The sequence below is a fragment of the Physella acuta genome, unplaced genomic scaffold (assembly GCF_028476545.2).
Source record: "Physella acuta isolate Inbredline_101_S28 unplaced genomic scaffold, ASM2847654v3 ptg001149l, whole genome shotgun sequence".
Classification (NCBI taxonomy): domain Eukaryota; kingdom Metazoa; phylum Mollusca; class Gastropoda; family Physidae; genus Physella; species Physella acuta.
The window spans coordinates 66,831-126,583 of record NW_026732666.1 but is presented as its reverse complement, the minus strand read 5'-3'; the positions used below and the strand labels follow the sequence as shown (position 1 = coordinate 126,583).

General features: G+C 36.0%; 4 protein-coding genes across 5 annotated transcripts; all 4 read right to left on the bottom strand.

Moving 5' to 3' along the window:
* Window positions 1-7,882: 7,882 nt before the first annotated feature.
* On the bottom strand, window positions 7,883-10,086 carry LOC131956423 (uncharacterized). The gene is made up of 2 exons (XM_059320858.1): window positions 10,051-10,086; window positions 7,883-8,909 (listed from the first exon to the last, which is right to left on the bottom strand). The coding sequence occupies exon 2, from the start codon at window positions 8,873-8,875 to the stop codon at window positions 7,883-7,885; it is 993 nt and encodes a 330-aa protein (XP_059176841.1). The 5' UTR covers window positions 8,876-8,909; window positions 10,051-10,086.
* Window positions 10,087-19,383: 9,297 nt separating this feature from the next.
* LOC131956422 (uncharacterized) lies at window positions 19,384-21,582 on the bottom strand. Its single transcript, XM_059320857.1, has 2 exons — window positions 21,547-21,582; window positions 19,384-20,410 (listed from the first exon to the last, which is right to left on the bottom strand). Exon 2 carries the CDS (start codon window positions 20,374-20,376, stop codon window positions 19,384-19,386), a length of 993 nt encoding a protein of 330 aa, XP_059176840.1. The 5' UTR covers window positions 20,377-20,410; window positions 21,547-21,582.
* Window positions 21,583-39,166: 17,584 nt separating this feature from the next.
* Window positions 39,167-42,092, bottom strand: LOC131956439 (uncharacterized). The gene is made up of 2 exons (XM_059320876.1): window positions 42,011-42,092; window positions 39,167-40,415 (listed from the first exon to the last, which is right to left on the bottom strand). Exon 2 carries the CDS (start codon window positions 40,300-40,302, stop codon window positions 39,280-39,282), a length of 1,023 nt encoding a protein of 340 aa, XP_059176859.1. The 5' UTR covers window positions 40,303-40,415; window positions 42,011-42,092; the 3' UTR covers window positions 39,167-39,279.
* A 12,806-nt stretch (window positions 42,093-54,898) lies between these two features.
* On the bottom strand, window positions 54,899-58,656 carry LOC131956436 (uncharacterized). Of its 2 annotated transcripts, XM_059320872.1 has the most exons (3): window positions 58,598-58,656; window positions 55,919-57,108; window positions 54,899-55,873 (listed from the first exon to the last, which is right to left on the bottom strand). In XM_059320872.1, the coding sequence occupies exons 2-3, from the start codon at window positions 57,044-57,046 to the stop codon at window positions 55,859-55,861; spliced, it is 1,143 nt and encodes a 380-aa protein (XP_059176855.1). In that variant the 5' UTR covers window positions 57,047-57,108; window positions 58,598-58,656; the 3' UTR covers window positions 54,899-55,858. The 2 variants fall into 2 exon arrangements, with proteins under 2 accessions (XP_059176855.1, XP_059176854.1); XM_059320871.1 differs by having other exon boundaries at window positions 54,899-57,108.
* Window positions 58,657-59,753: the final 1,097 nt, after the last annotated feature.

Below are 59,753 nucleotides of genomic sequence, written 5' to 3'. Positions count from 1 at the left end.
TTTATTAGAATATTGTACATCATATTACATTATTTTCACTGATACTTACATAAGTAATACAAAATTATTATTTTTTCTTTATTATACTAGAGATCGACATAAATTGGACGAGTTTCCAGTTCTCTTATTTCGATGAATGTGTCAATATGAATTCACTGTTCTCAGTCGGTGTTAGAGCGCTTTAGTGTTAGCCCGAAGGTCTCAAGTTCGGGTCTCGGTCGGACTCAAGACTGTTTGAAAGGGGACATAACTTACTTTAGGTACTTACTCTAAATTTAAATCTTGCTAAAGTGGGAGAGTGTGTCAGACGGGAGACACTTGATGTTTTAATCTGCCAGTTTCAGTGAACTGATTTGCATTGTATAGATCCTTGCCTTTTAGTTTTTAAAATACGGGATCACAAATTTCTCTAGCTGCTAATTTGTTGAGACCAGTTTCGTATTACAAACTATTATGTTACGTTTGTAATGTTCGGAGATTTTTGTGAACTTCTCTTTATATATATATATATATATATATATATATATATATATATATATATATATATATATATATATATATATATACATTAGGTAGTGAGGTAAGACCCTAAGGAAGCGAGCAAGGAGCAAGAAGTCAACCGAACTAACATTCCTTATGTATGAGAAAATCTGCTGATCTTCATGGAGCTAATAACTTCAATTAAACAGTTTTCATAACTGAAATTCACTACGATTTTTAGAAAATATACTCATAGATGTTAGTTTTAGAGACTATAAACCGCCAATGTAAAAATGTTTTACCTTACACAGAACACGGAATGTGACTGCGGGAGATCAAATAATCTTTACATATTGAACCGGTTTGTCTTTGTGCGGCTCAGGAAAGATGGCTCTTAATGTCCTTTTTTACGAGGTGTTAATGTACGCTCTCATCATTGATGCTGCTGGCTATTAGAGAAAGATTTGTGTATTTCATGGACTATGTCTTTGGCTGTACAGTGTACATGTATTGTAAAGTAGAAGTACACGCCAATGTAAGGAGGAAAATATATGTCATTCTATTAGGGAACAAACGAGCAGTTCTGTATTTGTTGTTTTTTTATCTAACCGCCAAACTGACCACTTTTTGCATCTTATCACAAACCTGACCACTTCTTTATTTTATCACAATATCGATAACTTTTTGCTTCACACCATTAAAAACTTTGCTGTCCCTGCTGTCTCTAAGCCTACTAAGGATCAATAATTATAATGGTTATTTTACGTTTGTAGACGCTTGCAATCTTTGTCAAATCTGTTTCTAATCACAATCACAATCCTAAACACGAGCCATGGTAATATTTATATTTACGTAGACTTTATACTGTTAGCATTTCGTTTTTTTCTTATTGCCAAGCATTAAAATGTTACACATGGTTACCTTGAAACCCAGGACTTCAGACATTTAATGTACAAGCGATGCAAATTTTAAATCACGAAAACCTCTTGTTTTGGTTTTCTAGCCTCATGTGTACCTGGTTTAATCAGCTATTTAATTGTATGACGTTTTTCCACGTATAAGCTTCACTCATTTGTATCAATTATTTAATTATGATTCACAATCAAGAATTGGACGTCTATTAATGCAAATGTAAATGAGACCTGAATCTTTTTCTTAATGGTTGCTTCCCCTGGTTGAAATAATATGTGTTCGGGTAATAGAAATTTTAATTCTCAAATAACTTGTTTTCTACTCCATTTGTTTTATTGCCGCGGATGGGCAACCTGTAATTTCCTGTTTAAAGAGTGAGAGCAAGAGAGGTAGAGAAAGATGGGGAGTGATAGGGATGGGGAGAGAAGAGAGACGGGAGGAGGATAATGGAGAGAGGAGAAGAGAGACTGCAAGTGGAAGATGGAGAGGTAGGTGTCCTGTTATAGTTTTATTAAATGTGGGAATGGCCACACCGTAGCCAAGCTACTGCTGCATATACCCAGAGGCGTAGAGAGGAGGGGGCGGAGGGTGCGGACCGCAACGGGTGACACCATTTTGGCAAAAAATAGCAAAAAAACGTGAGGGGGGGTGCAAATCGAAAATTTGAGGGGGGGGGGGGGGTGCAAATCGAAAGTTTAAGTGGGGGGATGCAAATAAAAAATTTGAAAGTTTGTCCCCGGGAAGAGTCGCTACGCCTCGGTGGGGGGGGGGGGGGGGGTGACACCCGTAAGTGCCGCACCGGGTGACACCCGACCTCGCTACGCCACTGCATATACCAAATGTTATTATCGTCGTGAATATGATTGAAATGATTGTAACACATTGATGTCTGCAAAGCGTGTCTGTGTTTCTTTTGGACATTTTTCTCCGTAGGGGAGCGACGATGCCTGTAAGAAACGCTATACGCGTATACGTGAAACAATTTAGGCGGAAGAAGTACATAAAAGGAAACAATTACAGCTAAAACATTGTTGTAACCAGAAATATTGTAAGAGTAGTATAAAGCAGCGGTGACACCAAACCGAAAATGTAAAATCGTTGGCAGAGGGTAATGCAACTCCTGTCTATGATATACTAGAGTTTATACCAGGGGTTGAAGACATGAACATAACACAATAGCTAGCTTCCCTACATAGAATTATGACACTGTTACCGGAGAGGTTATCCAATCATCGATAGTTCAGAGACACGTTGAAAGATACAAACACAGAATCGCAAGATTTACCATATTTCACAGCAGTAAGATGCCTAATTTATGAGAAAGTTCTGTGCAGTTAAGAAAGGAAATAGGTGACTTCTTGGAAAGTAAAGGCAAGCCACAGCCATTAATTTCTGATGAAGAGTGGGTACAGAAATTGGTCTCTGCTGCAGACATAACTAGTCATTTAAATTTTCTGAACCTAAAACTACAAGAGAGGGGAATCTAGTTTCTGATCTATACACCAACCTAAAGGCCTTCATATCCAGACGTCTTGTTTCGGAACAAGTACAACAACTTGACCCACTCTCAGTAGTGCAAGGTCTTTACGGCTGAACCAACCACTGAGTTCCCCAAGTCATTTGTATGCGAGATCATCAAAGACCTCCCGCTGCAGTTTCAGTTGCGGTTTTCTTACTTTGATTGAAATGCAGAAGAAGTGAGACTATTTCAAAACCCATATGATGCAAATGTTGCCAGTTGCAAAGATGAACTGCAGCTGGAGGTCCTTGAATTGCAAGCAAATGACCTCTTAGAGACACGTTCAAAGAAGGGAGTGTGGGTTTTTATACGTTTTTGCACAAGGAAGACTTTCCTGCTCTTAAATTATTTTCATCAAAGTACGTTTTAAATTTTGGAACAACATACCTGTCTGAACAAAAATTTTCAAGAGTGAAATACGTGAAGAATAATTTGAGAGCAAACTTGGCCCTCGAGTGTTGTTGTCCCCCAAAAGTGTTTCTTTCAGACTTTTTTCTTCAGAGGAGGGGTACACTTGAAATAGGTATATATTTCTATTTAAATTATATTTCGTTTGGGGGGGGGGGCACCACCCCCTCAAAGAGATGCGTTGAAGAAACTCTGGGCCTCGAACTGATATTTGATAGTCAATGCGGCCCTCGGGCTGAAAAGTTTGGAGACCCCTGGTCTATACTATAGCCTATAGTCCCAAAACACCATGTTACAACAACATTTGAGTTGTATTTTTTAAACTAGCTGGTATATCTAAAAGTTGAAAAAAAAATTAAAAATCTATTGCTACTGAGTTCATTAATAGCACAACGTCATCGTTGACCTAGATACCATGCCACTTGTGGCGTTACTAGAACACCCGGATATAACTATCACCTGTAAACACGATAGGTCCGCTACACAAAAGTAGGCTATGGCACTAAGGTGACCCGGATTTAGAATGATTGAGGTCGTTAATATTAAATGTGGCGTTGGGAAATTTGGAAAGGTGTTATTTCGATGTCATCAAATTTATTATTTGGAAACGGTTGAAATAAAATTATTTTCCGGCCGATCTGACTCATGTGTGTTCTAAATTAAATTAAATTATCTTGCATTTTTGACTTGATAGATTTTTTATAAAAAGAATACTGAAGCTGCGGTTGTATTAACTTTATTACAAAAAAACCTACATTTTACATTGTGAAATTGCAAGGGATTGTGGGCCCATTTTCAACACTATTAAGAAGCAAAAGTCGTCTTAATAGCTAGCGGCCTCTCGTGTGATGCACTTTTGATTTGTTTTTAAAAGAATTTTGCCGACTACATTGTGTAGTTGTAGAAGAAAGAGGACTCGGCTTTCACAGTGGTTTAAAAACAAAGGGAAAAAAAGAATATACAAGAGTGTGGGATGGTGTCTATAGAATAAAGATAATCCAACCACAGCTACAGTTATTTTTTTTACAAAATAACTATTTAAAAAATATTATGGTCGGCTGTGGGCCCCAAAATAGCGTGCCCCCCCCCCCCCCGCATTGCGGGGTCTGGCGGCACTGTAGTTCCGTCTTTGATAGAAGTACATCGGCTCTTTGTTGTCCATTTTAAGTTCCTTTCTCAGAACTCCCCACCCTCCCCGCTCCTAGCCTTACAAGAGGTGAATCGATCAATGAATCGTTTCCTAACTTCCTATCTGTACATTCTCCACTTCTCACATTTTATCAGACGCTAGTCAGCGGATATTAATTTAATAGCATTTTATTTATTAGTTTGACGACTATTATTCATTAAACAAAGAAGGTAAGACTGTTTTCTATATTATTAGTACATGAATTAATTGAACATTTATAATCAATTAATAAATCACGTCATTTAGGGATGAGGGTCCGGTTTTTTGTGTGACATTACAATAGACTGACGTCATTGATGGATGTCCCTTTAAACCAGAAGGTTTTCCTTTGCGTGAGCTTGACACATACGTTTGTATATGGGAACACCGTGTGTCTGTCTTTTATGCATTACTACACACTTCATGCTATCGCAATGAAAAGTTAAAAAGTTTTTGAGTGACGGCTTCCCACGGAAATGTGTAGTTGAGCGTCCTGAGATCCCAAAGGATAATCTTTGCACCTGAGGTCCGCTCAACGGGTGTCCTGCACAGGGGGATAGGTGTATTATTTGAATCATCAGTCTCGCTGCATTAGGGACCTCCGCCGGGGGCCTTCCAAAGAGCCCCGCGACGCCCGAGGGGTGTTTGGTTCACCATCAACGTAAACCTGGGCATGTCTGTGATAGTGTCGACAAACTAGCGCCCCAACAACTAAGCTGGGAAGTCTCGGTGGTAGTGTGGACAAAATAGCACCCCAACAACTAAGATCCAAGAAATAAAGTGCCGACATTTTTTTACATTTTATTACCACTGTTCTTGTAAACAAAGCTAGGGGTGCTCGTAAGCTCATTTTTAATAGATTTGTACTAAACAAATTAAAAAGCATTTACTTCTCTTAATTAAAAAAAAAAAATCCATACTAAAAATGACATAGTATAAAAAGGAAATTTATTTAAAATTAGTAATATAAAAAAAAAATTAAAAAAAAAACAACATGACACGCGAAACCATTTAGTCCATCTTTTTCATAAGATTCACTGTCATACTTGCTATAAAGCTAAATACAGTTATGTTAACAGAAAAATGTTAAAATGGGAATGTTTACTGCTAAAAATGTACAAGTGATCAGTAACAAACAATGGAGTTGAATTAGACACAGCTTTAGAAAGTTATTAAAACTTGTAGATAGAGACAATTTTGAGGCAGGCTAGTTTCGTTACGAGGTGATTATGTTACAGTTCAGGTTATGTTTCTCTTTATTTTACAGGTTTAATAAAATGCATGTTGTGAAGGCCAGAATTAGTTTTATTAACAAATACATTATTTGATAAGTCAAAGATGATAATAAAAAGATCCGTAACAAAAAATTTGATTCAAATAAACAAAGTTTAAATTATGTTGGAGTTGGTGGGGAGTGAGTGTAAGAATTATAGTTGCAGAAAAAAAAACACGAGAAAAAGCAGAGAAAAAGTCAAAAGGAAAAAAAGTCACAGAATAAACGTCCCTGGGGAAAACTTCTCAAATATGTATTTGTATGGAATATAATACTTTTATGCTTTAAATATTCAGAAAAAGCAAATCAACTTACGATTTAAATGTAATGTAAATATTTGAGATATATGTGTATAGGTGGAATAGATATAGTAATATTTGGGACACACGAAAAAATAAATTGTTATTATGAAGTATGTAGGTTTTAATTCCACAATAGATACATTTAAAAGATGTTCCAAACTTTTCGACTTTCAACATATTTTAAAATACTAACATTATTAAATTAGCGTCAAATGTCATACACACGAGAATAATGTGACTTGTCGTCAACTCATCGCAACAATAGTTCAGCCAACTTTACTGCCCACATTTGTCACGCTAATTACATAACAAGCATAGGATCATAACAGAAAGCCGACACGGTACAAAGGCAGTCAATGACGAGAAACGTCAACAACACAAATACGATGGACAAGCCCGACTTAGAAGCAGCTGACCAAGGAAGAAAAGGCGAACGGCAAAAAACATGCTAAAGTACTTTATAATGGATTTTTAAAAAAATGTCTATTTCTCGAGTTGCCATCCCAGTATTCGAAAAGTTTAGGGGAGATCACAACCGGTTTATTATTTATATTTTTTTTTTGTAAATCATATTGCATTTAAAGTTTATAAAAATGCTACCAAAAATACAAACATACATTAACAAACACCAACATTTTAGAATTCACAACAATCAAATTAAAACATTTCATAGAAGATTTTTGTGACTTTTTCTGTAACTATTTTCATGGAAATAACTTACTTTTTTCTTGGGGGGGGGGGGGGGTTCTGTGACTTCTTTTTTCCGTTCACCGACGCCATAAGTAATGTTGTGTGGCCTATAGTGGGGTTTCTATTGAAAGTTTTGTTCAGTAAGAGTTAGTCCAGTGAAAATGGCCTAAACAAAACGGGTTGTTGTGGTGATGTGTGAAAAGCGGTGTACGTAGGACGATTCACTTTATGTGTGTGGTGTGTGTGTGTGTGTGTTTCTACGATAGTATTGTAGCGCGAGGCCGGGTCTGTTGTTGGAAAGAGTGACCGAGGATAACAATGGGAGCAATAGGTCGAGTGTCGGCGGGCGTGTTGTAAGCAAGAGGAAGGAGGTGTGTAGCGATGAATGTGGGTGGCAGTTGGAGGTCACGGTTTGATTATGTGGACGATAAGATAGACAGATAATATTAAACATACTAGGTGCACTCCAATCTCAACGATGTATGCATATATATATATATATATATATATATATATATATATATATATATATATATATATATATATATATATATATATATATCAATCATGATTTACATCAGATTTTAAAGTTTTGAATAACTTTTAAAAAAGTATATTTATTTTATCTTACATACACTTGCAAATATTAGCATTGTACCTCCTAAAAGCAGGCAGCTAAAGCTAATATAATTGATCCAATCAAATTTAGTGAATTTATTGTATTGCTTTGAACAGTCAGCGTAAAAAGTAGCCACGTTCTCTGTATGTGTTGTGACACGTTAAAACTTGAGGCTGTGTTTTTTATTCTCCTAATTTTAATATTTAGTTTACAAAGTTTGGTTAAATACACAGGGGATGGGGCACAGAAACAGTGTGATCAAATATTTTGTAGGAAGATGACTTAATTCGACAATATGTGCTTATACGGGTGTTAAAGCTTGTGGGTAATGATTAATTATAATTAAAATGTTGTTGGTCTTCCCCCAAGTTAATTATTATTAATTAAAGTTCCTGTTTCACACTTGGCGGTCCTTGGGAAAGATAACATACAACTGTTTCCGTGACCTCATTACATTTTAAAGTTTGCTTTTTATTTATCGTATAATATGAATATAAAGACAGTATATTAACTAGGCATGTTGTAAATACGATGGAGCGATAGCAATTAACGGTGTGACGATTGGACGTAGAAGCATTAGCCATATGAGGCCGTTGTTTATGGCGTAATAGGCTACGTAAGGAAGTGCGTTGTAATCATAGGCCATAGAGAAAATAGCTTGAGGAACCACGAGAAAAAAGAAGAGCAATGCAAGGGAAAGAATTTTGTTTTTTTCATTGTTGATAACTAGTGGTGGTGTTGTGATGTGAGGGTTGGGATTTAGTTCTAAAACGACATTGTTAAATTGATAGTTATTAAGTGGGGTCATCTCTGGTTGCTTGTTGTAACCGTCAATAACCGGTGCACCTTGCGTGTTCCATTGTGATGACTGGTTAGAAAAGACCTGGTTTTGCTGTGGGGTCAGCTCTATCTGCTGTTGTGGAACGTGATCCTTCTTTATGCACGACACACAGATAGCTGTGACAAGGGCTATGACCGCTGGTACAATGGTGGACACAGTATACACAGCTTGTAAGTCTATCCCTACCATATAAATTGGTAGTATAAGCACAAGACCCAGATTCCACGGGACGCAACTGATGGCCAACCCCCTCAGTATATCTGTTTTAGTTTTCGTTCTTTGATTGTTTGATCTACAGCGGTGAATATACTCAGCTGATAAAACAACGAGCCCAGTCCCATGTACAAAGTTGATGAGATGTGTTTGGTAAACATCAGATGTGATCCATAATCTATAAGTTAACTCCTCTTTTGCGAAATCTTGAAACACATCCCTTGTTGATATCACCAATGAAAAAAGAGCCAGGAAAATGTCACCTATGGACAACGAGACCAGTAAGAGATATTTAGCGCTGTAGATAAAATGTTTCTGGCTCCAAATTCTGAAGATCAGCGCCCCGTTGCACAGTACAATGAGGATGATGAAAATGATGTAAAGAGCTTTTGTGGTTTTTAATAAAGCATCGGAGTCTAAGTCTTCGTTATTCATTACATGTACATCCATTGCTTGATGTTTCGTTTCTTTCTGTGTTGAAGAACTAAAATAGAATTTAAAAAATATGTTTTGCATTAATATGAATAGTTTTGAATGCATTTTTTTCCTATGTTATTTTTTAGTCCTTATTTTAAAATTAATTATTTTTGAGAAGAAATTGCTTTCTTATTTGCTTAGTACAAAACTATTTAAATGAGCTTTATGTGCAACCCATTTAGACCTTTAAGAGGACCAATAATTCATGGAAGAGGTTTGAAGATTTGCCTCTCTTTACCAATACACTGTAGTTCTTTTTGTCTATACAATGGCAATAGTGTGTTAGTTACTGAAATAAAATCACTTCTGTATTAGATCTGTTTTTTTAATAAAACAGTTAATGGACTATCCCCCTGTCTCTCCCCACCCCTCCCGTAGGTCTGTCGGTATGGTAGTTCCTACACTGAAGGATAAAGAAGCTATTTGAACTATGGTGGAATGAAGTTCGACACTAGTTTAATTTATCACCTAGAGCGATGGAATATATTTACAAATAAAGACACGGATCTAGTTCTATAGATCAAAGTACACACCCCACCCCACCACCGTCCCCCCCCCCCCGAAAATTTCAAGTGCCCGCCGCCCCTCAGGGAGAAAAAAGTCTGGAAGAAACAATGACAACAAAAGCACAAAGCACAATTGTGATGCACAAATTCTTATGTAAATAAATCTTTTCGAACTCTTGATTTGCAACCCCCCCCCCCCCCCCCCGCGCCCTCAAACTTTCGATTTGTCTTTCCATCCAATTTGGCGCCCTCTAAGGTCAGCACCCGGGGACATAATTCCCCCCCCCCTTGCTACGCTTCTGACATGTGTTGATAAACGTCCTTTGTAAAATTAAATTTTATAACTATTTAAATTACAGTTTTTTGGTTGTTGTTCGTTTTGTTTGTAGGCAAAATATTATTCTTTTTTTTTCTTTACGCCAATCGCTAACAAAAAGAGCTAACTTATTAAAATCGATTACTGAATAAATTATAAAATGTATTTTGATTATTAAGCATATTTTTTAAGTTGAATTATTTGTTGCTTTATTTAAAATATATATATGTATATATATATATATATATATATATATATATATATATATATATATATATATATATATATATATATATATATATATTAACTTTAGGAAAAAACAATACCTGTAATCAAATCTTTATGGGAACAATTTTCTCAAGTTGATGAAGATTTTGAATGTAAATGTTTCCAGTGATTCTCCCTCTCTGTCTTTAGTTTCTATCACTTGAGAAGTATTATCACACTACGGGAAACGAGTGCACATTCAAGGTGAAAAACCTGTCGCGGGTTCTTTCGTTGAGACTGCTTAGGAATGAGGTCAGGCTCAATTTAAAAGGTTAGCAATCTGGGTCGAGAAATCGCCATTGGTTAACTTACAGGTCCAATCGTAGTTTTGGAAACAAAACTGGGGAAATATTTGGTATCTAAAAATAGATTCCGACCTATTTCTCAATCTCGAGGCTTGTGACTCACTCAGGGCAGTTTTATCTTGATTTAAATATTAAATATGGCCTATAGACGTCATCTGCGCTGTGTAATGTAATGGTCTACGTGGTAAAAATAGATTGTTACTGAAATGTAGGCCCTACGTTGGTATTGTAAACAAATATTAAATGACCAAATGGATCATGATTTTTCTGCGCACCAAATCTATCTACACGTTACCTCATGTTTGCGTTGTAAAAATATATTGTTAGTGATAGGTTTTATTATCAACAAGTATTAAATGACCAAGTGGATCATGAATGTTCTGCCCACAACATGTATCTACACGTTAGCTCATGTAGGGTAGAGCCATTGGGATTATAACGTGAGACATGACGACCAAATGCTCGTCCTGTGTAAAACATTAGCTGAAGTCAGAGTATTAGTTGTGAACTGTCATTATTGCATGTAGCTACACTTATGATATACAAAGCGGACAGAAGTGAAGCAATCCGGTCAAACATAACTAGATATTAATGTTAAAGACACATTAAGAGTAATCAGCATTTTAAGCAGTACTTTACACAACCTATAGTATTTCAAAATATAGAAAACATAAAACACAGATGTACAGACAATACGAATGTTTCTTGCATTTAGGTTAAAGTAATTTAACAGCACTGTCGTGTTTATTTTTTGTATCTATTATGCTGTTGGAAACATAAACATCACAATGTATCTAATTAATTTACGCTGAAATATATTTAACATTCCGATTCCCGATCCCTGTGTGACGTATACGACATGGTTGAATGACTATAAAATAACAAATACGATAAAGCGAATCCGGGTCATGCCTTTAGTGCGGGTCACTGTCGAAGTTAAAAAATGTAAACTCACCGGTAGATAATTTTGACGGTACACTGTTTTTGTTTAGGGATACCTGATATACATGTTTTTTGATAAATAAGTGACATTTTGATGACTACATTTTAAAAAAAAATTCGGTATTAATACCTTTTAGGGAAAAAAAAAGTCAACGAAAAAACAACAACACATAAACAAAATTACAGAAGAAAAGTTCACAAATGTGTATTTTCATGGACTTTGTTAATACTAGTATACATTAAATATTTAGTAAAGCAACGCCCAGTTTATAATCTTTCAACATAACTATGTGGTAGGTTTAAACTAGGGTGTAGTCGATACTGGTGTAATACCTACACTCCCCGTTTCTTCACACCTTCCCCGCCCCCAAACCCCATGACCCATATTAAAGGCAAAATACCCTTTAATGATTTGGTCGCCCCAACCCACCCCCCCCCCCTCCAGCCAAAAGGGGTTTCTCCACATGAACCTTCATTCCATTAAATTTTAATGGTTGTTTTTTTATTTGTAATAACCCGCATTAATTTATTTATTCATGCATTTTGATTAACCACACTACAAATATTGTTTTCCTTTTGACTATTTCTGGTGATTTCTGTAACTTCTTTGTAATTACTTTACAAAATTGTACATATTGTAAACAAATGTTAAACGAGCACATTGACTCCAATGTGTACAATTGTAAAAACTTTTGTTTTTTTTTCCTGTTAAATTGTTATATATTATATAAATAGTGTTGATGCTATTTTAATTGGTTTATTATTGGAAATAGAAGTATTTAATAAAATAAATAAATAAAATGTTAAGAAAAAGAAAAAAAGATAAAAAGCATCTTATGAGGTAAAAGTGATTTTGTCCGTATTCTGGTCATTCAAATATTTAGCCCTTGTGTTTGAAAGCTCATGCATACTAAGTTCTCGTTTGGGAACACAAGTCCAGATTGTAATTTAAGTTTATGTTAAACTGTAAACAAATAAGGTTCTATAACTGTAGTTATGTTTAATACACTTATATATCTGAATACACTTATATATCTGAATAAATAACATAAGAACTTAAATGCATTTTTTATTTCGCAGGAGGTGGTATAGTGATGCTGATAAAACGAAAATTCAGGTGAATGTATTTAAGAAGCTGTGCTAAAATGAATTGAAAAACATGTTAATGTTCTTTATTTAAAAACAAACAATTTAGGTAAAAACGAAAAACGAAATGTTCATTTACTAATTTACAAAAGCTAATGTGTTGGTATTTGATATAAATTGCACATCATGCAATGATTAGATTGCTGGTCTGTTCTTGTGTTTTTTTTTAATTTTATATATATATATATATATATATATATATATATATATATATATATATATATATATATATATATATATATATATATATATATATATATATATATATATATGTGTATATATATATATATATATATATATATATATATATATATATATATATATATATATATATATATATATAAGTAGTTTTTGTGACTTTTTTTTACAATCGGTATAGACGCCCTCCCCCATCCCCCTATCCCAGTAGGGCTTATAAATTGGTAGCGCGAGTCTGTAGTGCTTTAGTCTAGGTAAATTATTTATTTTTTACTAGGGCTATTGTAGCTCAGTGGTTAAAGTTTTGTTTTTGATTGGCCCCTTTGGAACCATATGTGTCTAGTTTGTTTAGAGCAGGGATTGTTCAAACACCCAGTCAGGTTGGCGGAGAGACAGGCCTCAGTGAGCCTCAAGTGTTACTGGACAAAGCACGGTGTGTGGCGCAGAATCTGGCGTGTAAGGCAGACCAGTGGCTCAGCAATGTGGATTACAACCTCGTGTGTGCTAGGCTGGACAACGCAGATGGGCGTGGCACGGATCTGGTGTGTATGGCAGACCGGTGAAGAGAACGGTGGCAGTCGACCTACCTACGAAAGGCCTGTGGCGTCAAACCCTTGATTCTTGACCCACAAAGAGAGCGAACTGGACACCCGCCCACACACAAGTGTCGAGGCAGACGCACGTTCATCGATTGCGTGCACAATCCGAGAGCCAGTGGTGCAAGACGGTTGCGTCATCTCTAGACCAACTAAGCGGACACCTTACCGGTGGTCTTAGGCTGAGGCCAGATACACGGTGTGTTGTGTAGTGGTGTATTTAGTAGCAGGCTGGTCTAGACGCCCCCCCCCCTCCACCAGCAGAGCCTATATATATATATATATATATATATATATATATATATATATATATATATATATATATATATATATATATATATATTTATATATATATATATATATTATATTTATAGTAAAGAAAATATTAAAGTCACACAAAGATATATCCACAACCTTAAGCGCATGATGCCACCCTATCAACAACGTTCTTTCTTCTTACATATCAACTACACCCTGTGAATACAAGTACCCATTTATTGCCTGCATCTGTTTAACTTTTACTTCTCCAGCCTTTAAACCCTACCTCACCACAAGTCTGTGACGTATTTGTGTGACGCAGCAACCAGCGCCGTGACGATGGGCCGTAGTAGAGTCAGCCACATCAAGTCGTCTGTCACAATGACGCGCGTCATGGTCTGATGGGCGTCACCAGGATTCAGACTTTGGGCGTGTAGCAGGAAATAGCCGGCCCGGGGGGTCACAACACAGCAGTAGAGTAGCGTCAATGAGAGCAGGGTATGGGTTTCTGTGTAATGAGGGTCTGTCCTGCTGGAGGGGGTTATGTCATGGTTGGCTGGACAAGCCGCTGGACACACTTCATGACAACACAGTCTGATGTTTAGATTGATCGATAGGTCTGGTGTGGTTTCCAGTTTTTCTCTATAGCTCGAACTTATTTTATTTCGTTTGTCTTGTTTATCTTTGAACATATACAACACATTATTCGTTTGTTTGGTTGTATCGTCTGTTTTTACACATATGACGTAGAGTATTGATAACAGAGCCAAGCAAGCCGGTGCTAGAGTTGATAAAACCAGCTGGGCTCTCATCAGATCCGGGGTGTAGCCAAAGTTGTACATGTAGCAGGTAGCTGTGGGGACGGTGATTGGCAGCACTAGGACTAGCCCGACACCCCAGGGCAGGCAACTCACAACGACCCCTTTAACAACCGACGTAAGAGTTGTCGTTACTTGATGACGTCGCCAGATTACCTCGGCTGATAACATGATTAAACCAATGCCGTAGATGGCGTTGGCCAGGTAATTTCTGTACACTGTTGCAGGTAACATAAAACTACAGGTAGATTCACCAGGCAGGTACTCACGGAACGTTGTGTATCGGACAGCGACTAGAGTGGCCACGCCCAACAGGACGTCCCCACAAGACATGGAGACCAGAATCAGACATTTTGGTCTGTGCAGGTAGTGTGTCACTCGCGTGAGTTTTATAATTAAAAACACATTGGTGATTACAATCAATCCTGCAAAAATTGTCAGCATTATTTCAGCGAATTTTTGGTATACAATGAAATCTCCCCCATAACTCATGACTGTTGTACCAGCTATACAATCCACAAATGTTGAACGAATATGAAGTTGTTAAATGATCTGAGTTCTGCTGCTGGTCTCTTTTTTGTTGACGATCAAAAAGTCTTAAACTTCTGTTGATAATAAACAAGGCAGTTTATTAGAATATTGTTAAATTACTAAACATCATATTACATTATTTTCACTGATACTTACATAAGTAATACAAAATTACTATTTTTTATTATACTAGAGATCGACATGTAATGGTCACAGTTATGTTGATGGTCAGATGGTCACAGTTGTGTTGATGGTCAGATGGTCACAGTTGTGTTGATGGTCTAAGGTCACAGTTGTGTTGATGGTCTAAGGTCACAGTTATGTTGATGGTCAGATGGTCACAGTTATGTTGATGGTCAGATGGTCACAGTTATGTTGATGGTCAGGTGACACAGTTAAGTTGATGGTCAGAGGGTCACAGTTATGTTGATGGTCAGTTGGTCACAGTTGTGTTGATGGTCAGTTGGTCACAGTTATGTTGATGGTCAGTTGGTCTCAGTTGTATTGATGGTCAGTTGGTCACAGTTATGTTGATGGTCAGTTGGTCACAGTTATGTTGATGGTCAGTTGGTCACAGTTATGTTGCTGGTCAGATGGCACAGTTAAGTTGATGGTCAGATGGTCACAGTTAAGTTGATAATCAGATGGTCACAGTTATGTTGATGGTCAGTTGGTCACAGTTATGTTGCTGGTCAGATGGCACAGTTAAGTTGATGGTCAGATGGTCACAGTTATGTTGATGGTCAGTTGGTCACAGTTATGTTGCTGGTCAGATGGCACAGTTAAGTTGATGGTCAGATGGTCACAGTTAAGTTGATGGTCAGATGGTCACAGTTATGTTGCTGGTCAGATGACACAGTTAAGTTGATGGTCAGATGGTCACAGTTATGTTGATGGTCAGTTGGTCACAGTTATGTTGCTGGTCAGATGGCACAGTTAAGTTGCTGGTCAGATGACACAGTTATGTTGATGGTCAGTTGGTCACAGTTATGTTGCTGGTCAGATGGCACAGTTAAGTTGCTGGTCAGATGACACAGTTATGTTGATGGTCAGATGACACAGTTATTTTGATGGTCAGATGACACAGTTATGAAGCTCTGCTCATGCAGCTTTGGAAAAGTAAATCCGGGTGTTAGAGCGCTGTAGTGTTAGCCCGAAGGTCTCAAGTTCGGGTCTCTGTCGGACTCAAGACTGTTTGAAAGGGGACATAACTTACTTTAGCTTTAAATCCAGCTAAGGTGGGAATGTGTGTCAAAAACGGGAGACACTTGATGTTTTAATCTGCCAGTTTAAGTGAACTGATTTGCATTGTATAGATCCTTGCCTTTTAGTTTTTAAAATCACAAATTTCTCTAGCTGCTAATTTGTTGTGACCAGTTTCGTATTACAAACTATTATGTTACGTTTGTAATGTTCGGAGATTTTTGTGAACCTCTCTTTATATATATATATATATATATATATATATATATGTATATATATATATATATATATATATATATATATATATATATATATATATATATATATATATATATATATATATATATATATATATATATATACGTTAGGTAGTGAGGTAAGACCCTAAGTAAGCGAGCAAGGAGCAAGAAGTCAACCGAACTAACTTTCCTTATGTATGAGAAAATCTGCTGATCTTCATGGAGCTAATAACTTCAATTAAACAGTTTTCATAACTGAAATTCACTACGATTTTTAGAAAATATACTCATAGATGTTAGTTTTAGAGACTATAAACCGTCAATGTAAAAATGTCTTACCTTACACAGAACACGGAATGTGACTGCAGCAGATCAAATAATCTTTACATATTGAACCGGTTTGTCTTTGTGCGGCTGAGGAAAGATGGCTCTTAATGTCCTTTTTTACGAGGTGTTAATGCACGCTCTCATCATTGATGCTGCTGGCTATTAGAGAAAGATTTGTGTATTTCATGGACTATGTCTTTGGCTGTACAGTGTACATGTATTGTAAAGTAGAAGTACACACCAATGTAAAGGGGAAAATATATGTCATTCTAATAGGGAACAAACGAGTTGTTCTATATTTGTTGTTTTTATATCTAACCGCCAAACTGACCACTTTTTGCATCTTATCACAAACCTGACCACTTCTTTATTTTATCACAATATCGATCCCTTTTTGCTTCAACCATTAAAAACTTTGCTGTCCCTGCTGTCTCTAAGCCTACTAAGGATCAATAATTATAATGGTTATTTTACGTTTGTAGACGCTTGCAATCTTTGTCAAATCTGTTTCTAATCACAATCACAATCCTAAACACGAGCCATGGTAATATTTATATTAACGTAGACTTAATACTGTTAGCATTTCGTTTTTTTCTTATTGCCAAGCATTAAAATGTTACACATGGTTACCTTGAAACCCAGGACTTCAGACATTTAATGTACAAGCGATGCAAATTTTAAATCACGAAAACCTCTTGTTTTGGTTTTCTAGCCTCATGTGTACCTGGTTTAATCAGCTATTTAATTGTATGACGTTTTTCTACGTATAAGCTTCACTCATTTGTATCAATTATTTAATTATGATTCACAATCAAGAATTGGACGTCTATTAATGCAAATGTAAATGAGACCTGAATCTTTTTCTTAATGGTTGCTTCCGCTGGTTGAAATAATATGTGTTCGGGTAATAGAAATTTTAATTCTCAAATAACTTGTTTTCTACTCCATTGTTTTTATTGCCGCGGATGGACAACCTGTAATTTCCTGTTTAAAGAGTGAGAGCAAGAGAGGTGGAGAAAGAGGGAGAGTGTTAGGGATAGGGAGAGAAGAGAGACGGGATGAGGATAATGGAGAGGTAGAGATGCCGTATTATAGTTTTTTCAAACGTGGGAATGGCCATGCCGTAGCCAAGCTACAGCTGCAGCCTATACCAAATGTTGTTACCGTCGTGAAGATGATTGAAATGATTGTAACACAGTGATGTCTGTAAAGCGTGTCTGTGTTTCTTTCAGACATTTTTCTCTGTAGTTGAGCGACGATGCCTGTAAAAAAAGCTATACGCCTCATACGTGACACAATTTATGCGGAAGAAGTACATAAAAGGAAACAATTACAGCTAAAACATTGTTGTAAGCAGAAACATTGTAAGGGTAGTATAATGCAGGGTGACACCAAAATGTAAAATCGTTGGAAGGAGTGACGCAACTCCTGTCTATGATATACATACTATAGTCTATACTATAGTATATAGCCTATAGTCCCAAAACACATTTGTGTTGTATTTTTTAAACTAGTTGTTATATCTAAAGGTTAAAAAAATAATTAAAAATCTATTGCTGAGTTTATTAATAGCACAACGCCATCGTTGACCTAGATACCATGCCACTTGTGGCGTTACTAGAACACCCGGATATAACTATCACCTGTAAACAATATAGGTCCGCTACACAAAAGGTCGTTAATATTAAATGAGGCGTTGGGAAATTTGGAAAGGTGTTATTTCGATGTCATCAAATTAATTATTTGGAAACGGTTGAAATAAAATTATGTTCCGGCCGATCTAACTCGCGTTCTGTGTGGAGGCTTAAATTAAATACTTTGGAAAATTAAGTAAACAAACCTGGACATTATAAACCATTTTGAACGCCGTTTAGTAGCCCACAGCCGACCGTAATCAATTTTTTATAGTAACAAATTTAATTATCTTGCATTTGTGACTTGATAAATATTTTTGTAAAATAAATTCTGAAGCCGCGGTTGGATTAACTTCATTACAAAAAACATTTACATTTTGAAATTGCAAGGGATTGTGGGCCCATTTCCAACGCTATAAAGAAGCAAAAGTCGTCTTAATATCTAGCGGCCTCTCGTGTGATTATTTTTTGATTTGTTTTCAAAAGAATTTTGCCGACTACAGCGTGTTTGATAGCGTGCCCCCCCCCCCCCTCGCATTGCGGGGTCTGGCGGCACTGTAGTTCCGCCCCTGATAGAAGCACATCGGCTCTTTGTTGTCGATTTTAAGTTCCTTTCTCAGAACTCCCACCACTCCCCGCTCTTAGCCTTACAAGAGGCGAATCGATAAATAAAAAAGTATATTTATTTTATCTTACATACACTTGCAAATATTAGCATTGTACCTCCTAAAAGCAGGCAGCTAAAGCTAATATAATTGATCCAATCAAATTTAGTGAATTTATTGTATTGCTTTGAACAGTCAGCGTAAAAAGTAGCCACGTTCTCTGTATGTGTTGTGACACGTTAAAACTTGAGGCTGTGTTTTTTATTCTCCTAATTTTAATATTTAGTTTACAAAGTTTGGTTAAATACACAGGGGATGGGGCACAGAAACAGTGTGATCAAATATTTTGTAGGAAGATGACTTAATTCGACAATATGTGCTTATACGGGTGTTAAAGCTTGTGGGTAATGATTAATTATAATTAAAATGTTGTTGGTCTTCCCCCAAGTTAATTATTATTAATTAAAGTTCCTGTTTCACACTTGGCGGTCCTTGGGAAAGATAACATACAACTGTTTCCGTGACCTCATTACATTTTAAAGTTTGCTTTTTATTTATCGTATAATATGAATATAAAGACAGTATATTAACTAGGCATGTTGTAAATACGATGGAGCGATAGCAATTAACGGTGTGACGATTGGACGTAGAAGCATTAGCCATATGAGGCCGTTGTTTATGGCGTAATAGGCTACGTAAGGAAGTGCGTTGTAATCATAGGCCATAGAGAAAATAGCTTGAGGAACCACGAGAAAAAAGAAGAGCAATGCAAGGGAAAGAATTTTGTTTTTTTCATTGTTGATAACTAGTGGTGGTGTTGTGATGTGAGGGTTGGGATTTAGTTCTAAAACGACATTGTTAAATTGATAGTTATTAAGTGGGGTCATCTCTGGTTGCTTGTTGTAACCGTCAATAACCGGTGCACCTTGCGTGTTCCATTGTGATGACTGGTTAGAAAAGACCTGGTTTTGCTGTGGGGTCAGCTCTATCTGCTGTTGTGGAACGTGATCCTTCTTTATGCACGACACACAGATAGCTGTGACAAGGGCTATGACCGCTGGTACAATGGTGGACACAGTATACACAGCTTGTAAGTCTATCCCTACCATATAAATTGGTAGTATAAGCACAAGACCCAGATTCCACGGGACGCAACTGATGGCCAACCCCCTCAGTATATCTGTTTTAGTTTTCGTTCTTTGATTGTTTGATCTACAGCGGTGAATATACTCAGCTGATAAAACAACGAGCCCAGTCCCATGTACAAAGTTGATGAGATGTGTTTGGTAAACATCAGATGTGATCCATAATCTATAAGTTAACTCCTCTTTTGCGAAATCTTGAAACACATCCCTTGTTGATATCACCAATGAAAAAAGAGCCAGGAAAATGTCACCTATGGACAACGAGACCAGTAAGAGATATTTAGCGCTGTAGATAAAATGTTTCTGGCTCCAAATTCTGAAGATCAGCGCCCCGTTGCACAGTACAATGAGGATGATGAAAATGATGTAAAGAGCTTTTGTGGTTTTTAATAAAGCATCGGAGTCTAAGTCTTCGTTATTCATTACATGTACATCCATTGCTTGATGTTTCGTTTCTTTCTGTGTTGAAGAACTAAAATAGAATTTAAAAAATATGTTTTGCATTAATATGAATAGTTTTGAATGCATTTTTTTCCTATGTTATTTTTTAGTCCTTATTTTAAAATTAATTATTTTTGAGAAGAAATTGCTTTCTTATTTGCTTAGTACAAAACTATTTAAATGAGCTTTATGTGCAACCCATTTAGACCTTTAAGAGGACCAATAATTCATGGAAGAGGTTTGAAGATTTGCCTCTCTTTACCAATACACTGTAGTTCTTTTTGTCTATACAATGGCAATAGTGTGTTAGTTACTGAAATAAAATCACTTCTGTATTAGATCTGTTTTTTTAATAAAACAGTTAATGGACTATCCCCCTGTCTCTCCCCACCCCTCCCGTAGGTCTGTCGGTATGGTAGTTCCTACACTGAAGGATAAAGAAGCTATTTGAACTATGGTGGAATGAAGTTCGACACTAGTTTAATTTATCACCTAGAGCGATGGAATATATTTACAAATAAAGACACGGATCTAGTTCTATAGATCAAAGTACACACCCCACCCCACCACCGTCCCCCCCCCCCGAAAATTTCAAGTGCCCGCCGCCCCTCAGGGAGAAAAAAGTCTGGAAGAAACAATGACAACAAAAGCACAAAGCACAATTGTGATGCACAAATTCTTATGTAAATAAATCTTTTCGAACTCTTGATTTGCAACCCCCCCCCCCCCCCCCCCCGCGCCCTCAAACTTTCGATTTGTCTTTCCATCCAATTTGGCGCCCTCTAAGGTCAGCACCCGGGGACATAATTCCCCCCCCCCTTGCTACGCTTCTGACATGTGTTGATAAACGTCCTTTGTAAAATTAAATTTTATAACTATTTAAATTACAGTTTTTTGGTTGTTGTTCGTTTTGTTTGTAGGCAAAATATTATTCTTTTTTTTTCTTTACGCCAATCGCTAACAAAAAGAGCTAACTTATTAAAATCGATTACTGAATAAATTATAAAATGTATTTTGATTATTAAGCATATTTTTTAAGTTGAATTATTTGTTGCTTTATTTAAAATATATATATGTATATATATATATATATATATATATATATATATATATATATATATATATATATATATATATATATATATTAACTTTAGGAAAAAACAATACCTGTAATCAAATCTTTATGGGAACAATTTTCTCAAGTTGATGAAGATTTTGAATGTAAATGTTTCCAGTGATTCTCCCTCTCTGTCTTTAGTTTCTATCACTTGAGAAGTATTATCACACTACGGGAAACGAGTGCACATTCAAGGTGAAAAACCTGTCGCGGGTTCTTTCGTTGAGACTGCTTAGGAATGAGGTCAGGCTCAATTTAAAAGGTTAGCAATCTGGGTCGAGAAATCGCCATTGGTTAACTTACAGGTCCAATCGTAGTTTTGGAAACAAAACTGGGGAAATATTTGGTATCTAAAAATAGATTCCGACCTATTTCTCAATCTCGAGGCTTGTGACTCACTCAGGGCAGTTTTATCTTGATTTAAATATTAAATATGGCCTATAGACGTCATCTGCGCTGTGTAATGTAATGGTCTACGTGGTAAAAATAGATTGTTACTGAAATGTAGGCCCTACGTTGGTATTGTAAACAAATATTAAATGACCAAATGGATCATGATTTTTCTGCGCACCAAATCTATCTACACGTTACCTCATGTTTGCGTTGTAAAAATATATTGTTAGTGATAGGTTTTATTATCAACAAGTATTAAATGACCAAGTGGATCATGAATGTTCTGCCCACAACATGTATCTACACGTTAGCTCATGTAGGGTAGAGCCATTGGGATTATAACGTGAGACATGACGACCAAATGCTCGTCCTGTGTAAAACATTAGCTGAAGTCAGAGTATTAGTTGTGAACTGTCATTATTGCATGTAGCTACACTTATGATATACAAAGCGGACAGAAGTGAAGCAATCCGGTCAAACATAACTAGATATTAATGTTAAAGACACATTAAGAGTAATCAGCATTTTAAGCAGTACTTTACACAACCTATAGTATTTCAAAATATAGAAAACATAAAACACAGATGTACAGACAATACGAATGTTTCTTGCATTTAGGTTAAAGTAATTTAACAGCACTGTCGTGTTTATTTTTTGTATCTATTATGCTGTTGGAAACATAAACATCACAATGTATCTAATTAATTTACGCTGAAATATATTTAACATTCCGATTCCCGATCCCTGTGTGACGTATACGACATGGTTGAATGACTATAAAATAACAAATACGATAAAGCGAATCCGGGTCATGCCTTTAGTGCGGGTCACTGTCGAAGTTAAAAAATGTAAACTCACCGGTAGATAATTTTGACGGTACACTGTTTTTGTTTAGGGATACCTGATATACATGTTTTTTGATAAATAAGTGACATTTTGATGACTACATTTTAAAAAAAAATTCGGTATTAATACCTTTTAGGGAAAAAAAAAGTCAACGAAAAAACAACAACACATAAACAAAATTACAGAAGAAAAGTTCACAAATGTGTATTTTCATGGACTTTGTTAATACTAGTATACATTAAATATTTAGTAAAGCAACGCCCAGTTTATAATCTTTCAACATAACTATGTGGTAGGTTTAAACTAGGGTGTAGTCGATACTGGTGTAATACCTACACTCCCCGTTTCTTCACACCTTCCCCGCCCCCAAACCCCATGACCCATATTAAAGGCAAAATACCCTTTAATGATTTGGTCGCCCCAACCCACCCCCCCCCCCCTCCAGCCAAAAGGGGTTTCTCCACATGAACCTTCATTCCATTAAATTTTAATGGTTGTTTTTTTATTTGTAATAACCCGCATTAATTTATTTATTCATGCATTTTGATTAACCACACTACAAATATTGTTTTCCTTTTGACTATTTCTGGTGATTTCTGTAACTTCTTTGTAATTACTTTACAAAATTGTACATATTGTAAACAAATGTTAAACGAGCACATTGACTCCAATGTGTACAATTGTAAAAACTTTTGTTTTTTTTTCCTGTTAAATTGTTATATATTATATAAATAGTGTTGATGCTATTTTAATTGGTTTATTATTGGAAATAGAAGTATTTAATAAAATAAATAAATAAAATGTTAAGAAAAAGAAAAAAAGATAAAAAGCATCTTATGAGGTAAAAGTGATTTTGTCCGTATTCTGGTCATTCAAATATTTAGCCCTTGTGTTTGAAAGCTCATGCATACTAAGTTCTCGTTTGGGAACACAAGTCCAGATTGTAATTTAAGTTTATGTTAAACTGTAAACAAATAAGGTTCTATAACTGTAGTTATGTTTAATACACTTATATATCTGAATACACTTATATATCTGAATAAATAACATAAGAACTTAAATGCATTTTTTATTTCGCAGGAGGTGGTATAGTGATGCTGATAAAACGAAAATTCAGGTGAATGTATTTAAGAAGCTGTGCTAAAATGAATTGAAAAACATGTTAATGTTCTTTATTTAAAAACAAACAATTTAGGTAAAAACGAAAAACGAAATGTTCATTTACTAATTTACAAAAGCTAATGTGTTGGTATTTGATATAAATTGCACATCATGCAATGATTAGATTGCTGGTCTGTTCTTGTGTTTTTTTTTAATTTTATATATATATATATATATATATATATATATATATATATATATATATATATATATATATATATATATATATATATATATATATATATATATATATGTGTATATATATATATATATATATATATATATATATATATATATATATATATATATATATATATATATATATAAGTAGTTTTTGTGACTTTTTTTTACAATCGGTATAGACGCCCTCCCCCATCCCCCTATCCCAGTAGGGCTTATAAATTGGTAGCGCGAGTCTGTAGTGCTTTAGTCTAGGTAAATTATTTATTTTTTACTAGGGCTATTGTAGCTCAGTGGTTAAAGTTTTGTTTTTGATTGGCCCCTTTGGAACCATATGTGTCTAGTTTGTTTAGAGCAGGGATTGTTCAAACACCCAGTCAGGTTGGCGGAGAGACAGGCCTCAGTGAGCCTCAAGTGTTACTGGACAAAGCACGGTGTGTGGCGCAGAATCTGGCGTGTAAGGCAGACCAGTGGCTCAGCAATGTGGATTACAACCTCGTGTGTGCTAGGCTGGACAACGCAGATGGGCGTGGCACGGATCTGGTGTGTATGGCAGACCGGTGAAGAGAACGGTGGCAGTCGACCTACCTACGAAAGGCCTGTGGCGTCAAACCCTTGATTCTTGACCCACAAAGAGAGCGAACTGGACACCCGCCCACACACAAGTGTCGAGGCAGACGCACGTTCATCGATTGCGTGCACAATCCGAGAGCCAGTGGTGCAAGACGGTTGCGTCATCTCTAGACCAACTAAGCGGACACCTTACCGGTGGTCTTAGGCTGAGGCCAGATACACGGTGTGTTGTGTAGTGGTGTATTTAGTAGCAGGCTGGTCTAGACGCCCCCCCCCCCTCCACCAGCAGAGCCTATATATATATATATATATATATATATATATATATATATATATATATATATATATATATATATATATATATATTTATATATATATATATATATTATATTTATAGTAAAGAAAATATTAAAGTCACACAAAGATATATCCACAACCTTAAGCGCATGATGCCACCCTATCAACAACGTTCTTTCTTCTTACATATCAACTACACCCTGTGAATACAAGTACCCATTTATTGCCTGCATCTGTTTAACTTTTACTTCTCCAGCCTTTAAACCCTACCTCACCACAAGTCTGTGACGTATTTGTGTGACGCAGCAACCAGCGCCGTGACGATGGGCCGTAGTAGAGTCAGCCACATCAAGTCGTCTGTCACAATGACGCGCGTCATGGTCTGATGGGCGTCACCAGGATTCAGACTTTGGGCGTGTAGCAGGAAATAGCCGGCCCGGGGGGTCACAACACAGCAGTAGAGTAGCGTCAATGAGAGCAGGGTATGGGTTTCTGTGTAATGAGGGTCTGTCCTGCTGGAGGGGGTTATGTCATGGTTGGCTGGACAAGCCGCTGGACACACTTCATGACAACACAGTCTGATGTTTAGATTGATCGATAGGTCTGGTGTGGTTTCCAGTTTTTCTCTATAGCTCGAACTTATTTTATTTCGTTTGTCTTGTTTATCTTTGAACATATACAACACATTATTCGTTTGTTTGGTTGTATCGTCTGTTTTTACACATATGACGTAGAGTATTGATAACAGAGCCAAGCAAGCCGGTGCTAGAGTTGATAAAACCAGCTGGGCTCTCATCAGATCCGGGGTGTAGCCAAAGTTGTACATGTAGCAGGTAGCTGTGGGGACGGTGATTGGCAGCACTAGGACTAGCCCGACACCCCAGGGCAGGCAACTCACAACGACCCCTTTAACAACCGACGTAAGAGTTGTCGTTACTTGATGACGTCGCCAGATTACCTCGGCTGATAACATGATTAAACCAATGCCGTAGATGGCGTTGGCCAGGTAATTTCTGTACACTGTTGCAGGTAGCATAAAACTACAGGTAGATTCACCAGGCAGGTACTCACGGAACGTTGTGTATCGGACAGCGACTAGAGTGGCCACGCCCAACAGGACGTCCCCACAAGACATGGAGACCAGAATCAGACATTTTGGTCTGTGCAGGTAGTGTGTCACTCGCGTGAGTTTTATAATTAAAAACACATTGGTGATTACAATCAATCCTGCAAAAATTGTCAGCATTATTTCAGCGAATTTTTGGTATACAATGAAATCTCCCCCATAACTCATGACTGTTGTACCAGCTATACAATCCACAAATGTTGAACGAATATGAAGTTGTTAAATGATCTGAGTTCTGCTGCTGGTCTCTTTTTTGTTGACGATCAAAAAGTCTTAAACTTCTGTTGATAATAAACAAGGCAGTTTATTAGAATATTGTTAAATTACTAAACATCATATTACATTATTTTCACTGATACTTACATAAGTAATACAAAATTACTATTTTTTATTATACTAGAGATCGACATGTAATGGTCACAGTTATGTTGATGGTCAGATGGTCACAGTTGTGTTGATGGTCAGATGGTCACAGTTGTGTTGATGGTCTAAGGTCACAGTTGTGTTGATGGTCTAAGGTCACAGTTATGTTGATGGTCAGATGGTCACAGTTATGTTGATGGTCAGATGGTCACAGTTATGTTGATGGTCAGGTGACACAGTTAAGTTGATGGTCAGAGGGTCACAGTTATGTTGATGGTCAGTTGGTCACAGTTGTGTTGATGGTCAGTTGGTCACAGTTATGTTGATGGTCAGTTGGTCTCAGTTGTATTGATGGTCAGTTGGTCACAGTTATGTTGATGGTCAGTTGGTCACAGTTATGTTGATGGTCAGTTGGTCACAGTTATGTTGCTGGTCAGATGGCACAGTTAAGTTGATGGTCAGATGGTCACAGTTAAGTTGATAATCAGATGGTCACAGTTATGTTGATGGTCAGTTGGTCACAGTTATGTTGCTGGTCAGATGGCACAGTTAAGTTGATGGTCAGATGGTCACAGTTATGTTGATGGTCAGTTGGTCACAGTTATGTTGCTGGTCAGATGGCACAGTTAAGTTGATGGTCAGATGGTCACAGTTAAGTTGATGGTCAGATGGTCACAGTTATGTTGCTGGTCAGATGACACAGTTAAGTTGATGGTCAGATGGTCACAGTTATGTTGATGGTCAGTTGGTCACAGTTATGTTGCTGGTCAGATGGCACAGTTAAGTTGCTGGTCAGATGACACAGTTATGTTGATGGTCAGTTGGTCACAGTTATGTTGCTGGTCAGATGGCACAGTTAAGTTGCTGGTCAGATGACACAGTTATGTTGATGGTCAGATGACACAGTTATTTTGATGGTCAGATGACACAGTTATGAAGCTCTGCTCATGCAGCTTTGGAAAAGTAAATCCGGGTGTTAGAGCGCTGTAGTGTTAGCCCGAAGGTCTCAAGTTCGGGTCTCTGTCGGACTCAAGACTGTTTGAAAGGGGACATAACTTACTTTAGCTTTAAATCCAGCTAAGGTGGGAATGTGTGTCAAAAACGGGAGACACTTGATGTTTTAATCTGCCAGTTTAAGTGAACTGATTTGCATTGTATAGATCCTTGCCTTTTAGTTTTTAAAATCACAAATTTCTCTAGCTGCTAATTTGTTGTGACCAGTTTCGTATTACAAACTATTATGTTACGTTTGTAATGTTCGGAGATTTTTGTGAACCTCTCTTTATATATATATATATATATATATATATATATGTATATATATATATATATATATATATATATATATATATATATATATATATATATATATATATATATATATATATATATATATATATATATATATACGTTAGGTAGTGAGGTAAGACCCTAAGTAAGCGAGCAAGGAGCAAGAAGTCAACCGAACTAACTTTCCTTATGTATGAGAAAATCTGCTGATCTTCATGGAGCTAATAACTTCAATTAAACAGTTTTCATAACTGAAATTCACTACGATTTTTAGAAAATATACTCATAGATGTTAGTTTTAGAGACTATAAACCGTCAATGTAAAAATGTCTTACCTTACACAGAACACGGAATGTGACTGCAGCAGATCAAATAATCTTTACATATTGAACCGGTTTGTCTTTGTGCGGCTGAGGAAAGATGGCTCTTAATGTCCTTTTTTACGAGGTGTTAATGCACGCTCTCATCATTGATGCTGCTGGCTATTAGAGAAAGATTTGTGTATTTCATGGACTATGTCTTTGGCTGTACAGTGTACATGTATTGTAAAGTAGAAGTACACACCAATGTAAAGGGGAAAATATATGTCATTCTAATAGGGAACAAACGAGTTGTTCTATATTTGTTGTTTTTATATCTAACCGCCAAACTGACCACTTTTTGCATCTTATCACAAACCTGACCACTTCTTTATTTTATCACAATATCGATCCCTTTTTGCTTCAACCATTAAAAACTTTGCTGTCCCTGCTGTCTCTAAGCCTACTAAGGATCAATAATTATAATGGTTATTTTACGTTTGTAGACGCTTGCAATCTTTGTCAAATCTGTTTCTAATCACAATCACAATCCTAAACACGAGCCATGGTAATATTTATATTAACGTAGACTTAATACTGTTAGCATTTCGTTTTTTTCTTATTGCCAAGCATTAAAATGTTACACATGGTTACCTTGAAACCCAGGACTTCAGACATTTAATGTACAAGCGATGCAAATTTTAAATCACGAAAACCTCTTGTTTTGGTTTTCTAGCCTCATGTGTACCTGGTTTAATCAGCTATTTAATTGTATGACGTTTTTCTACGTATAAGCTTCACTCATTTGTATCAATTATTTAATTATGATTCACAATCAAGAATTGGACGTCTATTAATGCAAATGTAAATGAGACCTGAATCTTTTTCTTAATGGTTGCTTCCGCTGGTTGAAATAATATGTGTTCGGGTAATAGAAATTTTAATTCTCAAATAACTTGTTTTCTACTCCATTGTTTTTATTGCCGCGGATGGACAACCTGTAATTTCCTGTTTAAAGAGTGAGAGCAAGAGAGGTGGAGAAAGAGGGAGAGTGTTAGGGATAGGGAGAGAAGAGAGACGGGATGAGGATAATGGAGAGGTAGAGATGCCGTATTATAGTTTTTTCAAACGTGGGAATGGCCATGCCGTAGCCAAGCTACAGCTGCAGCCTATACCAAATGTTGTTACCGTCGTGAAGATGATTGAAATGATTGTAACACAGTGATGTCTGTAAAGCGTGTCTGTGTTTCTTTCAGACATTTTTCTCTGTAGTTGAGCGACGATGCCTGTAAAAAAAGCTATACGCCTCATACGTGACACAATTTATGCGGAAGAAGTACATAAAAGGAAACAATTACAGCTAAAACATTGTTGTAAGCAGAAACATTGTAAGGGTAGTATAATGCAGGGTGACACCAAAATGTAAAATCGTTGGAAGGAGTGACGCAACTCCTGTCTATGATATACATACTATAGTCTATACTATAGTATATAGCCTATAGTCCCAAAACACATTTGTGTTGTATTTTTTAAACTAGTTGTTATATCTAAAGGTTAAAAAAATAATTAAAAATCTATTGCTGAGTTTATTAATAGCACAACGCCATCGTTGACCTAGATACCATGCCACTTGTGGCGTTACTAGAACACCCGGATATAACTATCACCTGTAAACAATATAGGTCCGCTACACAAAAGGTCGTTAATATTAAATGAGGCGTTGGGAAATTTGGAAAGGTGTTATTTCGATGTCATCAAATTAATTATTTGGAAACGGTTGAAATAAAATTATGTTCCGGCCGATCTAACTCGCGTTCTGTGTGGAGGCTTAAATTAAATACTTTGGAAAATTAAGTAAACAAACCTGGACATTATAAACCATTTTGAACGCCGTTTAGTAGCCCACAGCCGACCGTAATCAATTTTTTATAGTAACAAATTTAATTATCTTGCATTTGTGACTTGATAAATATTTTTGTAAAATAAATTCTGAAGCCGCGGTTGGATTAACTTCATTACAAAAAACATTTACATTTTGAAATTGCAAGGGATTGTGGGCCCATTTCCAACGCTATAAAGAAGCAAAAGTCGTCTTAATATCTAGCGGCCTCTCGTGTGATTATTTTTTGATTTGTTTTCAAAAGAATTTTGCCGACTACAGCGTGTTTGATAGCGTGCCCCCCCCCCCTCGCATTGCGGGGTCTGGCGGCACTGTAGTTCCGCCCCTGATAGAAGCACATCGGCTCTTTGTTGTCGATTTTAAGTTCCTTTCTCAGAACTCCCACCACTCCCCGCTCTTAGCCTTACAAGAGGCGAATCGATAAATAAATCGTTTCCGAAATTCCTATCTGTACATTCTCCACTTCTCACATGTTATCAGACACTAGTCAGCGGATATTAATTTAATAGCATTTTATTTATTAGTTTGACGAATATTATTCATTAAACAAAGAAGGTAAGACTTGTTTCTATATTATTAGTACATGAATTAATTGAACATTTATAATCTATTAATAAATGACGTCATTTAGGGGATGTGGGTCTGGTCTTTTGTGAGACTTTACAAAAGACTGACGTCATTGATGGATGTCCCTTTAAATCAGAAGGTTTTCCTCCGCGTGAGCTGGACACATACATTATGGGAACAGCGTGTGTCTGTCTTTTATGCATTACTACACACTTCGTGATATCGCAATGAAAAGTTAGAAAGCTTTTGAGTGACGGCTTCCCACGGAAATGTGTAGTTGAGCGTCTCGAGATTCCAAAGGGTAATCTTTGCACCTGAGGTCCGCTTAACGGGCATCCTGCACAGGGGGATAGGTGTATTATTTGAATCATCAGTCTCGCTGCGTTAGGCGGCTCAGCCGGGGCCTTCCCAAGAGCCCCGCGACGCCCGAGGGGTGTTTGTTTCACCATCAACGTAAACCGGGGCATGTCTGTGATAGTGTTGACAAACTAGCGCCCCAGCAACTAAGCTGGGAAGTCTCGGTGGTAGTGTGGACAAAATAGCAACCCAACAACTAAGATCCAAGAAATAAAGTGCCGACATTTTTTTTACATTTTATTACCACTGTTCTTGTAAACAAAGCTAGGGGTGCTCGTAAGCTCCTTTTTAATAGATTTGTACTAAACAAATTAAAAAGCATTTAATTCTCTTAATTTTTAAAAAAATCCATGCTAAAAATGACATAGTATAAAAAGGAAATTTATTTAAAATTAGAAATATAAAAACAAAATCAAAATTTAAAAAAACATAACACGCGAAACCATTTAGTCCATCTTTTTCATAAGATTCACTGTCATACTTGCTATAAAGCTAAATACATTTATGTTAACAGAAAAATGTTAAAATTGGAATGTACAAGTGATACGTAACAAACAATTAGACATTGCTTTAGAAATTTATTAAAACTTGAAGATAGAGACAATTTTGAGGCAGACTAGTTTGGTTATGAGGTGATTGTTATGTTACAGTTCAGGTTATGTTTCTCTTTTTTTTTACCGGTTTAATAGAATGCATGTTGTGAAGGCTAGAATTAGTTTCGTTAACAAATAAATTATTTGATAAGTCTAAGATGATAATAAAAAGATCCGTAACAAAAAATTTGATTCAAATAAACAAAGTTTAAATTATGTTGGAGTTGGTGTGGAGAGGGTGTAAGAATTATAGTTGCAGAAAAAAACCACATGACAAAAAACAGAGGAAAATTCAAAAGGAAAAAAGTCACAGAATAAAAATCCCTGGGGATTTGTATGGAATATAATACTTTTATGTATTAAATATTCAGAAAAAGCAAATGAACTTACGATTTAAATGTAATGTAAAGATTTGAGATATATGTGTATAGGTGGAATAGATATAGTAATATGTGGGACACGCAAAAAAAGCATTTATTGTGAATTATGTAGGTTTTAATTCCACAACACATACATTTAAAAGATGTTGCAAACTTTTCGGGGGTTCGGACACTGTTAAAAGTATATATTTTCTATATAAATTATATAAATTTCATTTCGTTGGGGGGGGGGGGGGTGGAGGGGGCGGTAGAATTTTTCTAGGGGGGGGGGGACAGCCCCGGAAGAGATGCCTGAAAGAAACTCTGGTACTGTTTCTGAGAGATAAATGAAATTTCACGTGCAAGTAAAAAATCTAAGTCTGTATTTTCTTTCAAATTGTGAGTAATTTCCGTTGAACGGAATTAGTAATGTACGCTATTTTCGATTTCTGAAAAAACGAATAAGAATTTATAAAGTACTAATATTCCGCACTATTATACATATTATTGTATGCAGTTTAATTAGTGCGCAATTCTTATTTTCTACGAGATTCTATTCTATTTATTTATAAACTTTAAGTAATTAATAATGGATTTTTAAAAATATCTATTTCTCGAGTTGCCATCACAGTATTTGATAAGTTTAGGGTAGATCACTACCGGTTTCTTATTTATTTTTGTTATAAACATATTGCATTTAAAGTTTATAAATATAGGCCTACTACCAAAAATACAAACATACATTAACAAACACCAACATTTTAGAATTCTCAACAATAAAATAAAAACATTTCTTAGAAGATTTTTGTGAATTTTCTGTAACTATTTTTATGGCAAAAACTGACTTTTTCTGTGATTTTTTTTTCCCGTTCACCGACGCCAGAAGTAAGTGTACGTAGGACAATTCACGGTGTGTGTGTGTTAATATGATAGTATTGTAGCGCGAGGCCGGGTCTGTTGTTGGAAAGAGTGACCGAGGATAACAATGGGAGCAACAGGTCGAGTGCCGGCGGGCGTATTGTAAGCAAGAGGAAGGAGGTGTGTAGCGATGAATGTGGGAGGCAGTTGGGGTCACGGTTTGATTATGTGGACGATAAGATAGACAGATAATATTAAACATACTAGGTGCACTCCAATCTCAACGATGTATGCATATATATATATATATATATATATATATATATATATATATATATATATATATATATAATGATTAACATAAGATTTTAAAGTTTTGAATAACTTTTTAAAATGTATATTTATTTTATCTTACATACATTTGCAAATATTAGCTATGTACCTCCTCAAAACAGGCAGCTACAACTAACATAATTGACCCAATCAAATTTAGTGAATTTATTGTAAATGCAATACATTGGATATTAATTATTTGCATTATATATAGATATTCTGATCCATTTTGAATTATTTAAAGCAACACATTATACACTGACGTGAAACCTTAAACGCAAAGGTAGATAATACAACAACAGAAACAGGCTAAACACGGATATAATGTACAAATCAAAGCAGAAAAAGTTATTGTTTTGAACAGTCAGCATAAAAAGTAGCCACGTTCTCTGTATTTGTTGTGACACGTTAAAACTTGAGGCGGTGTTTTTTTTCTCCTAATTTTAATATTTAGTTTACAAAGTTTGGTTAAATACACAGGCGATGGGGCACAGAAACAGTGTGATCAAATATTTTGTTAGAAGATGACTTAATTCGACAATATGTGATAATACGGGTGTTAAAACGTGTGGGTAATGATTAATTATAATTAAAATGTTGTTGGTCTTCCCCCTAGTTAATTATTATTAATTAAAGTTCCTGTTTCACACTTGGCGGTCCTTGGGAAAGATAACGTATACCTGTTTCCGTGGCCTCATTACATTTTAAAGTTTGCTTTTTATTAATCGTATAATCTGAATGTAAAGACAGTATATTAACTAGGCATGTTGTAAATACGATTGGGCGATAGCAATTAACGGTGTGACGATTGGACGTAGAAGCATTAACCACATCAGGCCGTAGTGTATGGCGTAATAGGCTACGTTAGGAAGTGCATTGTTATGGTTTAGGTCCATGTTCAGATCATAGGCCAGATAGAAAATAGATTGAGGAACCACGAGAAAAAAGAAGAGCAATGCAAGGGAAAGAATTTTGTTTTTTTCATTGTTGATGACTAGTGGTGGTGTTGTGATGTGAGGGTTGGGATTTAGTTCTAAAACGACATTGTTAAATTGATAGTTATTAAGTGGGGTCATCTCTGGTTGCTTGTTGTAACCGTCAATAACCGGTGCACCTTGCGTGTTCCATTGTGACACCTGGTTAGAAAAGACCTGGTTTTGCTGTGGGGTCAGCTCTATCTGCTGTTGTGGAACGTGATCCTTCTTTATGCACGACACACAGATAGCTGTGACAAGGGCTATGCCCGCGGGTACAATGGTGGACACAGTATACACAGCGTGTAAGTCATTCCCTACCATATAAATTGGTAGTATAAGCACAAGACCCAGAATCCACGGGACGCAACTGATAGCCAACCCCCTCAGTATATCTGTTTTAGTTTTCGTTCTTTGACTGTTTGATCTACAGCGGTGAATATACTCAGCTGATAAAACAACGAGCCCAGTTCCATGGACAAAGTTGATGAGATGTGTTTGGTAAACATCAGATGTGATCCATAATCTATAAGTTAACTCCTCTTTTGCGAAATCTTGAAACACATACCTTGTTGATATCACCAATGAAAAAAGAGCCAGGAAAATGTCACCTATGGACAACGACACCAGTAAAAGATATTTAGCGCTGTAGAAAAATTGTTTCTGCAACAAAATTATGAAGATCAACGCCCCGTTGCACAGTACAATAAGGATGATGAAAATGATGTAAAGAGCTTTTTTTGATTTTAATAAAGCATCGATGTCTAAGTCTTCGTTATTCATTACATCCATTGCGTGTTGTTTCTTTTCTTTCTGTGATGAAGAGCTAAAATAAAATAAAAAATAAATAACTTTGATATGTGTAATGGTTTACCGTGTATATTTACTTGTTTACGTTTTTGTTTTGCATTAATATTAATAGTATCGAATGCATTCATTTATTTTGCTACGTTATTCTTTAGTCCTTTTTTAAAAAATTAATAATTTTGAGAAGAAATTGCTTTCTTATTTGCTTAGTACAAAACTATTTAAATGAGCTTTATGTGCACCACATTTAGACTTTAAAGAGCACCGATAAGTTTTGGAAGAAGTTTGAAGATTTGCCTCTCTTTACCAATACACTGTAGTTCTTTTTGTCTATACAATGGCAATAGTGTGTTAGTTACTGAAATAAAATCACTTCTGTATTAGATCTGTTTTTTTTAATAAAACAGTTAATGGACTATCCCCCCTCTCCCCCCCCCCCCCCGTAGGTCTGTCGGTATGGTAGTTCCTACACTGAAGGATAAAGAAGCTATTTTAACTATGGTGGAATGAAGTTCGACACTAGTTTAATCTATCACCTAGAGCGATTGAATGTATTTACAAATAAAGACACGGATCTAGTTCTATAGATCAAAGTACAAAAAAAAAAACATTTGCGTTGTGTGTACATTTTAGATTAAAATTATAAAAGCCCCATTAGTCGAATATATATATTAGATTATCGATTTTAGAGCAATATGGACAATACAATAAAACAGAGATTACATCGATAAAAGTAATGCACAATAACTAAAAACAGTGTTTCTTCCAGGCATCTGTCCCCCCCCCCCCCCAAGAGAGAGTCTAACGACTGTGTTTTATACAGCAAAAATATACTTTTAATAATTCCCCCCACTCCCGAAAATTTTAATCCGCTTCCTACACCCCCACCCATCCCCGAAAATTTCAATTGCCCGCCGCCCCTCAGGGAGAAAAAAGTCTGGAAGAAACAATGACAACAAAAGCACAAAGCACAATTGTGATGCACAAATTCTTATGTAAAAAAATCTTTAATAAAAAGGCGTATCGATCCTTCCCGGCGCCCGGGCACAAACTTTTCCATTTGCATCCCCCACCCCTCAAACTCTTGATTTGCAACCCCCCCCCCCCTCAAACTTTAAATTTGTTTTTCCAACCCATTTGGCGCCCCCTGAGGTCAGCACCCGGGGACATAATTCCCTCCCTTGCTACGCCTCTGATACTAACATGTGTTGATAAACGTCCTTTGTAAAATTAAATTTTATAACTATTTAAATTACAGTTTTTTTGGTTGTTGTTCGTTTTTTTTTGTAGGCAAAATATTATTCTTTTTTTTTCTTTACGCAAATCGCTAACAAAAAGAGCTAACTTATTAAAATCGATTACCGAATAAATTATAAAATGTATTTTGATTATTAAGCATATTTTTATAGTTGAATAATTTGTTGCTTTATTTAAAATATATATATATTTTTTAACTTTAGGAAAAAACAATACCTGTAATCAAATCTTTATGGGAACAATTTTCTCAAGTTAATGAAGATTTTGAATGTAAATGTTTCCAGTGATTCTCCCTCTCTGTCTCTAGTTTCTATCACTTGAGAAGTATTATTACACTACGAGCAACGAGTGCACACTCAAGGTGAATAACCTGTCGCGGGTTCTTTCGTTGAGACTGCTTAGGAATGAGGTCAGGCTCAATTTAAAAGGTTAGCAATCTGGGTCGAGAAATCGCCATTGGTTAACTTACAGGTCCAATCGTAGTTTTGGAAACAAAACTGGGGAAATATTTGGTATCTAAAAATAGATTCCGACCTATTTTTCAATTTCGACGCTTCTGACTCACTCATGGTTGAATGACTATAAAATAACAAATACGATAAAGCGAATCCGGGTCATGCCTTTAGTGCGGGTAACTGTATAAGTAAAAAATCTAAACTCACCGGTAGATAATTTTGACGGTACACTGTTTTTGTATAGGGATACCTGATACACTTGTTTTTGATAAATAAGTGACATTTTGATGACTACATTTTAAAAAAAAATTCGGTATTAATACCTTTTAGGGAAAAAAAAAAGTCAAAGAAAAAACAACAACACATAAACAAAATTACAGAAGAAAAGTTCACAAATGCCACAAATGTGTATTTTCATGGACTTTGTTAATACTAGTATATATTAAATATTTAGTAAAGCAACGCCCAGTTTATAATCTTTTAACATAACTATGTGGTAGGTTCAAACTAGGGTGTAGTCGATACTGGTGTAATACCTACACTCCCCGTTTCTTCACACCTTCCCCACCCCCAAACCCCATGACCCATATTAACGGCAAAATACCCTTTATAAATTAATGATTTGGTCGACCCAACCCCCCCCCCCCCCCATCCCTCCCATAGGGGTTTTTCAACATGAACCTTTATTCCATTAAATTTTAATGGTTGTATTTTTATTTGTAATAACGCGCATTAGTTTATTTATTCATGTATTTTGATTAACCACACTACAAATATTGTTTCCTTTTGATTATTTCTGGTGATTTCTGTAACTTCTTTGTAATTACTTTACAAAATTGTACATATTGTAAACAAATGTTAAACGAGCACATTGACTCCAATGTGTACAATTGTAAAAACTTTTGGTTTTTCCTGTTAAATAGTTATATATTATATAAATAGTGTTGATGTTATTGTAATTGGTTTATTATTGGAAATAGAAGTATTTAATACATTAAATAAATAAGAATGTAAAGAAAAAGAAGAAAGATAAAAAGCATCTTATGTAGTATAAGTGATTTTGTCTGTATTCTGGTCATGCAAATATTTTGCCCTGGTGTTTGAAAGCTCATGCATACTAAGTTCTCGTTTGGGAACACAAGTCCAGATTGTAATTTAAGTTTATGTTAAACTGTAAACAAATAAGGTTCTATAACTGTAGTTAATCATGCTGATTTATTCTTGTATTTGCATGGTGTAATACTGATATTATTTAAGAGCTGCGATCGTATCAAGAGCAAGCTGTCTGTGTAATGTATCTGCTACATCTGTTTTGCTGATGACGAACCAGACAATAGTAGCTAATAGACATGTATGGACATTTTTCAAAATGTTTAATACACTTATATATCTGAATAAATAACGTAAGAACTTAAATGCATTTTTTATTCCGTAGGAGGTGGTAGAGACGCTGACAAAACGAAAATTCAGGTGACTGTATTTAAGAAGCTGTGCTAAAAGGAATTGGAAAAAATGTTAATGTTCTTTTTTTTTAAAATCCATTAGGTAAAAACGAAAAACGAAAAATTCATTTATTAAATTACAAAAACTAATGTGTTTGTATTTGAAAGAAATTGCACATTCATGCAATGATTAGATTACTGGTCTTTTTTTAAACTATATATATATATATATATATATATATATATATATATATATATATATATATATATATATATATATATATATATAACGCGTCAAATTAGTAGCTTTTGTGACTTTTTTTCCTACAGTCGGTCTAGACGCCCCCCCCCCCCCCCCTCCTACCCCAGCAGGGCTTACAAATTGGTAGCACGAGTGGGGTCAGTGCTTTAGTCTAGGTAAATATTTTTTTAAACTAGGGCTAGTGTAGCTTAGTGGTTAAAGTTTTGTTTTTGATTGGCCCCTTTGGAACCATATGTGTCTAGTTTGTTTAGAGTAGGGATTTTTCAAACACCCAGTCAGGTTGGCGGAGAGACGGGCCTCAGTGAGCCTCCAGTGTGACTGGACAAAGCACGGCGTGTGGCGCAGAATCTGGCGTGTAAGGCAGACCAGTGGCTCAGCAATGTGGATGACAGGCTGGACAATGCAGATGGGCGTGGCACGGATCTGGTGTGTAAGGCAGACCGGTGACTCAGAGAACGGTGGCAGTCGACCTACCTACCAATGGCCTGTGGCGTCAAACCCTTGATCCACAAAGATTGCTAACTGGACACTCGCCCCACACAAGTGTCGAGGCGGACGCACGATCATCGATTGCGTGCACAATCCGAGAGCCAGTGGTGCAAGACGGTTGCGTCATCTCTAGACCAACTGAGCGGCTAAGCGGACACCTTACCGGTGGACTTAGGCCAGATACACGGTGTGTTGTGTAATGATGTATTTAGTAGCAGGCTGGTCTAGACGCCCCCCTCCCCCAGCAGGGCATATATATATATATATATATATATATATATATATATATATATATATATATATATATATATATATATATATATATATATATATATATATATATATACATACATACACACACACACATATATATATATATATATATATATATATATATATATATATATATATATATATATTAAATGTATAGTAAAGAGAATATTTAATGTCACACAAAGATATATCCACAAACTTAAGCGCATGATGCCACCCTATCAACAACGTTCTTTCTTCTTATATATCAACTTCACCCAGTGAATACAAGTACCCATTTATTGCCTGCATCTGTTTAACCTTTACTTCTCCAGCCTTTAAACCCAACGTCACCACAAGTCTGTGACGTATTTGTGTGACGCAGCAACCAGCGCGGTGACGATTGGCCGTAATAGAATCAGCCACATCATGTCGTCTGCCACAATGACGCGCGTCATGGGCTGACGGGCGTCACCAGGATTCAGACTCTGGGTGTGTAGAAGGAAGTAGCCGGCCCGGGGGGTCACAAGACAGCAGTAGAGTAGCGTCAATGAGAGCAGGGTATGGGTTTCTGTGTAATGAGGGCCTGTCCTGCTGGAGGGGGTTATGTCATGGTTGGCTGGAGAAACCGCTGGACACACTTCATGACAACACAGTCTGATGTTTAGATTGACCGATAGGTCTGGTGTGGTTTCCAGTTTCTCTCTATAGCTCCAACTTATTTTGTCTCTTTCCTCTTGTTTATCTTTGAACTTACACAGCATATTATTCGTTTGTTTAGTTGTATCGTCTGTTTTTACACATATGACGTAGAGTATTGATAACAGAGCCAAACAAGCCGGTGCTAGTGTTGATAAAACCAACTGGGCTCTCATCAGATCCGGGGTGTAACCAAAGTTGTACATGTAGCAGGTAGCTGTGGGGACGGTGATTGGCAGCACTATGACTAGCCCGACACCCCAGGGTAGGCAACTCACAACGACCCCTTTAACAACCGACGTAAGAGTTGTCGTTACTTGATGACGTCGCCAGATTACCTCGGCTGATAACATGATTAAACCAATGCCGTAGATGGCGTTGGCCAGGTAATTTCTGTACACTGTTGCAGGTAGCATAAAACTACAGGTAGATTCACCAGGCAGGTACTCACGGAACGTTGTGTATCGGACAGCGACTAGAGTGGCCACGCCCAACAGGACGTCCCCACAAGACATGGAGACCAGAATCAGACATTTTGGTCTATGCAGGTAGTGTGTCACTCGCGTGAGTTTTATAATTAAACACAAATTGGTTATTATAATCAATCCTGTGAAAATTGTCAGCATTATTTCAGCGAATTTTTGGTATACAATGGAATCACCCCCATAACTCATGACTGTTGTACCAGCTATAAAATCCACAAATGTTGAACGAATATGAAGTTGTTAAATGCTCTGAGTTCAGGTGATGGTCGCAGTTTTGTTGACGGTCAAAAGATCATATAATTCTGTTGATGATAAACAAGACTATTTATTAGAATGAGAATCGTAAACTATTGTTATGCTCACTTAACATCGTATTAAGCTATATTTTCTGATACATAAAATACGTAATATGAAATTATTATTTATTAGTATAGTAGAGATCGAAATGAATTTGACGAGTTTTTGTTTCTCTTCTATTGTTCAATGTGTCTATATGGTGGTGAATTCTATGGTCTCAGCCGGTCTCATTATGAAGCTCTGAGGGCATTGGACAGTAAAGGTTGGGTGTTAGAACGCTGTAGTGTTAGACCGAATGTCTCAAGTTCGGTTCTCGGTCCAGACTGAAAACTGTTCGACGTATGTGAGTCCAGCCAGTTCTGGTGGAAAACTGACACAGTGAAAACAGATCCGCAAACTGCTTACCAAACAACTTTTTTCATATTCAGAAACTGGTTTGCCCTGTGGATCGTTAGGTCTAAAAGGGGACTTACGAAAGACCCGGATGTAGTGTGTATAAGAACATGTATTTGTATAAGCTAGTTTAATAATTGGACTTTATTTTACCATGAAATAAACAGTAGGGGTCTCGAGCCGCAAAGTGCGATTCGTGGTCCCAGGTAAAGAATTCTTGAGCCGCATTCTGCGGCTCATGGGACGGATTGAGTCAATCGGGTGACACATGACGGTTTAAACTGCCAGGTTTACAGAACTTATTTGCATTGTATAGATCCTTGCCTTATAGTTTTTATTTGCGCGATTATAAATTTCGCTAGGTTCGAAATTGTTCTGCCCTTTTTTTAAATGCTATTAATGATGCTTAACGTAACACATGGAGAATTTTCAACATTTTTTGGAAAATAAAAAATTATATTTTTAATATTTGTATATATATATATATATATATATATATATATATATATATATATATATATATATATATATATATATATATATATATATTTATATATATATATATATATATATATATATATATATATATATATATATATATATATATATATATATATAAAATAGTATTAGTGACTACGTAAATCAAATAAAAATAAATCAGGAGTGATCTCCCCTTTGAATAACTTATTTTTTTTTAAATAGAATAAAATCTCGTAGAAAAAAGAATTGAACACCAAGTGAACGCCAAATAAAATGTGCATAATAGTGCGTAATATTATTAGTACTTTATAAATTCACATGCTATTTTTGAGAAATCGGAAATAACGAGAATTAATACTGCCGGTCAACGGAAATTACTCAAAATTTTGATAGAAGGCAGAGAATTTAATCTTTTAATTACATGTGAAATTTCATTTATCTATCTGAAATAGTACACCAAATTATAGGCTTTTGAAAATTCAAAGTAGAAATAGTTCCACTTCCGGTTATCGGAAATCGCTTAAATTTGAGATAATACTTATATATCACCCTAGCTGTAACGGTACTCAAGTTATCGTGTTTACAGACACACCCACCGACACACAGACACATACAGAAACACACAGAGACATAAGGAGAAGATTGCAAAAAAAAAAGTTTAAAAAAACATATCACACAGGCTGTTAATTTTGGTGAGCATTCAACGTATAAATTTAAAACGCCTTACCTTATACCAACCACGGGATGTGAGTGTCAGAGATGAAAATGTACGAAGTGTAATACCATCTGAGCTCGTGTTTCGACAAGCAGGCTCTAAGCTTACAGACGACAGATGTGAATGTATTACGTTTATTGTTATACGTTTTGTTTTGCTCATAGATTCTTCATTGATTAAATTTTATGTACCTAACAGATATAATATATATATTTTTACCAGTACATTTGTAGACTTAGATTTTATCACGTTTAACGTTTTAATTTTTTTCAAGTGAATGGGGCACACAAATTGAACCGGTTTGTTTTTGTCTTGCTGGTTGAAAGAGGGTTAATGTTCCTTCATTTTAAGGTGTTAAATCAATCAACATTTGGCCTGCTGGCTATGAGAGAAAGATTGGGGTGTTGCATATTATATGTCTGTATTGTACGTTGTACATGTTGTGTAACGTATAGTCACACGCATGTGTACATTTAAGCGGGAGAGACATCGTTCTAACATGGGACAAACTATTTGTACTATAATTAATGAAACACTGTCATAGCTTGCTGTTCCTACATCTTGTCCAGGGACCACTTTCTACATATTTTAACAAAACTGACCACTTTCTACATATTTTAACAAAACTGACCACTTCCTACCAATTTTAACAAAACTGACCGCTTCCTACATCTAAACACAAAACTGACCACTTCCTGCATATTTTCACAAAACTGACCACTTCCTACATATTTTAACAAAACTGACCACTTCCTACATCAAACCAGAAAAACCTGATTAGTTCATTAACCTCATCACTAAATTTAACGATTCCTACATCAAACCACAAAACTGACCACTACCTGCATTAAACCACAAAAATTACCACTTTCTACATCTAAACACAAAACTGACAACTTCCTACATCTAACCACAACACTGACCACTTCCTACATCTAACCACAACACTGACCACTTCCTACATCTAACCACAACACTGACCACTTCCTACATCTAACCACAACACTGACCACTTCCTACATCTAACCACAACACTGACCACTTCCCACATCGTATTGATTACTTCTTTGTTTTTTCCCCTTAGGAGCAAGCTGTTGCTTACTTCTTTACATCCGTCTAATGGATATTATATGTTTGTATTATCGTATTTCTATTAACGTAGGTAATAGTCTGTTAGAACTCTCATTATTTTTCCTAACATCAAGCCTTTTAAAAAAAATTGTTTTCCCTTTTTTATTTTATCGTTATAGTTTGTATAACTGCCTTACAATATCGTTACTTTGAATACGTACATTAAAATGTCCTTACTTTAAATAGCTACATAGCATTGTCCTTATTTTATACAGTTTCATTACCATGACTTTACTTTGTATAGCTTCAATACAAACTTCTTATTTTGTATAACTGATTTTAATGTTTCTATAGACGACAAGCACCATGTTACGACAAAATTTGTGTTCTATTTTTAAAAAATCAAGCTGATAGGTCTAAAAGTTGTTTCTTCATTAGTAAAGACTTATTTTCAAACAAATCTATTCCTGCTGAATGTATAAATAGCACTACGCCATCGTTGACCTAGATACAATCCACTATTGGCGTTACCAAAACACCCGGATATAACTGTCACTTGTAAACAAACTAGGCCCGCTACACACAAGTGGGCTACGACCCTCACATGACCCGGATTTAGAACGCTCGAGGTCGTTAAAAGTTCGGGCGTTGGGAAAGGTGTTATTTTGACGTCATAACTTAATTTTTTGTGTGGAAATAAATTATTTTTCTTCCGAAGTGACTCAGAGTTAAATAACTGGCGTACGTGTGTTTTATATGTGGTGGCCTAAAGTAGACGGTGAGCCGAGCTCGAGAAACAATATGTTGCATTAGGAAATTGTTTTTACTTAGAACATGGAGAAACAACTTTTAACTTGAATGAAGAAACGACTTGGAACATGACAAAACAACTAGGTAAACGTAGTGTAATTTGGGATATAAAGTGTAAGTTGGGATATAAAGTGTAAGTTGGGATATAAAGTGTAAGTTGGGGTATAAAGTGTAAGTTGGGATATAAAGTGCAAGTTGGGATATAAAGTGTAATTTGGGATATAAAGTGTAAGTTGGGATATAAAGTGTAATTTGGGATATAAAGTGTAAGTTGGGATATAAAGTGTAAGTTGGGATATAAAGTGTAATTTGGGATATAAAGTGTAAGTTGGGATATAAAGTGTAATTTGGGACATAAAGTGTAATTTGGGACATAAAGTGTAAGTTGGGATATAAAGTGTAAGTTGGGATATAAAGTGTAAGTTGGGATATAAAGTGTAAGTTGGGATTTAAAGTGCAAGCTGGGATATAAAGTGTAATTTGGGATATAAAGTGTAAGTTGGGATATAAAGTGTAATTTGGGATATAAAGTGTAAGTTGGGATATAAAGTGTAATTTGGGATATAAAGTGTAATTTGGGATATAAAGTGTAATTTGGGATATAAAGTGTAAGTTGGGATATAAAGTGTAATTTGGGACATAAAGTGTAATTTGGGACATAAAGTGTAAGTTGGGATATAAAGTGTAAGTTGGGATATAAAGTGTAATTTGGGATATAAAGTGTAAGTTGGGATATAAAGTGTAAGTTGGGATATAAAGTGTAAGTTGGGATATAAAGTGTAATTTGGGACATAAAGTGTAATTTGGGACATAAAGTGTAAGTTGGGATATAAAGTGTAAGTTGGGTTATAAAGTGTAATTTGGGATATAAAGTGTAAGTTGGGATATAAAGTGTAAGTTGGGATATAAAGTGTAAGTTGGGATATAAAGTGTAAGTTGGGATATAAAGTGTAAGTTAGAGATATAAAGTGTAAGTTGGGATATAAAGTGTAAGTTGGGATATAAAGTGTAAGTTGGGATATAAAGTGTAAGTTGGGATATAAAGTGTAATTTGGGATATAAAGTGTAAGTTGGGATATAAAGTGTAAGTTGGGATATAAAGTTTAAGTTGGGATATAAAGTGTAAGTTGGGACATAAAGTTTAAGTTGGGACATAAAGTTTAAGAAGGGACATAAAGTTGGTACATAAAGTTTAAGTTGGGACATAAAGTTGGTACATAAAGTTTAAGTTGGTACATAAAGTTTAAGTTGGTACATAAAGCTTAAGTTGGGACGTAAAGTTTAAGTTGGGACATAAAGTTTAAGTTGGGACATAAAGTTTAAGTTGGGACATAAAGTTTAAGTTGGGACATAAAGTTTAAGTTGGTACATAAAGTTTAAGTTGGTACATAAAGTTTAAGTTGGGACATAAAGTTTAAGTTGGGACATAAAGTTTAAGTTGGGACATAAAGTTTAAGTTAGGATATAAAGTTTAAGTTGGGACATAAAGTTTAAGTTGGGACATAAAGTTTAAATTGGGACATAAAGTTTAAGTTGGTACATAAAGTTTAAGTTGGGACATAAAGTTTAAATTGGGACATAAAGTTTAAGTTGGTACATAAAGTTTAAATTGGGTCAGGAAGAAAGAACTTTGGACATAAAGATTTGTTTACGACATGAGGGTCGGCGTGGTCGAGTCGGTAAAGCTCATGGTTGCTAAACCGAAAAGTCTCGAGTTCGAACCTTCGGGCAGATGAGGCTCGTTAGCTGGGGACAGCCACTCTTCTAGGAGAGACAACTCCAAAAATAAACAACTGCTGCCTTGTAGTTTGTTCTTGGTTGGACAAAGGCTATGGAAGCAAATCCAAAAAGAAAAGCAGGCTGAAATCGGAGTCAATGGCCTCAATGGCGCATAACCAATTGACACGTAACGCTTAATTGTGTTGGAGGCGTGGTCGAGTCGGCAAAAAAAAAGCTCATGGTTGATAAATTCGAACAAAGTCTCGAGTTCAAACCCACTGGCAGATAAATCTCGATCACCTTCAACACTAATAATTAACAACGAAGAAGAAGAAAAGAAAAGTTTACGACATTAAGATCAATCTGGTAGACGAATATATGTTAATATTCCATAAAGAACTTAATTGTCATCATGATCAAAGTTATTATATCATTATCTACTTAACTGATTAACGTGTGGTCCTATTTTACTCGTTAGATTGCTGTTAGTGTATGTATCACTACACGTAGTTTGTCATCCTAACCAGCGAAGGTTAACGAACCTGAAGACTAAGACGCTGCACTGATCAAGCTGTCTACAATCAATACACGAAGCGTTGAAATCTGGTTTTAAATCCTAAAACTTGATTTCGAATTCGTCGGATAAAAAAAAAACGCACTGAAGTATAGTAGTATTGATTGGCCAATACAAAATCTTTTTGAAATATAGATCTTCAACATCTTGGTTTACAAATAGCTATGTTAGATTATTTTAAAAGAATAATTGTGATTTTATCATATCTATATTAACCTGTAGCGCTTTAACACTTCTCTTGCAATCAGAGGAAACGTTAGTTAAAGTTAGCTTTGTATCTTACACTTGTGGCCGGTACAGCATATAAACCTAGAAGTTAGACGGAGGCTCAATAAACAAACGAGAGCTACAGAGCTAACATGCAGAGCTTAGAAAAGAAAACATTCTGCCAAGCTATGCAGCGATTATGGTAATTGCAAGACCTATACAAGGTATGGCGATCATAAGAACAGACAACAAAGGACAGACAACAAGGTAGAAGAAAAGGGTAAACAACGCTAAAGGAAGTGAATACATTACTGCATTAGCACAATGTTTTTTTTTTGTTTTTTTTTTACCCTCGGCTGGATAGATATTGGCCCGGACTGTTAGGAGATTTATTGATAAAAAATATATTCCGGGAACAAACAATTATTGTTTAATTTTAGAAGTACATTGAACACATGGCCTAAAACTTTTATAGCACCATTAGTGCATGGCCTAAAACTTTTATAGCACCTTGAACACACGGCATACAACATTTATAGCACCTTGAACACACGGTCTACAACATTTATAGCACATTGAACACACGGCCTACAACATTTATACCACATTGAACACATGGTCTACAACATTTATAGCACATTGAACACACGGCCTACAACATTTATAGCACATTGAACACACGGCCTACAACATTTATAGCACCTTGAACACATGGCCTACAACATTTATACCACATTGAACACACGGTCTACAACATTTATAGCACATTGAACACACGGCCTACAACATTTATAGCACATTGAACACACGGCCTACAATATTTATAGCACCTTGAACACACGGTCTACAACATTTATAGCACATTGAACACACGGCCTACAACATTTATAGCACCTTGAACACACGGTCTACAACATTTATAGCACATTGAACACACGGCCTACAACATTTATAGCACATTGAACACACGGTCTTCAACATTTATAGCACCTTGAACACACGGCCTACAACATTTATAGCACCTAGAACACACGGCCTACAACATTTATAGCACCTAGAACACACGGCCTACAACATTTATAGCACATTGAACACACGGCCTACAACATTTAAAGCACATTGAACACACGGCCTACAACATTAATAGCACATTGAACACAGACCACCAGCTTATTTAGTACCATCCACTTATGGCCTATACCTTTTAAATGAATACATAGACCTACAACTTTCATAGAACAAATAACTACAAAGTCGCTGTACGTATTCAATAATTTTAATACTATTTAGAAAGTGACCAAAGTTTTTCTTTATAGTTATGTAAATAGTTATGTAAACAGTAGATTATTATAATATATTTAAAGAAATAATTTGTTTTCTCTTTTTATAGTGCATTATTACATAAAAGCTTGTAATTAAGACTTTTTATGCATTTTCTTTTAAATGCTTTAAATTTTTTAATATAATAAATTTACATAACTAAAAACCATTGCGCACCTAATGAACATGACAACGCACGTATAATAGTGCTGAATAGTTAGATAAGTCTGCATACTAATTTCAGAAAATTGTAATCAATTCATAAAAAGATAATAAGGCATCAAATTAAGTCAAATTTAATGTCAGATTGCATCGTCATCAGGTCTTGACCCGAACTGATGTGCTGAATTTCAAATAACTTGATAGGTTATTTGTTGTATCGCTATCCCATCAATTAAAACAGCATACGGTCGGCACGGGTGGGTGGAGGCGATACTCTTTTGCCGAAATTTTAAGAGCTAAGAAAAAATTTAACACGGCTTTCTATATTTAAAATTACCTAATAAACCTGTTTACTAGAAAATTAGTTTAATGTATCGAAAAGATACCCTTGAGACTGAATCATCGAACCTCTGAGGTTAGGTCGCACCCAGGTTGAGAACCGCTTCTCTAAACTCTTTTGATTGTCTTCTTTTATTAATTTCGGCTTCCTAAGGAGCTTAGGCGTAGTCTACACTTCGTCAACTCATTTGATTTTTATGAACATCTAAGCCTAATAATCAAGCCTCCCCCCATCTCTATTTCAAAAGATTTCCTTCGTGACTTATTTGGTCTCTTTCTCTAACCCTTTCATCGCGGATTTTTTACTGTCTTTCTGATAGTGTGCAATAACCACCACATTTTCATTGCTATTAATACTCTTATTTTATTCCCCATTTCCTGTAACCTAGATTCTGAATTAATTGTTTTGACAAAGCATTTGCATTTCACATTGGCTGTGAATTTTAAAATGCAAGGTCAAGCCACTATCGTTAAACCGGATTTTACTTCTACTTCAACCAGAACAATTAGTTCTGCATTTGTTGTTGACTATATGCAAGAAGGCAGCAGGCATATAAGAAATCCAAGACTTCAAGTTGTTGTGTATGTTGGATTCTAGTTTGTTTCCTCTATCTTGCTTCATTATAAAATCAACTAGTCAACGAAATACCCTTGTCGTATTCCAATATGTACAATAAATGTTTCTGATTATTTGCTAATGTATGTCACTTGTATGACCTTATTCTAATACATATATAATATCATAACAGGAACTGTTCAAAGACAGAAAAAAAATCTGGTTTAAAAGAATTAGCGCATGCTACAAACGTCATGTAAACTCAGACCAGGCTTGTTTTTTTTTTTTGCTTTACTATTTTAAAAGGGTAAGGCATTTAGGGAACGAATAATACACCGTAATTATTAAATCACTCCGGACTGTCGAACACACACACACACACACACAAACAAACACACAAACACACACACACACAAACACAAACTTACAAACACATTTGGTTGCATTAAATCCAAGCGCAAATTTCTAATCGCTATACCCGTTTCTCTAAATATCATACTTAGCTCCTAAAATAGTTAATCCCCCCCCCCCCCCTTAGAAAATTTTAAGTGCTTTCCCCTCTCCCCCCCCCCTCCATGGGGGAAAACAGCCTGAAAAAAAAACACTGAAAAAAAGTTCTTGTAGTGTTGGACTCACTGCAGTCCTCCCAAGGTGAGTTCCAAAACGGAACTAACTTGTTTTAAGCATGACTGTCGTTAGTTATAATTGTAAAATGTCTATATTGTGTGATTATGTAACGATGTTTTTTTGTTTTGAAAAATAAAAGGTTATAAAAGTTATAGATTCCAGCCTAAAATTGTTATATATGAATCCTTTAGGAGAGGGTGAAAAATATGAAAAGACAATTAATTAGATGTTTAATTTACGACTAAGACTGAATAATAACATTAAGTATTGCAATCTACAACGGCTACTGATGTTTTTCAACTTGACAATGCTCAAAAAATACTACCAAACTATTTTGTTTAAAACTTAAGCTCTATATAATTTTTATAGTAGCAAATAATAACTTAAAGTTGTATTTATATGTAAGCGGTACGCCTGAGGTCAGGAATTGGAAATGCATGTAAAGTTAGGCAACGAATTATCTCCCATTTAAAAATCCAAATAACAAAACTTTATTCAAGGGAAATAACTTTCACAAAAATTGCTAAATTAACCAAGTGTTATTAAGACATGTTTAAAAAACACAAATAAACGCTCTAAATTTCATTAAGTAATATTTACAACAAACCTTTATATTACCTATGTAACCTTGTGAAAATAATATATTTTACCTATTGAATACTTAACTGTAGGTTTTGTTTGAAAGTATAAAAATGGCAGCTTTATTATAACACACTTTTATACAATTTTGATGCCATTTAATTTAGGTTGTGCAGTTAGTTTTGTTAATGTCAAATTTTGGATCCCCTTAAATAAAGGGATATCTTTCAAAAAAAAATCGAACACGGGTAACTGGTTTAGACATTACTAGTATTATTGATTAAATTTAAAAAAAAAACATTTTATTTGAAAAAAGGTTAATGTTAGTTATAAACTCCATCCTAATTAATATATACGAGCCGACCCGCGGCGTATCATACGCCGCTACATAGTTGTTTTATTTTCTATTTTTCAGTATTTCATAATTTGTGAATTTGACAGTACCAATGCTGCCACCAAATATATTTGCTCTAAAACACTATCAGTAGCTCGTTAAGGACGAACCCCCCCCCCTCCCTTCCTACGTCCCCCCCACCCGTGAAAGCAGCCTCCTCTTAGTTACCTCCCTTAAGTTTAAAATCGTTTCAAATTAAATTATCTGCCCCTAATAACCGTCACTAAATCCGGCTCTACGATTGTAAACATTTAGCGTGAACCACAGCTCACCAGACCATGTGGGAGTGGGGGTGGTAGGGATATGCTTAGAGAGGAAGAGAGGGGGCTACTAGTCACGCTTACAGCTTGGTGCTTTCTAGGGTATCCAAGAAGAGGATTATATATATAGATTGATACTTTAAGAGTGGTAATATAGATTCCTAAAAACAAGATTTTTCAACTTGATAACGCCTACCATTCTTTGTAGTGTGCTCCGTACTAAATTAATATCATCTAACTTAGGATAAACTCGATATACTCTACTACATTCACAACACATATCAAACTTCCATACCTAAACATAACGAGACTCGATGCTCCAAAACTATGACACCAACTCGCTTAACTTCACCAAGCTCTACAAACGGTACTCCCAATCAACAACGATTTCACTGAACCTACTACTACACTTTAACAGTAAATATAATTCGATACCTTAATACCACAAGAATCAATACTCCAGAACTACGTTACTTCATCACCTGCGTTCTCATTTCTCTACTACCAATCAGATTCCACTAGACCTTCAACTACACAACAGCGAAATAAAAAATACGACAGTTTAACACTTAGATACTTTACGAATCTATATCAGCAACAGCCTTCCGCCGTTACTCCCAAATCTAAACGAGTCATCAAAACTTACCAAACAAGTACAATACTTTGAACACCCCGTCATTACGAAACTCTACACACCAGAACAGATTTCTAATTTAAAGTCCGAGAAAACGAGACTTACAAGCCCTACTAAAATGATAGAAATTTAAATTACGAACTTATTTAATCGGTTTCAATATCAATTATGTGACACCGAATTAAAAAAGCAAAGTGACTGGTAAAAAGCGCCCCGACTTTTCCAAATTAGGGAGATGGGGTTGCATTTTCACCATCACGAATAAATAAAGGCCTATATAGACCTAATTTTGGGGTGGGGTTGCAGAATTGATAGTTCGTCCTGGGTGCCGAAATAGATCGCTACTCCTTTATAAAAGTTATTAATTATTAGGCACCTTTTGATAATAGCGATTAAAACTTTTGCGACCCCCAAGGGATGGCGCCCTATGCGACAGCCTAGTTCGCCTTGTAGGTAGCGCCGGCCCTGGGTAGAGGATTAGATCTTTTACTTAAATGTGAAATTTTATTCATCTATCTGAAATAGTACTCAAGTTATAGGCTTTTGAAAAATTCAAAGTAGAAAAAGTACCACTTCCGGTTATCGGAAATCGCTCAAAAGTTTATACTTATATATGAAATTTCATCAACCTAGCTGTAACGGTACTCAAGTTATCGTGTTTACAAACACACACATTCACACATACACACCAGTGGCGGAACTAGAAAAAAAGGGCCACCCCGCAAAAAAAATATTTGGGCCCATATATATATATATATATATATATATATATATATATATATATATATATATATATATATATATATATATATATATATATATATATATATACAAAATACGAAAATACGAACATATAATACTGAATACGCAATTGTTCGAAATTTGAAAAAAATAAAATTCTTAGTTTAATTTTTAATTTAAACGTGTTAACACAACACGCGATTTGTGTGAGTGCTATTAGTCTGTTTTGAAACTCTGTTTTAAAGTTTTACATAATGCTTCCTTGTAACAAGTCGGTCAAAAGAATATGAAGCATGAAAGCTTTATATGTGTAATGGTTTCTCGCCTTATGTTTATTTTTATGTTTTTTTTTGTATTTATATTATTAGTTTCTAATACATTTCCTTTTTATACTATATCATTCTTTATTAGGTATTTTTTAAAAATATTAATTAAGAGAAGTAATTGCTTTTTATTTGTTTGTTGCAGATATATTAAACGTTTCTTAAGAACACACGTACTTGGCTATTTATAAAAGGGAAATAAGTCATGGAAGTGGTTTCAACGTTTGCCTATCTTTCATACTACAACTCATGTAGCCTATATATTTTTGTTCCTTTACGAAGCAGCGTGTGTTAGCTACTGTAGAACATCACTACTGTAGTAGATCTGTTTGCTTTTTCACAAGAAAACTATTTTTTTAACAATAAAAAAATTGATTATGGTCGGCTGTGGGCCCCTAAATGGCCTGGGCCCCCCCGCATTGCGGGGTCTGGCGGCACTGTAGTTCCGCCCCTGATACACACAGACATACGGACAAGATTGCAAAACTATGTTTTTCCGACTCAGGGAGGTGTATGACGTCGAGATTTGTAAAAATCTCGATTTTTTTTTTTGCAGGATTACAAGACTTTCTCTATAGGCTACTTCGTATATACGAGAAAGTAAAAAAAACGGAACATAACTTCTTTTGTGATATGATTTTTAAAAAAAATCATACAGCGTTTTATTGATTTTAAAAAAAAACATTGGTAAGGTAATTGTTGTTGGTTATTTAAACATTATTAAAGAAAGTCCATTCTTAGAAATCATAAGATCTATTGGAAATAGTTTGTCCGTTGAATTCAATGACTAGCTACAACAGATTGGCGCATTCACTTGTTAATAAAAATTTAAAAAAATGTCAACACACTTGTTAAAATCTCAGCAATATTGTTTCCTATCAAAACTTAAAAAAAAATGCAAGCTTTAAACAATTGCTAACAATCTTGTCCTAATTGTTAAGTTTTTTTTTTGTAATGGTTAACGATCCGGTTTCAATTAATATTTGTTAACAATCATGTCCACATTGTTAACAATGTAACCCCATTGTTAGCAACCTTTTCCTAAACACCAATCCCATTGTTTTATCTTTGCATGACTGCTACCGTTGTGTAGACCCAGTGGGACCATGAGGCTGCTAATCTTATCACTCAACCCTAGTATAAATCAATTGCTTTGTTTACAATTCATGTTTGCGTTAGATTTTATTGGCCTGATTAGAGATTGAATGTGCATTGGTGGTAGAACCTCACTATTAGTACTGATACTTGGCTAGCAGCACCAAACGCTACTTTACGATATTGATAAAATTCCCCTTCCAAACCAGACGGTTTATGGTGTAAATGAAGTAGAGTTCACCAGTTTCTGGGACCTCGGCATATGAAGAGATAATGTGGGCAGTGCTATGCCCACCCTTCTTTAATTTCCCTAACGTGAGTAAGGTACACATCCGAGCATGGTGGACGTTCTACTGACTTAAACCCAGATTCGAACTCGAGACTTACGGGTTAGCAGTCTAGCTCACTACCGGTAGTGATTCAAACTCGGATATTCTGTAGTTGGCAATGTGTGCGTTATCAACACAAATTGGTAGAACGCCGACTTAATAATTGAAGTACAATATCAGCAATTCAAAAATGAGTGAAAAAAAAATTATATCACACGTTGCCTAATGACCTGATAATGTCACACATTACTGTGATAATACCAAATATTAGTTAAGGGGCCGGCGGGGTCGAGTCGGTAAAGCTCATGGTTGCTAAACGGAAAAGTCTCGAGTTCGAACCCCCGGGCAGATGAGGCTCGTTAGCTGGGGACAGCGACTCTTCTAGGAGAGACAACTCCAAAATCAAACAACTGCTGCCTTGTTGTTGGTTCTTGGTTGGACAAAGGCTATGGAAGCACATCCAAAAAGAAAAGCAGGCTGAAATCGGAGTCAATGGCCTCAATGGCGCATAACCAGCTGATACGTATCCTCAATTGTGATGGAGGCGTGGTCGAGTCGGCAAAAAGCTCATGGTTTATAAATTCGAAAAAAAAGTCTCGAGTTCAAACCCTCTGTCAGTTAAGGCTCGATCCCTTCCAACACTAAAAATTAAGAACGAAGAAGAAGAAGAAATTAAGGGGTCATCCATAAATGACGTCACGCTTTTTTTGCCGATTTTTACAAACCCGCCCCCCCCCCCCTAAAATGACGTCACATCTCAGCCTACAACCCCCCTCAAAATTGATGTCGAATTTTTCTTAAAACATCGATATTTTTTCCAAAATCTTGTCAGAACTGTGCTAACATAGAGCATTTTTATCAATTCCTATTACAATTTATAAAAACCGTTTTCTAAAACGCGAAATAACGTCTAAAACTCGTTTTTAAACTGCTTTTTTTATAATGCAAAATAGTGACGTCACACCATCTGAACCCCCCCTTCCCCTTGACACACAGTCACAAAATTACGGACCCCCCCCCCCCCATATAAGCGTGACGTCAGTTATAGACGATCTCTAACGCCCTGATTATCCGGTTGCGGTCACGTTCCTCTCGATGCGGAAAGTGATTTCATGCATAGCAGCTTTCTTTAGAAAACAAAAAAACATGACACATTGTATGAAATGTTAAGTCCTTTATTATTGTTCAAACAACATTTAGTTTTTAAACACGATCCTAAGAATGTGTGTGTGTGTGTGTATATATATAGATCTGTTTAAATATATGATTTTTAGATTTCAAGCTCTAAGTGTATTCTTGCGTCTAAGTGGAACATTGCAGAATAACCCCCACTGCCTGCTACAGGCTGTTTGTTAAGGACATTTGGACAGTTACATCTGTATTAGACAGGCTGTTTGTTAAGGAGATTTGGACAGTTACATCTGTATTAGACAGGCTGTTTGTTAAGGACATTTGGACAGTTACATCTGTATTAGACAGGCTGTTTGTTAAGGAGATTTGGACAGTTACATCTGTATTAGACAGGCTGTTTGTTAAGGAGATTTGGACAGTTACATCTGTATTAGACAGGCTGTTTGTTAAGGACATTTGGACAGTTAAATCTGTATTAGACAGGCTGTTTGTTAAGGACATTTGGACAGTTAAATCTGTATTAGACAGGCTGTTTGTTAAGGTGAGTTGGACAGTTACATCTGTATTAGACAGGATGTTTGTTAAGGACATTTGGACAGTTACATCTGTATTAGACAGGCTGTTTGTTAAGGACATTTGGACAGTTACATCTGTGTTAGACAGGCTGTTTGTTAAGGACATTTGGACAGTTACATCTGTATTAGGCTGTTTGTTTAGGACATTTGGACAGTTACATCTGTATTAGGCTGTTTGTTAAGGACATTTGGACAGTTATATCTGTGTGAGGTAAGCTGTTTGTTGAGGAGAATTAGACAGTTACATCTGTATTAGGCTGTTTGTTAAAAAAATTTGGACAGTTACATCTGTATTAGACAGGCTGTTTGTTAAGGACATTTGGACAGTTAAATCTGTATTAGACAGGCTGTTTGTTAAGATTTGAACAGTTACATCTGTGTGAGGTAAGCTGTTTGTTGAGGAGAATTAGACAGTTACATCTGTATTAGGTAGGCTGTTTGTTGAGGAGAATTAGACAGTTACATCTGTGTTAGGTAGGCTGTTTGTGAGGTGACGACGGCAGTGACGAAAGGCCTAAGCAGCATGAGCCACATCAGGCCCTGTCCAAACACAATATTGGTCAGCGCTGATGACGTCATAGTGCCATTTAAAGACACCAGGTAATAAACGGCTAACGGTGTCACCAGAAAAAAGAAGATCAGCGCTAGAGAGAGAATCTTGTTTTGTTCTGGGTAGATGGCGTTGGTCGATGGTATCGTTGGTACGTTGTCGTTTACCACAACTGTCAGGTTGTTGACGTTGGTACTGTTGTTAATATAACCTTGATGAGGGTAGCATCCCTGTGGTGGATAAGGTGGATTGTGTGGTGGATAATTAGTTGGATTTTGTGGTGGATAGTAAGGTGGATTTTGTGGTGGATAGTAAGGTTGATTAGCATTATATGGAGGCAAGTTTAATGCATCTTGTTGTCGGTGTTGTGCTACAATACCATCAGTACCTTGACCACTGGCTAAAGTTTGGTCACCTGACGTCATCTCTAAGTGCTGGACATAACCACGGTCCATCTTGAAGCAGACGACAACAACAGCTGTGACCAGTGCCAGACAAGCAGGGAGTACCATGGACACAACAATCTGTGCATTGGTTCTTTCAAGTGTAAAGCTAAGTCTACACATGTCTGGATCTTGGCCTGCCATTGCTAGTGGTAAAACGATGATCAAACCCAGAAACCAAGGCACGCTACTGATCAGGAAACTGTGAATCAAGTCGAAATGAGTTGTTGTTCTTGGTCTGTTTGATCTTCGGCGATACACCAATTCAGCTGACAAAACAACAAGACCGATTCCGTACACAAAATTCAGGAGATAGTTTTCGTACACATTAGAGTACATCCCTATCCGGCATCCATCTAATCCTAACTCATGCATCTGAAACATTATCTTGGCCTGTATAACCAAGGCGAACAGTGCCAGGAAAATATCCCCAACAGCCAGTGATATCAGCAGCAGATATTTTGGGCTGTAGAGAAAATGTTTTCGTCTCATGATTTTGATGACGAGAGCACCGTTTGAGATGGTAATGACAATAATGAAGATGATAAGAAGTGCTTTCGTCGCATATTGTAATGCCTCCACATCAACAGGTTCCGAATAGCCCGACATCTTGAGTTTAATGTAGAGTTAGATGTCAAGTCTTAGGTTAACTTCACGGATTGTTTCTTTACCTGTGCAACAGAAAGAAGGTAAGCCTCGTGAAAGGTTATGATGACACGATAAAAACATGATTTACATGTTTTCTCTACCTGCTGTTCACCAAGTAATAGTTTATACTGCTAGCTCTTTATTAAAACACAACTGGTTTGTTTTATATCTTAAAGAAAATATAATCCATGCGTTGTTGTTTTTTTTTCACTTTAAGCACGCAAAAACCCACTGGATATTTAACACTTTCTGCTGATTGTTTCCATTGACTTTAAAAACGCTATATTATATTCTTAGTCAAAAACCTAGCCAAAGATGTTTCATAACCCCTAGCCTAGGATGTTTCATTAATACTAGCCTAAGATGTTTCGTAACCCCTAGACTAAGGTGTTTCACAACCCTAGCCTAAGATGTTTCACAACCCTAGCCTAAGATGTTTCATAACCCCTAGCCTAAGATGTTTCATAACCCCTAGCCTAAGATGTTTCACAACCCTAGCCTAAGATGTTTCATAACCCCTAGCCTAAGATGTTTCATAACCCCTAGCCTAAGATGTTTCATAAACCCTAGCCTAAGATGTTTCATAACCCTAGCCTAAGATGTTTCATAACCCTAGCCTAAGATATTTCATAACTCTAGCCTAAGGTGTTTCATAACCCTAGCCTAAGATGTCATAACGTAAATACTAGTCTAAGATATTTCATAAACCTTAAACAACTTATAATCAACAAGCCGGTGGTAGTACACCAGAGACAAAGTTGAAGTGTGACCCATAATTTGACTACTTTGTTTAGGTTAAGAAAAAAAATGAGTACCACCAATAGCTGATATCAGCTAGTCATGCCAAGTTAGTGGTGTATGAACTACAATACTATTGTTTTTGAAAATATAAGATGTAATAATTCTAGACTGGGCCGCTGGGAAAAAGAGAGAAAAAAAACATGGTTGGCCGCTAGGAAAAATTACCGATGGGCCACCTGTATTAAGCTTATTAGCAATTAGAAATTAATTAATTACATTATTCTAAACCTTGTAGCTCAGAATACAGAAATTGCTTATCTGATAGCCAGTTTTTCAGTTCATCCTTCGAAATAATTTTATACTTTCATTTAATGTGTACATAAGATACTAGTTAATTGGTTGTTTTGTTGTTGTTTTTTTTTTTATTTTTTTTATACCTGGGTTGAAAAAACCCAATGGAAATTAAAGTTAATGATGGGGGGGGGGGGGCTTTAATTCCCTGATCACCTAGATATAGGTCATCCAAAATTAAAAGTTTTAATATATTTCACAACATCAGTTTATAATAAAGCTTCTCAGTTTTGACAGTGTCCGACAGATACCTTCACATAAAATTATGTCTTGGTTGTTGTTTTTAAATTAAATGTTGATTATCAATAAATTAGTGTTGTTGCCTAATAGGTTTACCACAAAATTTGCAACAATGCCTATAAGAAAACATTCAAGATTATGGTTAAATTAATAAAAGTAAACTTCTCAGCCACTCCTTACCTCACTCAAGAAGTCACCTCATCCTGTAGATTGAGGGCGTGCTTTAGCGCGTATTTATATAGCTATGTTGCCAGATCAAATTTTGTTAATGTTAACCAACGCTATCCCGAAAACATAAGCCCCTTTTTTAAACTTTGACCCAGAAAAATATAATGTTGTGGCTTAATTTCCCTCAGTTTTATGTAGATTTATTAAATAGCTGTACAGGTTTATATATCATACATTGACCCTTGCTATGGCTATGGCTATACCGTATATCTTAAATAAATTATAGGCTAGTGTTTTACACAAAAACAGGCTAGGTTTTTATGGTACTAATTTGTGAAGGGTTTTAATGTACAAGTTAATCTAGGATTTGACGGTACATGTTACGCTATAGTTTTATAGTACAAATTAGGCTAGGTTTTTATGGAATACATTAGGCTAGGGTTTCTCTCTAAAATTTAAGTTATGATTTTAGGCTTCTAGTTATGCTGATGTTTTTATGGTGCATTTTTTTATTTGAACAAGTTAGAGTTAGGCTTGTGAAGCGTGTTGAGCTTGGACTTATGAAATATGTTAGGTCCGGGTTCATGAAACATGTTAGGCTAGGGTTTACGGACTCTAGTTAGCGACAGAGTGTTGTCAATATGAAGACAGGATCTACTTTTTATTAACGGTGTTGTTTACTTTACAGTCAAGTTGTTCCTTCCCTCTGGGAGTGGTCTATTTACAAAACGTTGAAACAAAGTTTACCACCTCCGGTGTGTAACTTGATTCAGTTTTGTTGTTGTTCATGTGAATGTGTTTTATTTAAAACACGCGTGGATGGATGGATAGATGGATGGATGGATGGATGGATGGATGGATGGATGGATGGATGGATGGATGGATGGATGGATGGATGGATGGATGGATGGATGGATGGATGGATGGATGGATGGATGGATGGATGGATGGATGGATGGATGGATGGATGGATGGATGGATGGATGGATGGATGGATGGATGGATGGATGGATGGATGGATGGATGGATGGATGGATGGATGGATGGATGGATGGATGGATGGATGGATGGATGGATGGATGGATGGATGGATGGATGGATGGATGGATGGATGGATGGATGGATGGATGGATGGATGGATGGATGGATGGATGGATGGATGGATGGA

Excerpts from the sequence above, each read along its gene's own strand:
- LOC131956436 (XM_059320871.1), bottom strand. The coding sequence starts at position 57,046 with ATGTCGGGCTATTCGGAACCTGTTGATGTGGAGGCATTACAATATGCG.
- LOC131956439 (XM_059320876.1), bottom strand. The coding sequence starts at position 40,302 with ATGAGTTATGGGGGTGATTCCATTGTATACCAAAAATTCGCTGAAATA.
- LOC131956422 (XM_059320857.1), bottom strand. The coding sequence starts at position 20,376 with ATGGATGTACATGTAATGAATAACGAAGACTTAGACTCCGATGCTTTA.
- LOC131956423 (XM_059320858.1), bottom strand. The coding sequence starts at position 8,875 with ATGGATGTACATGTAATGAATAACGAAGACTTAGACTCCGATGCTTTA.